The sequence below is a fragment of the Danio aesculapii genome, chromosome 20, assembly GCF_903798145.1.
Source record: "Danio aesculapii chromosome 20, fDanAes4.1, whole genome shotgun sequence".
Lineage (NCBI taxonomy): Eukaryota > Metazoa > Chordata > Actinopteri > Cypriniformes > Danionidae > Danio > Danio aesculapii.
Window position 1 is genome coordinate 54,431,557 of NC_079454.1, and position 72,089 is coordinate 54,503,645.

The following is a 72,089-nucleotide window of genomic DNA, read 5'->3' on the forward strand; positions in this document are numbered from 1 at the left end:
TTTTTACAGTTTTTTACCGTTGAAATCATGGCCATTTGTCTTAGTGACTTCTGGTCACATCAAGAAAACTAATGCAAAGTAATGCTAATATTGTCTCATCCAACTGATAAACTAATTTAGGATCATATTTATTTATAGTAACAAAACTGATAGCATTTCATTGCTCACACTTTAGTTGCATTAGTTAATGTTAGCTGAAGCTTATAAACAAACAATGAACAATACATTTATTACAGTAAGTCATTCATATTAACACATGGTTTATTAACTAATGTTAAAGGGTTTTAATGATGCATTAATAAATGCTGCACAAGTATTGTTCAATATTAGTTAGTTTTAGTAAATACATAGGCATGAACTGGTTGCAGCTGGAAGGGCATCCGCTGCATAAAACATGTGCTGTATAAGTTGGCGGTTCATTCCGCTGTGGTTACCTCAGATTAATAAAGGGACTAAGCTGAAAAGAAAATGAAGGAATGAATGAATCCACATGAACTAATGCAACATTATAGGAAAGTGTGTATAGTATTTAGACTTATTTTAAATAAATGATAGAGCACCCTTTAAACTATTCTTTCAGTCAATGCAACAAACAAACACTCATATGAGATTTCTTATTATATTCTCATTTATTATATATCTGGAACAATATTTAATAAAGTATATAATCTGGTAGGACAGCTGATTACTCTGATCAATAAATAAAACATCAACTCTTCTATCACATCACTGTTGCCAGATGTTTCTAAAAGCACTGAGTCACTTCAGTTTCACATTCACCCACCGCTGTGTGAGATTACAGTAAATGTGAAAGAGTAGACGCAATCATTCCTGGTTATACGATTCCGTTGAATGAGGAAGAACCACATGATTCATAATGAGTCAGTGAGTTCAAAAGAATCAGATTAGATCAGTTCAGTGAGTCATTCTGAGCAAACGGATCAAGGATCATTACGCTCATGAGCGAGAGCAAAGCAAATAAATCTTGTATAACTTCAGGACACATGACGTGTACGCCACACAAGAACAATAAATACATGCAAAAATGTCCTCATATTAATGCAAACAAAGCTTCAGAAAAACTGGACTTTGTGTTCAGAGTGAAAAAGGCTGATTCATCAATACGGGTCACAAAACACTCAAAGCATATGATCAGATAAACTGTGTGTGTCTGAACAACAGCACTGGATCTGCTTTATTTTTAAATAGACAAGCTTATATAATTGAGAAATATATATATATATATATATATATATATATATATATATATATATATATATATAAAAACACTTCTCATAAGACTTACTGTGGTTTACTATTAATATCAAAATTCATTTCAATTGAGCTGATGAAAATAAAACGTGAATGTGTCGTGGTTAAATTGATATTTAGCCTTATTTATATATATATATATATATATATATATATATATATATATATATATATATATATATATATATATATATATTACAAATAAATAAAACATTAATGCACAAAATTAACACATAATAAAACAAAAAACAAAGAAAACTAAAAAAAATTTAAAACAAAAAATAAAAGAAAATAATAATAAAAACACAAAAATCACAAAACAAAATAATCAAAATAAATAAAGAAATATGAGAAAGCAGATACAGTTAAGTAAATTAAAGTATAAATTAAAACTTATAGCACATTTTAGAATTTTATTAATCTGGGGTCGCCACAGCGGAATGAACCGCCAACTTATCAAGCATATGTTTTTATGCGGTTTTATGCGGATGCCCTTCCAGCTGCAACCCAACACTGGGAAATAGCAGATTTTAATAACTATATTACTATTTTTTATTTTAATTACAATAAAGTCTATGGTGCAAAACAGAAAAACACACACATACATACATATGAACATATATATATATATATATATATATATCAGTTGAAGTCAGAGTTATTAGCCCCCCTGTTTATTTTTTTCCCCCAATTTCTGTTTAACAGAGAGCAGATTTCTTCAACACATCTCTAATCATAATAGTGTTAATAACTCATCTCTAATAACTGATTTATTTTCTCTTTGTCATGATGACAGTAAATAATATTAGACTAGGAATTCTTCAAGACACTTCTATACAGCTTAAAGTGACATTTAAAGGCTTAACTAGGGTAATTAGGTTAACTAGGCAGGTTAGGGGAATTAGGCAAGTTATTGTATAATGATGGTTTGTTCTGTAGACTATTAAAAATAAATATTGCTTAAAGGGGCTAATAATATTGACCTTAAAATGGTGTTTAATAAATTAAAAACTGCTTTTATTCTAGCCGAAATAAAACAAATAAGACTTTCTCCAGAAGAAAAAATATTATCAGACATACTGTGAACATTTCCCTGCTCTGTTAAACATCATTGGGGAAATAAATGATGAAAAAAAAAAAAAAATTCAAAGGGGGGCGAATAATTCTGACTTTAACTGTATATAAATGCTGCCTTTTAACCAATTTGAAAAAGGTGGACATTTTTTAATTGTCTGATTTAAACTGTGCAAACTACACCGAAACACAAAAAAAAATACTTGAAAATGAAAAAAGAAAACTAATGAAGAAAAAGCACAACAAAAACGACATAAAAAACATTTAAACATAAATACTTACAGTATATTCATAAATACTTTAAACAAATTAAGAAAAATAGTGCTCCACCAAGTGGCAAACAGACGTCACTGTGTGAAGAAACATCTCTATACTCAATTAATGTCATGAGGTTTCTGTTTTTAACCTCATAATCTGATTCCCCAAAAACAATTAAATAATAAACAATAAACCGGCTTCATGCACTCACTGTCTTAAAATGCACTGGCTTATCCTGGACCTTGACGATAGTTGCTATGCTAAACGATCCTTTTAGCTTTGAAATAAAACTATCATTTTATGTAAGAAAAAAATGGAAAAAATATTTAAATAAATGCAAATAAATTTACTGCATTTCTCCCAACAAAAACAGGTTGAAACAGGCTAAAAGGCTAATTTAAATTGAGCAAATAATAATGATACTAATAATGATAATGATAATAATAATAATAATAATAATAATGATAATAATAATAATAACCAACTTAAAAAATGTTTCAATTAAAAAGAACGAGCTCAGCTTTAAGCTGTATAGAAGTGTCTTGAAGAATATCTAGTCTAATATTATTTACTGTCATCATGACAAAGAGAAAATAAACCAGTTATTAGAGATGAGTTATTAACACTATTATGATTAGAAATGTGTTGAAGAAATCTGCTCTCTGTTAAACAGAAATTGGGGAAAAAATAAATCAGGGGGGCTAATAACTCTGACTTCTGACTAGATAAGCTCAAGAATTTGGCTTCAGTACTGACTAATATAATGTATACAAATATAACATTGTATAGCTTAGAAAATATTAGAACTAAAGCTTCCTATTGAACTTATATATGCTGAGCGCTGTGTATACATATATATATATATGTGTGTGTGCGTGTGTGTGTGTGTGTGTGTGTGTGTGAAATAAGTGACATTTGTCAGAGATCATTGTGTAAAAAAACATTACACTTTGATCAGTCACATATTGACAAATACTACATTTTTAACCTCATATTCTGATTCTCCATTAATAATCTAAATAAATCAGCACAATAAACCGGCTCCATGCGCTGAAATGTCTTGAAATGCACTGGATTATCCTGACTGGACCTTGACGATGGTTGCTATGCTACACGATCCTTCTCTGCCTCTCAGTCTAAACGCACAGCGACTGATTCAGAGCCACAAAAACCCCAAAACACAGCAGAAAAACACCAGAAACGACACTCAGATGTGCAGTGTTGTGCTCTATACAGTTAGAGTTATTAATAAAGTCAGAGTTATTAGCACACCTGAATATATATTCTCCAGTTTCTGTCTGTGGAGATTTCTTCAGCACATTTCTAATCATAATAGTTTTAATAACTCATCTCTAATAACTGATTTATTTTCTCTTTGTCATGATGACAGTAAATAATATTAGACTAGATATTCTTCAAGACACTTAAAGTGACATTTAAAGGCTTAACTAGGGTAATTAGGGTAAAGTTAGGGTAATTAGTCATTGTATAACAGTGGTTTGTTCTGGAGACAATCCAAAACTAATATTGCTTAATGGGGCTAATAATATTGACCTTAAAATGGCTTTAAAACAATTAAAACTGCTTTTATTCTAGCTGAAATAAAACAAATAAGACTTTCTCCAGAAGAAAAAATATTAGAGGAAATACTGTGAACATTTCCTGAATCTGTTCAACATCATTTGAGAAATACTTGATAAAGAAACAACATTCACAGGAGGGTAAATACGCTGTGTATCTGCTGTCTGCGTGAATTCCCCGTGTTCTGGTGGCCGTCTGGAGTTCCTACAGTAGTTGTGTCCGGGATTTTTTCCGATCTCTTTAAGTTTTGCTGCAGGCTGTTTTTCCTATTCTGGGCTGTCCTGATGTGACCCGCGCGCTCCTGCCAAGCTCTTAGCAGGGTTTATTGGAGGTAACGGGGTTAGGAGCCAGCAGCGTATTTCATCTGCAGTTTTTTGTAAGCGCTTCTCGTGCCTGTCAGATTGTTAAAAATGTATAAGTAGGAAGTCTGAAGTATGCATAGCAGATTAGCGAATAAATGCTATTAAGGTCAGCGGGAAAAAAGAGGCACGGAAATGTGTCAGTATCAATACATACACAAAACATTTATTCATTTATAGAACACATCACTTTATAAATGCATGTTTTATGTACATCTCTTCGTTATATACGTGTGTGTGTGTGTGTGTATCCTCTTAAGGCTCAAAGTGTTTTTATACATGCATTTTTTATTTCTCTTTGCTATTTGGGCTTATTGGAACCTAATTAGAATAAAAACCTAAGGATCATCTTTTGATATGATGTACTTTTACAGAAAAATGATGTCCATATGTGCACTCGTGGTCCAAATTGACATAAAACACTTTTTCCTGACTGTTTTTAATGCATATTTAACATAGACTTTTTTTTAACTTGCTTTGACTATCAGAGAGTAAAAACTATTCTTTTTCCCATCTTAGACAGTTAATAATAGTGTTTGGGACATTTCATATGCTGCAAAACAGTTGCAGAATGACACTGTATGTCTGAAACAAAATATAAAACATTCAAAGTATTTTAAACAGCCACTTAAGAGCTCAAATGTGCTGTCCACCTATGTGGCCACTCAAGCCCTAGGAGGGTGTGCATGTGTTTGTTCATAAACTATCAATATAGACACGAACAAAACCTTCATTCATGAATAATATTTTATTTATTTTATGTATGTTTATGTGTATGCATGCATAAATGTATTTATACACAAACACACACTTACCGGCCACTTTATTAGGTACACCTGTCCAACTGCTCGTTAATGCAAATTTCTAATCAGCCAATCACATGGCAGCAGCTCACTGCATTTAGGCATGTAGACATGGTCAAGACGATCTGCTGCAGTTCAAACTGAGCATCAGAATGGGGAAGAAAGGGGATTTAAGTGACTGAACGTGGCATGGTTGTTGGTGCCAGACGGGCTGCTCTGAGTATTTCAGAAACTGCTGATCTACTGGGATTTTCACGCACAACCATCTCTAGGGTTTACAGAGAATGGTCCGACAAAGAGGAAATATCCAGTGAGCGGCAGTTCTGTGGGCGCAAATGCCTTGTTGATGCCAGAGGTCAGAGGAGAATGGCCAGACTGGTTCCAGCTGATAGAAAGGCAACAGTAACTCAAATAAGCACTCGTTACAACCGAGGTCTGCAGAAGAGCATCTCTGAACACACAACACGTCCAACCTTGAGGCGGATGGGCTACAGCAGCAGAAGACCACACCGGGTGCCGCTCCTGTCAGCTAAGAACAGGAAACTGAGGCTACAATTCACACAGGCTCACCAAAACTGGACAATAGAAGATTGGAGAAACGTTGCCTGGTCTGATGAGTCTCCATTTCTGCTGACACATTCAGATGCTCGGCTCAGAATTTGGCCTCAGCAACATGAAAGCATGGATCCATCCTGCCTTGTATCAGCAGTTCAGGCTGGTGGTGGTGGTGTAATGGTGTGGGGGAGACTTTCTTGGCACACTTTGGGTCCATTAGTACCAATTGAGCATCGTGTCAACGCCACAGCCTACCTGAGTATTGTTGCTGACCATGTCCATCCCTTTTTGACAACAGTGTCTCCATCTTCTGATGGCTACTTCCAGCAGGATAACGCACCATGTCATAAAGCGTGAAAGAATGAGTTCACTGTACTCAAATGGCCTCCACAGTCACCAGAGCTCAATCCAATAGAGCAGCTTTGGGATGTGGTGGAACGGGAGATTGGCATCATGGATGTGCAGCCGACAAATCTGCAGCAACTGTGTGATGCTATCATGTCAATATGGAGCAAAATCTCTGAGGAATATTTCCAGTAGCTTGTTGAATCTTTTAAAGCAGTTCAGATTGAAGTAGTTTTGAAGGCAAAAGAGGTCCAACCCGGGTACTAGTAAGGTGTACCTAATAAAGTGGCCGGCGAGTTTATATATAGATAGATAGATAGATAGATAGATAGATAGATAGATAGATAGATAGATAGATAGATAGATAGATAGATAGATAGATAGATAGATAGATAGATAGATAGATAGATAGATAGATAGATAGATAGATAAAAAATATATTAATCAAAAAATGTATAAAACAAATAATACATAAAATATATAAACATTAATAAATTAATAAAAAGAAATTAATATTTTTCATAAATATAAACAAACAAAAAAACCTAATAACTGTTCATTTACGGATATTTTTAAAGTGTATTTAATAAATAAAGTCGCTCATTGTTAGTTGATGTTAACTCTCAGTACAATAACTAATGTTAAGCATGCATTTCTGTTTTAATAATGGATGAATAATGTTGAACTATGATTAATAATCTCTGCACAAGTATTATTCATTATTAGCTCAAGTTAGTAAACAACTATCATTACTGTATAAGTGTGACCGATGCATATCCAACACACACACACCACAGCAAAGTGAATTTCCCCATTGCCATGCGTTACAAATTGTGCGTTTTCCTCTATTATTAGCACAGAATCGACACACTTGACCCAGTGTTATGCTCCGAATTACCCAAAAGGACCACAAATCTACTCCACACATGTTGGATTCTTGGAAATATCTGGCCTGTGTTCAGCATGCTTTCTCAATCTATGTGTTTAAGATCTCCGAGATGTCTGGACGTCCTGGGAGAACACGTCAAAAGACATTTTTACGGTGCCGTCGGATTGAGAAGTGTGTTTTTGTTGAACTGAAACATTGGCAGGAGGTACTATGGAAATCTAGAGCTTATGCTTGATTTTTTCGAGGAATATGTCGCTTTGGACTGTATAATGTACATTGCAGAAAGACTGCATATAAAAAGATAAATAAAACAACACTTCATTTTAAAGGGGAACTATTATAAGATTATTATAAGATGTCAAATGCTTTTCTAATGTCTCTAGAGTGTGTAGTGAAGTTTGAGCGGAGCTACAAATGCCAGTGCATCAGCCTAGTAGCAGACTCCTGTCGCTGTTCATCTAAAACTCCACATCTATAATCCTCTTAGTCTATGCTGACATTATCTTCAGCAGCTCAAACACTCTAATGGCTAATGAACAGACGGCTGCTTCTCACTCAGCACTGTAAAAAAAAAACCTAATTTTACAGAAAATATCTCTACATTTTTTACAGTATTTTTTTGTCATTTCAAATTAAATTCAAAACTTAGTAAAACGACAAACAAACTTTCTAAATTAACAGTTTGACTGTCATTTTAGGTACTTTATCATTAAAAACAAATTACTGACGTTTTTGTTTTTTATACAAGGAAATTACAGTTTTATTTATACAGTATTGTTTCTGTTATTTTAAATTATATTCAAAAGTCCGTAAAAATTACAAACAATATTTGTAAATTAACAGCTTGACTGTTATTTTATGTACTATAAAATTAATGACAAATTACAGGAATTTTCCTGTTTTATACAATATAATTGCCGTATTATTTAGTGTTTTTTCCAGTTTTTTTGAAGTACATTTAAAATTACGTAAAATTAAAGTAATAAATTGTAATTACTTGCTCTGTAAAAAAAAATTAAAAATCTTAAAAAAAAGGTCAAATGACTGGCAGCTACGGCTGCCAAACAAAAACCATAAAATTACGGTAAAATTTCTTTGTTGAAATAAAGTGCAAAAAATAATAAATCTACAGATATTTTCATTAAAATGTTTACAGAAAAACACTGTTATTTTACAGACTTTTCCTAGATTATTAGGATCAAATCCGTTCAATAAATAAAATAGATAAATTCCGCTCACATGCACCTGTTCCGGATTCCGCTAATTGCACACACACAGTCGGAGGATCGTTATGAACTGATTACATGGACTTTAAAAGTAGCACAGACGCACGCACCAATTGCTAAGTCTTGTTATGCTGTTACTGTGAACATTATGATGCGTTTCTTTCTTTTGCTGTGCTTTGTTTGTTAATTGTTTATGTGGTTTGCTGCTTGGACTGACCATTTGGCTGTTATTTGACCATGACTCTGGATTCCCTGCATACATCTGTTTGCCCCTGTGTTGACTGTTGCTTGCCTGACCATCTCTGTGTAATAAACCTGCATTTGGATCTGCACTACTTTGTCAGCGTCCCCTTCACATTAAAGTTCCATTTCGTTTAAGATTTGTAACTGAATTATTCCATATGTCTTAAACCTCTACATGTTTTACATAAAAACTATTCAATAAAATGCAACAACTGTGATCTTAAAGTTGTGAGAATTTTAATCAGTTGTATCTCGTTTGTTGTTTTTCCAGACGTTTTTGATCCAAAATAAAACTGTTAAATTACAACCATGAGCATGTCTTGGCATTTTATTAAAGGTGTTTAATTGTAATAATTGAGAGAATTCTTTTAAATAACATTTTTTCTCTTGAAATTTTAGTGCAGTCACTTTATTGATGATGTTCGATCACAAAAATCTAGGAAAAGTTTGTGAAATAAGTGTTTCTCTGTAAAACTCTTAGTGTGTAACTTTTTTCAACGGATTTGATCGTAATAATCTAGAAAAAGTCTGTAAAATAACAGTGTTTTTTTGTAAACATTTTAATGAAAGTATCTGTAGATTTATTATTTTTTGCACTTTATTTCAAAAAAGAAATTTTACCGTAATATTATGGTTTTTGTTTGGCAGCCGTAGCTGCCAGTCATTTGACCTTTTTTTTACGATATTTTTTTTTACAGTGAGGGCTGCTGTTTATGCTAATGAGGGAGAGATGGGCACTAGTGGGCGGGGCTTTCCTCCTCTGATGACACGTACAAAGAGAGAATGTCAATCAAAGTGTTTCATTCATCAAGTCTGATTATAATAAATACAATTAATTCATGTTGATCATTAGAAGCTGGAGATATTCTCACACTGCTGACACACAACTGGGTTTAAACCCCTTATGAAAGTAATTTCTGCATAAAAGGCACGCTTAAAGTCATGGATTTTGCTATTAAATACTGCCTTATTACCAGTCTATTACTAAGGCCCAATAACAATTCTATGTTTGTACCCCCTCCCCTTTCCTTTGGCCCTTGAAACAGAGTGTGAAGGGCTTCAAAATGTACCCCTAAGATTTGGGACAGCACTACAGCACCGGCACACGTCATCAGATGTTATCGCCATCTCTTGCTTCATATGAGATCAGACGATGGCGACTGCTGTAGTTATTCTAGTTGTGTTATTTTTTTATATTTATCTTCAGGAGATCACTGAAGGCATATATATTATCATACTGACATAATGTGGCAATAAGATCTTAACTGTACTGTGCATTTACACAGTGGCCATATTCATCATGTAAACACACGAAAACCACATTAACATTATAGCAGACACTGTAAACAGCTCATTCCCAGACACTAGAGCAGGGGTCGGGATCCTTTTTTCAGCAAAGAGACATTTCTGATTCTTTTTTTATCAAATGCATTTATTTAAAGAGCCATTGGGGGTGTGTGCATATAACAAAACCTTTATTTATGTCCATGCACAGTTTAAAAATCAGCAAATATTATGCATAACAATGCACTGAAAAAAGTGTTGCATGCAAAACTGTTACAAACAATTTATTTGTGTTGAATTTAAACAAATTAAATTGAGCAATGTTCAACTTAATTTGTTTGTTTAAATTCAGCCCAAATAAACTGTTTACAACCAATTAACGTAAAAAAATTGAGTAAATCCAAGGAATCATCTTTGAATAATTTAAATAATAAGGACAAATGATAGATTCTTTTTCTTTTTGCCATCGCCACTCATGAGTGTTGTTTGTATTTACATGCGTGAGCTTACCACAGAAGTTTCTCGCCCTTTATTGGTGTCACGATTTGAGTTAAACCACAGCGCCACACATGTGCGTTAATTGAAACGTCCTTTAATTTTAAACTGAGTCCATATTCATTTAGCTGTAAAAATACAATATTAAGGGAATTATAATAGTATTTTCAATAGAAAAATGATTTCTAGAGACAGTTGTACTGTCTAAAAGGAGGATGTACTTTTTTGCACACATCTACACTTTACAGCTTTACACCCTCTCATATCAATATAGGGACGATTCACCAAGAAATGAACATTTCTTCATCATTTTCTCATACAGTTGAAGTCAGAATTATTAGCCCCCCTGTTTATTTTTTCCCCAATTTCTGTTTAACAGAGAGCAGATTTCTTCAACACATTTCTAATCATAATAGTGTTAATAACTCATCTCTAATAACTGATTTATTTTCTCTTTGTCATGATGACAGTAAATAATATTAGACTAGATATTCTTCAAGACACTTCTATACAGCTTAAAGTGACATTTAAGGGCTTAACTAGGTTAATTAGGGTAACTAGGCAGGTTAGGGTAAATTAGGCAAGTTATTGTATAATAATGGTTTGTTCTGGAGACTATCAGAAACAAATATAGCTTAAAGGGGCTAATAATATTGACCTTAAAATGGTGTTTATAAAATTAAAAACTGCTTTTATTCTAGCTGAAATAAAACAAATAAGACTTTCTCCAGAAGAAACAATATTATCAGACATACTGTGAACATTTCCTTGCTCTGTTAAACATCATTTGGGAAATATTTTAAATATATATATATATATAAGGGGGGCTAATAATTCTGACTTCAAATGTATATAAAACCAAAAAAATGCTTTTCTTACTCAGTTTTTGTCTTATTTCTAGTCCAAATATCTTCAATTTCTTAAAAAAGTTAGCATTTTCTGGACAAGTACAAAAAAATGGTCTTGTTTTCAGAAATAATGAGTCAAAATGAGGTGAGTTTATAATTTAAACAAGCTAAATAATCTGAAAATGCGGTAAACTGAATAATCTTATGTCAAAAGGATGAACAAGATTATTTTTCTTCCCCCATTGGCGGATTATCTAGTTTGTTTCAAGGAAAAACTCACTTCATTTTGACTCATTATTCTGAAAACAAGACAATATTTTTTGCTTGTCAAGAGAATGCTTCTCCATTAAAGATATTTGGACTAGAAACAAGACAATAACCCTAAGTAAAAAACCCAACAATTACATTAATAACTATTAATATGCAGCTTTTATCAAGCTCCCTAATAAGCAAGAGTTTGTCAGTGCAATAGCCTAGTGGTTAGCGCGCTGACATATGGTGCAGTAGCACTTCAGGGCGTCCCGAGTTCAAATCCTGGCTCGTGGACATTTCCCGCCCCTACCCCTCCTCTCTCTCCCACTTCGCTTTCTGTCTGTAAAACTGTCCTATACGCTTAATAAAGGCAAAAAGGCCAAAAATAAATCTTTAAAAAAATAATAATAATAAGCAAGAGTTTATTGAGCTAAAATCACAGCTGACTGTTTATAAATAGCATTAAATCTACATTAAAATAAAGTGACTAAACTTACTTTCCTCAAGCATTAATTGCTGATATATAAAGCCACAGAATCCAAACGACATCAAAGGCTATTGTGTTTCGACATTTACCGTGTTTTCAAGTCTCCATGCAGCTGCAGGGTGAAAAGCACCTCAGACATTTTTATTTTGATCCAAAAATTAGATTTGCAGCAACACAGAGGCTTCATTTCTTTCCCACAGAGAGTCTGTCTGTGTCATGTGTAACTCGCTGGCTTTACCTGATTAAAAACTATTTATCGGGAAAAACTGTGTCAAGCGTTGCATTACCAGGATTACAGTGCTGCTGGAGGGATTGTGTGTTTACAGGGTAGTGGTTCTCCTGGTAAATAGGTTTCTGTGGAATATAGGTAAAGTTAGGATTAAGCTCATTAACTGCATGCGTTTTTGCATGCAAGCGAATAAACACTGCAATCCGTGTTGGGTGTAATTAGTTGCAAAGTACTGTAATTAGATTACTTTTCAGCAGGGATTAATTTTCTTGTCTGGGTCATTTAATTACACTTATTTATAATGTACTTGTTTAAATGCTGCACAGAGGTTCGACAGTTTTGGATCAATCAATTAAGAGAAGCAGAGGAATTAATTGATCAAGCAGATCGATTATGCTTGAGAAACTATGAACTGAGTCACAAATGTATGCCAATATTAGGTGTGCATGAAATGTTGTGTCATTGCTTTAACATGTATTCTGTTTTGATACAGATAATAATGAAAAATAATCTTTTTTTTATTAAAAAAGGCACCTTTCTGGCAACTCAAAGACACTGTACAATAAAAAACAAGACAGTAAATATACGGTTTATTAGTCTTACAGTGTTACAATTTGTATTAAAGCTAAAATGTCCTGTTTGGCTTTGATTTAAGTGATCGTAGTCGAGTTTAATTCCTATTTAAATGTAGTGCATGTATGCATTGAGGGTCTTTGTGTTGAGTCGAGTAATTAAATAACTTATTGAGTTACTTTTCAAACATTGTAATTAAAAAACGGCACTTAAACCTAATTTTAATGATGTAATTAGGAACTGATAGGTTTTAAGTTAGCCAACAGCAGTACAGATTCTGTATGAGATTGTGTTAGATCCAAATATAGGTAACACTTTATTTTAAGGGTCGAAAAATAGTGCATTAGTAAAGCATGATATCACTGTCCTGCCACCGCGACACATTTACATCACGTTTTTGCAATGAAATTTTAATCCAATCATGACAAACTTTATATTGTGAGAAAGGTCCAAGACTTCTGAATAAATATCTCACCACAGTATTCTGTTATTTATAAAGTAAATTAAGTTACAATTTTTTTACTGTCGCCCTTCAACCCGTGAGAGCGTTCACTGATACATATTTAAACCATAATATTGTAGTCTAAACATGAAGCAATCATGACAAACTATATACGATTTGAAAGCTTGAAATATCTAGTTTTCTGATTTATAATAGAGATCACTGAGCAACAGTTATTTATTAATTTGTTACAAGAATCTTTAGAGTCATGATGCATTACTTTGATACAGCAATCCAATAAAATGTTGCTTTTTAGAGGCTAAATTCAGACCAAATACTACCAAACTGCTCATACTACTTTAGATTTGCATGTCTACTTTGCAAATACTGACAAAAGTATGAAAATTTACGATACATATTCCTCAAAACATAGGGGACGCTCTTGTGTGGTCACCAATGTAAAGTGGATGTCACCCGGTGGTCATGCCTGGTACTGTAGTTCATATTAGCTATTAACTAAAGCCTAAACATCATTAATACAGTGCTAATAAAGGCAGTTTGAGCCCCTATTCTAAAGTTAAAGTGATAACCACATTGATTATGGTATTTATTGAGTGATTTTCAACTTTATTGATTAGAATTGGCTAATAATTATGGATAAAATGTCATTAATGCAGAGTTAATAAAGGCAGTTTAAGCACTTATTCTAAAGTGAAAGTGATTTCCACGTTAATTATGGCTCTTAAGTGATATTCAAGTCTACTGATTAAATCAAGCTAATAATTAAGGGAAAATTTTAATTAATACAGTGCTAATAAAGGCAATTTGACCCCCTATTCTAAAGTGAAAGTGATTTCCACATTATTTATGACTCCTAAGCGATATTCGAGTTTATATTAGATAATAATTAAGACTACAATGTCATTAATACAGAGCTAATAAAGTCAATGTAAGCCCCTGTTCTAAAGTGAAAGTGATTTCCACATTATTTATGGCACTTATTGAGTGATATTCAAGTCTATTGACTAAAACAAGCTAATAATTAAGGATAAAATGTCATTAGCACAGTGCTAATAAAGACAATTGGACACTATTCTAAAATGAAAGTGATAACAACATTAATTATGGCACTTATTTGGGGGATATTTAACTTTTTTGTCATTAATACAGTGCTAATAAAAACAACCTGATTCTATTCTAAAACGAAAGTGATATCAACATTAATTATGAAACTTATTGATGAATATTCAACTTTATTGATTAGAATTAGCTAATAATTAAGACTAAACTGTACTGAATACAGTCCTAATAAAGACAATGTAAGCCTCTTTTCTAAAGTGAAAGTGATTTCACATTATATAGCACTTATTGAGCAATATTCAAGTCTATTGACTAAAACAAGCTAATAATTAAGATTAAAATGTCATTAATACAGTGCTTATAAAGACAATTTGACCCCCTATTCTAAAGTGAAAGTGATTTACACATTATTTATGACACTTAAACGACATTCAACTTTATATTAGCTAATAATTAAGATTAAAATGTCATTAATACAGAGCTAATAAAGTCAATGTAAGCCTTTATTCTAAAGTGAAAGTGATTTACACATTATTTATGGCACTTATTGAGTGATATTTGAGTTTACTGACTAAAACAAGCTTAAGGATAAAATGTCATTAGGGCGACGCAGTGGCGCAGTAGGTAGTGCTGTCGCCTTACAGCAAGAAGGTCGCTGGTTCGAGCTTTGGCTGGGTCAGTTAGCGTTTCTGTGTGGAGTTTGCATGTTCTCCCTGCATTCACGTGGGTTTCCTCGGGGTGCTCCGGTTTCCCCCACAGTCAAAGACATGCGGTACAAGTGAATTGGGTAGGCTATATTGTCCATAGTGTGTGTGAATGAGTGTGTATGGATGTTTCCCAGAGATGGGTTGCGGCTGGAAGGGCATCCGCTGCATAAAACATGCTGGATGAGTTGGCGGTTCATTCCACTGTGGCGACCCCGGAGTAATAAAGGGACTAATAATGTCATTATAAATGTCATTAATACTACGCTAATAAAGACAATTTGACAATTTTAAAACGAAAGTGATATCAACATTAATTATGGCATTTATTAAGGGATATTCAGCTTTGTCTTCATTAGCACTGTATTAATGACATTTTAGTCTTAATTATTAGCTATTTCCAGTCAATGTAAGTTACTATTCTAAAGTAAAAGTGATTTAAACATTATATATAGCACTTATTGAGTAATATTTAAGTCTACTGACTAAAACAAGCTAATAATTAAGGCAATAAAAATGTATTTATACAGCGCTAATAAAGACTAAAATGAATTTGACACTCAATTCTAAAGTGAAAGTGAAATCCACATTAATTATGGCACTTTTTGAGGGTTGATCAACTTTTTTGACTTGAATTATTTTATAATTAAGACTAAAATGTCATCAGAATCAGAATAAGCTTTATTGGCAGGTGTGTTCACACATACGAGGAGCTTGTTTTGGTGACAGAGCTTCTACAGTGCAACAGGATTACAGAGACAGGACAAAAAACAGATCATAAATATATTTAAATACAGAAGTAGTGAAGGCAAATATACAAATAGACATGTGTATGTAGAGCTATATTACTATATACAACTGTATATATGTGCAGCATATAAAATGTCATTAATACAGTGCTAATAAAGGCCCCCCAATTTGAGCCCCTAGTCTAAAGTGATTTCCTAGTGATTTTCCCAGTGATATTCAAGTTTAAACATGCTAATAATTGAGGCTAAGGATCTTATTTCCACTAGACTGGTGTGTAAAGCTGTTATTCTGTGATATGCATCCAGTTCATCATTAATTATGTGTTTGCTTGTGTTTAACCAATGCATAATTATGAACGAGTTAATCATTCATTAATGCTTATTTTGAACTCTTAAAATAGTGTTATTACTCTATATATTTCTAGTAACTCATTTCTTTTATCTTTTTACATGAGCACATAATATTGGACTAGATATTCTACTAGTCAAATATACTAGATAATAGTCAAAAGACACTAGTATTCAGCTTAAAGTGACATTTAAAGGCTTAACTAGGTAATTAGGCAAGTCACTGGACAACAGATTTATTTAATGGGATATATTTAAAGGATTATATCTTCCAGCTAAACTAAACTAAGACTTTTTCCAGAAGATAAAATATAATAGGAAATACTGTGAAAAATGTCTTTAAAATAAATTGAAAAGAATTAAAGCTTCACAGAAGGGTGGATCATTTTGCCTTTACATTAACATGAAGGCATGCCTCTCATTTAGTACAAAACTAAACTAATGAAAGTAGCATGCTGCACTTCTGAAAAAGCACGTCTTGTCACAATGCATGCGCTGTATAAATATTTTTATTGCCTTAATTATTAGCTTGTTTTAATCAGTAGACTTAAATATTGCTCATTAAGTCCAGTGCTTTCCAAAACGCACATTACCTGACATTGCATCTCTTTTTTATAGACTCCTTCATCTATATTTAAGATGCTTCATAATGCATGTGAGGAAATATTGAATTAAACAGTTACTATATTGCTGGGCAGCACAGTGGCTCAGTGGTTAGCACTGACCTCAGATCAAGAAGGTCTTGGTTTGAGTCCCGGCTGGGTCAGTTGGCATCTCTGTGTGGAGTTTGCATGTTCTCCCCGTGTTGGTGTGGGTTTCCTCCGGGTGCTCCGGTTTCCCCCACAGTCCAAACACATGTGCTATAGGGGAATTGATCAACTAAATTGGCCGTAGTGTATGAGTGTGTGTGAATGAGTGTGTATGGGTGTTTCCCAGTACTGGGTTGTAGCTGAAAGGGCATACGCTGCGTAAAACATACGTTGGAATAGTTGGTTCATTCCGCTGTTTATAAAATGAAATTAATTTAATTAAATTAATAAAAACAATAAATCAATAAATCAATAAATTTATATATATATATATATATATATATATATATATATATATATATATATATATATATATATATATATATATATATAAATATATATATATATATATTTATATTTATATATAAATAACAAAATAAATATATAAAATATAAAAAAATAAATTTATTAAATTATATAATAAACAAAAAATGTATTAAATTAAAAAAATTAAATATAAACAAATAAATTAAAAGTGAAAATAAAATAAATAAAAGATATATAAAACTGTATAAACTAAATGAAATAAATAAAAACAAAAATTAAAAAAAATATTTAAATCAAATAAATAAATAAAAATAATTAAGAAATATTTTATAAAAAATAAAATATATTAAAATTAAATTTATAAAAATAAATAAAAAATATAAATAAAAACAATAAATAAATTTAAATGAATAAATCAAATAAAAAATTATATATAAAAATAAATAAAATATAAAAATAAGTCTATAAAAGTATATAAGTATATTAAAAAATACAAAAAACAGATGAATTTCATCTACAAATGCATTCAAATGCAACTGCCCTACAAAATCAACACTTCCCTTTTCTCTCTTTTAGACTTCAAAATATATATATATTCAACTAAACCCACAGATTGTTCAAAATTCATGTCAAACAATCAAACATCATCACAACATGTTCATCAGTAATCATTGCATTACAAGCATTCAGAAATGCAAGCCTCTGAGAAGCCTTTATTAAATCATGGCTTACTTTAATTATAGACAATTCTAACCCCACAGCACTGCGATACATTGTGGTGAACAAGCAGAACGATGAACCAGCAATGCATTCAAATGTGTCATTAATCAAATAATCTCAGCATTAATCTGTCTCTCGACTTTACCACGACACATTAAATAGATGCATATCTTACACTACTAAATTAGTGCATTAAATACATCACTGCATTAAAAAAAATCACCTGTCATGTCAAAAAATATATAAAACATGACAAAATAGTCAAATTAATTAATAAAAATAAAGCAGCATCTATCTGAGCAGCTCTTCTGGCCTCACCAGTGCAAGATTAATAACAGCATTCAGTAAAATATATATATTAAAAATACAGCATCGCTCTGTCTCAATCTGACCACTGCAGCTTTAATAATACATCGTGCATTAATAATAGCATGCATTAATAGCACCAACGCTATAGTCACATTGAATAAATGATTGCGAGAATACCATGCATTAATACAATCACATCTGCCACAGCCTCTCTCTCATCTGTCTCAAATCTCACAGCGGAAGATAAATAAGTTTAATTAATTTAATGATGAATTCTAAATAATGCATTAAGAATTGAAACAGTCACTACAACCAATTTACCAGAGAACAACTGTCTGAAGACACCACAGGAAATTAATTTGTTAAGCATGCATTGAATTAAGAAACTCGTCATGCGATGAAAACATGTCTTGCGTTAAAACCACTAATGCATTAAAACATAGGTCTCAAACTGGATTCCTGGAGAGCCGCAGCTCTGCACGGGTTTGCTCCAACCCTAATCAAACACATCTGATCCAAATAATCAAGGTGTTCAAGACTACTAGACACTATTATGCAGGTGTGAGTTGGAGGTGGTTGGAGCTAAACAATGCAGAGCTGCAGCCCTTTAGGAATTGAGTTTGAGACCACTGCATTAAAGGAAATCAACATGTCATGTATAAAGATGCTGATGTCATGTCAAACAATCTATGGATCAATTAGTTAAATGCATTAAAGCTCTACAAGTTCCACCAATACATTCAAATAAATGTCTCAAAATTAATATATAAAAATACTAAATAAAATAATTTTAAAAAATTATATATAAAAATAAAAAAATAATTTAACCAATCAAAAACAATAAATAAATAAATGAAACTGAAAAAAAAATTATTAAATTAAAAAAAAATAATAAAAAAAAAAAAAAAAAATAATAAAAAAAAAAAAAATATATATATATATATATATATATATATATATATATATATATATATATATATATATATATATATATATATATATATATATAAACAAAATATAAAATAAATAAATATATATATGTATGTATATGTGTCTCAGCATCTCTTCTGTCTTAAGTTTCACCACTGCAACTAAAAACCACATCTTGCATTAAAAATTTCATGCATTAAAACCATTGATGCACTAAATACTTAAAGGTACAGTACTGTGTGCAAGTTTGACACCCAGTGGTTGAACTAGGTATTGCACGCCTGGCGAGTACAGGTTGCCAGATTGACGACATCCCCAGAAGTGTGCCTGACTATTGAGCCTAAAGGCTGAGTCGTGTTCTAAATTAAAGCAACGGCACACGACAGAAGGAATATTTTCCATATTAACAGGACATTCTGTACTAAACAACACCTGAAATTTAGATTTTAGAAGGGGCGTCTATTTCTCACAGGTGAACAACAGAAAACTGACAGTGATCAGCTCAGGTATGTGCTTTATTCAGTGTTAAATGCTCATAATGTGAGTCTGAATGCCATTTCACATGACATTTATTGCTGTACTACTGAAAGCAGCAGCAGCTAGTTCAGCTCAGATCTGGAAAATAAAATAAACCGTCTGAAACTGAACTCTAGATCTGAGACTCAGTGTAAACCAACACATATCAGTGATTCAGCATCAACATTTAATCATGTTATAGAGATTTAATATGTATTCATTAGATTATAAACCTCACCATTGTGCTGGAGTGCAGTGAGTGCACTATTCTGTGCTTCTGAATGGCTGTATTTACATTTCTGTTTGGTTTTGTCTGGTGCAAACAGCCAAATTGCTCATCACTGCGCATCTCACATAGTGTGCTGTTAGGACACGGGGTTACAATGTAACCTGCCCACCTAATGTTTTTGCTTGCAATACGTATATTATTTGCTAATTAATAACCACTTCATGTGGAACTCTGAATCCGCGTCTCATTTCGGAGGCTGCTACTGTCCACCGGTTGCATTTCAGTCTCGGATGCATGCTATAAGAGCCTTCCTGACTGAAAGGCAAGCAGGGGGCTGAAATATAATTAGCTAAACTGCTATTGAGCGGGTTAAAGTGACCAAAACAAAGACAAACGTTTTGACACGTAACGCACATTTTCAAAGCAGAGTATCTGACCTCAGCATGGTTTCCCAGATAAACAAGAATGTTCTCATTTAGAAACACTTGAGATGTTTCATAAATATCTGCAAACATATTATGGTATTTGTATGCTTTAGAAGAGTCAAAATCTTGCACACAGCACCTTATAGCTGTCACGTTAATCATCTCAGCACTGTCATTAAAGTCTTGACATGATCAGTTTAAACCAAATGTGGAAAAAGTGAAGTGATGTGAATACTTTCTGGATGCACTGTAACGCACATTCAAGGCAGACTGATGATGAGAAAGGTAATTATTAGACATTCATTTTGGATTTACTGCACAGATATCAAGTCATCACAGCACTAGATGTTGTTTCCAGCTTTTGATCGTCCTGATTGATGTTGTTTTCAAATACAATAAATCCCTTAATATACAATCTGCTGTGGTGCTCAATCATTTTTGGTGGGTGCTCTGAAATTTTTTCTGATGCTCCTAAATTCTTGAAGTGAGGAGATCTGGTGCTACCAAGTAAACAGTTAATTTTGAGCCCTGTGTTTATATACGTTACTTGAGACATGTTAATATATGGCTGTCAATCAACATCAGTAGGTGGGAAAACCTCACTCGTATATCACATTGCTGTGGGTGTCAAAATTACTTTGATATGGATCCTATTTTCAAGGGCACCTATGCTGAAAAATTTACTTCTCAAGCTGTTTGGACAGACATATGTGTAGGTATGGTGTATAGACCGTCATATTGGGCTGATATAAACACACCCAGTCATTTTTCATTTTCAATTTAACAACATAAAAACGGTGGACCAATTGGAGCGGTTTTCAGATCGACGCAACTTTACGTAGGAGTGTGGTCGCCCCGCCCACCGAATTGATTGACAGCTGCGTATTAACATGTGTCCGTAGTAACGCGTATAATCATATCAACAAGACAGGACGTGCACGAAGCAGCCGGGAATAAAAGATGTGTTCAGTTCGCTAGGATCATCAATCATCATCAAACATGATCAAGAGTGAGTTTTCAAGAGTGAGTTTCATCGTTGCAACTCCACAATAAATACATCAGATACTCATTGGTAAAGTTCTTACTGTAGTATTTCTCACAGACGCTACATGAGATCTGCGTCCATCATGTCTGTCTGAGGCAGCCGAGGGAGGAGATTGAGGCACGCTGACAGGCACGTGGAGACTGTGGGCATGAAGGACTAGCCTTAAAGGCGCAGTACACAAAAACCACTACCTGCTGCTCAGAGCTATAAAATAGAAACTTGTGAAAGGTCTAATAAATAATCTGATGGCTGTTTTAAACTTTACAGACACATTCTGGAGACGCAAAACACTTATATTAAATCTGGAAAAAGGGGTAACCTTAAAAAGAGACTTATTGTCTTCATATGACCCCAATATGACTGTGGACACACTCTACTAGACACTATTCTGTCCAAAACAGCTTACAAATGTTGATTTTTATCATAGGTGTGCTTTGAAGAATCGTATTGACCTGTATTTTAAAATTGAGCTTTGAAGCACTATAATACATGCATGAAAACATTCAACTCCTGTTCACCGAGACGCATCACAAACACATGAGCAGATGTCAAGAACTCAATCAGGACGCATGTTGCGCTCTCAATTCAGTTCAGTTCACACTTGCTTTATTTGCATGACTTAGGCGCAATCCCTTTTGCACCCCTTCCACCTTAAAACCGAGGGTTAAGGTGAAGGGCTTCAAAATGTACCCCTAAGAATTGGGACAGCACTACAGCACCGGCACACGTCATCAGATGTCATCATGATCTCTTGCTTCATATGAGATCAGACGATGGCGACTGCTGAAGTTATTCTAGTTGCTTTTTTGGGTTTTTATCTTCAGGAGATCACTGAAGGCATATATTACGTTATCATACTGACATAATGTGACAATAAGATCATAACTGTACTGTGCATTTACACAGTGGCCATTTTCATCAATGTAAACACACGAACACAACACTAACATTATAGCAGACACTGTAAACAGCTCATTCCCAGACACTAGACTATTCTGACAGGGTATTCCAGTGTTATTGAGTGTCTATATGTTGTGGGCCTGCTCTACAGGAGTTATTATTAGGGATTATAGATAGTGAAGTTCAGCAGTTTTTATTGTAGTGTTTTTTTTTTAAAGCATGATGGTAAAACATGAACACGGTGATGAATATATTAAAACATCTGCTTGTTTGTCGTAAAAATTTTGTAATAATGATTAATAAATACTCATTTGTGGATCTCCTTACATCAGAGTTCAGCAATACTGCCGTTGGTGTATTCTGGGACATTTTCTTACCCCTTGGTTTCGAGTTCGAGTATTCACCCCTTCCCCTTAGCCCTACACCTCACGCTAAAGAGAATTGGGACACCCCTTGATGCAAAACGAGGGGTACGGGGAAGGGGAAGGGCTAAGGGGTAGAATTTGGATGTTGCCAGAGCATGTGTGATGACGACATTACACAGAACACAAGACAGCAGATGAAGAGGAGGTCAACATGACAGACATTACAAATACATAGATGATTCACTCATTTCCTTTTCAGTTAGTCCCTTTATTAATCTGGGATCACCACAGCGGAATGAACCGACAACTTATCCAGCATATGTTTTACACAGCGGATGCCCTTCCAGCTGCAACCCATCTCTGGGAAACATCCATACATACTCATACACTACTCATTCACCTGTACCACATGTGTTTGGACTGTGGGGGAAACCGGAGCACCCGGAGGAAACCCACACGAACGTGAGGAGAACATGCAAACTCCACACAGAAACACCAACTGACCCAGCCGAGGCTCAAACCAGCAACCTTCTTGCTGTGAGGCCACAGCACTGCCTACTGCGTCGCCTATATAGAGAATTACAAACATAAATATACATATAAATAAATACGAATAGTTTCCCAGAGATGGGTTACAGCTGGAAGGACATCTGCTGTGTACAACATATGCTGGAATAGTTGGTGGTTCATTCCACTGTGGTGACCCCTGATTAATAATGGGACTAAGCCGAAGGAAAATGAATGAATGAATATAAACAAACTATTTAGCAATTAATATTTTAGGATTCATTTATAACAATTCAGAATTCGCTCTCCCTCTCTTTATACGCACACACACACACACACACACACACACACACACACACACACACACACAAAAGTACAAAAAATAATTAATGTGATGTTAATATTTAAATAATAATAAAATAAAAACATATTTCTCTCTTTCTGCGCACACACACACACACACACACACACACTCTCTTGCTCTCCCTCCCTGCACAAACACGCTCTCCTTGTGCACGCACACAAACACACTCTCTCCCTGCACACAAACACATACACTCAGTCTCTCTCTCGCCAAACACACACACACCCTCTCTCCACACAGACACACACACTCTGCCTGCACAGACACACTCTTTTCACACAGACACACACTCACTCTCCGTCTCTTTCTCGCTCGCTCTTTCTCCAAACACACACACACACTCTCTATCGCTTACTCAACACATACATTCTCTCTATATCTCTCCACACACACACTCTCTTCTTCCTGAGCACACACTCTTTCTCTACATCTCTGTCACACACACTCTCGCTCTCTCCACACACACTCCATCTCTCTCACTCTTTGCACACACACTCTCCATCTCTCACCCTGAGCAGACTCTACACACACTCTCCATCTCGCTCTCTGAGCTCAGACACACTCTTTCGCTATCTCTCTACACACACACACTCACAGAGAGAGAGAGAGAGAGAGAGAGAGAGACAGGAGAGTTGACGGGAGGTAATCCCTCCATGTGAGGAGGCGGCCCGGCCGGCAGTGGAGGCGTGTGTTGCTGCTCATTCAAATCCTTACTAGAGCTATAAAAGCGAGAGACTCTGCGCTGGAGAAGAGAGAGAAACACACACACACACACACACACACAGACACAGAGACAGCGAGAGCGCAGCAGAGTGCGCGTGTGTGTGTGTGAGTGAGTGAGTGAGTGTGTGCGCCAGTACCTGTGCGCGCGCGGGATGGAGATGCTGCAGGGCTCCGCAGGTGTGCAGTCTGCGCTGAAGAACGCGGCGGTGTGTGTGCTGCTGCTCCCGCGCTTTCTGCTCGCCGCGCTGATGCTCTGCCTGCTGGACTTCCTGTGCATCCGCCGGAAGCTGCTGCTGAAGATGCAGGAGGGCGCGTTCAGCAGCCCCGACGACCCTCCGCTGCGAGTGTCCGACAGCAACAAGATGTTCACGCTGGAGTCGCTGCGCGCGGTCTGGTACGGCCAGAAGCTGGACTTCTTCAAGAGCGCGCGGCTCGGCGGAGCGGCGCCCAACACCGAGGTGTTCCCGCTGGAGGGAGACGCGCGCGCGGCAGAGCGCATCCTGGATTACGCGCGCGGCCGGAGACCGCTGATCCTCAACTTCGGCAGCTGCTCCTGACCGCCCTTCATGACCCGTCTGAGCGCCTTCCAGCGCGTCGCGCGGCAGTACGCGGACATCGCGGACTCCCTGCTGGTGTACATCGAGGAGGCGCACCCGTCCGACGGCTGGGTGAGCTCTGACGCGCCGGTGCAGATCCCGCGGCACCGCTGCCTGGAGGACCGGCTCCGCGCCGCGCAGATGCTGCACCGGGAGGCGGCAGGCAGCGCGGTGGTCGTAGACTCCATGCAGAACTCCTGCAACGCGGCGTACGGCGCGTATTTCGAGCGGCTGTACATCGTGAAGGACTCAACGGTGGTGTATCAAGGTGGCCGCGGGCCCGAGGGGTACCGCATCGCGGAGCTCAGAGACTGGCTGGAGCGCTACAGGAGCGGCCTGCAGGAGTCCGCGGTGCTGCATGTCTAGGAGACCCAAACACTGAGTGATTGATTGGTTGATTGAGTGTTTTATTTCTCCTCTCGTGTCCTCATCATCAAGTCACTGGCTGTTTCAAAACCTACAGACCCTTTTTATCTTCTCTTCATGGAGATCTTTGAGCTGTTTCTTCAAAAGTTTCAATGGTGTGTTGAAAATAATGCGTTAGACCTGCAGAAATCAGCCACATCTGATCAACAGCAATGCTTTTGGGTTTGAAACAGGGTTTATGAGCGTCACGGCTCATTGGAGAAGCTCTTAAACAGGAGCTATATTTAGGTGAAGACAACATTATTCACCCTTCTGTGAAATTGTAATTCTTTTCTTAATATTTCCCAAGTGCTGTTTAACAGAGCAAGTGAACTTCTCTTTCTGATTGTCTACAGAGCAAACCACTGCTGTCCAGTCTCCTAATCATCTTGCAAATTAACCAGTGAAACACTAGCACTGCCATCCAAGTAAAAACAGAGGGCATTATTGGTTCGACATTAGTCCAAAAATGTGTTGAAGATTCTCTGTTAAACATCATGATGAGCCGGGAAATACATTTAAAAGAATTCAATTTTAGATTGATTCATGATTGGATGAGTGATTGAGTGTTTTATTTCTCCTCATCATCGAGTCATTGGCTGTGCTTCAAAACCTACAGTCGCTTTATCCTCTCTACATGGAGATCTTGAAGCTGTTTTTTGAGTTTTGCTGGCGTTTTTTTACCTCAGTGGTGGTGTTTTAAAGCCTGCTCGCTGGCAGAAATCAGCGACATGCTGCTGGTGTTTTTGAGCTCTTCAAACTCTCCTAAAACCTTATTTTATTTTAGCTTCATGGCTTAATTGGAGATTCATTTTTTAAACTCTTTTTCAATTATTTCTCAAGCGCTGTTTAAGAGAGCGAGTACATTTTTCACAGCATTTCCTCCTATATTTAACTTCTGGATAAAATGTTTATTTTAGTTTGGTTTGGAATAAATAAATGCATTTAAATATAATTAAAATCTGCTAAGGTCAATATTATTAGCTCATTTTTTTGATTGGCTAATGAACGAAACACTGTTCTCTTGCCTATTTAAGCCTTTAAATGTCACTTTAAGCTGAAGAGCTTGCTAAATAACTAATAAATATCATCATGGCAAACACAACAGACATTCGTTTTTAGAAATGCCTTTTAATAATCTGTGAAACAGCGCGTTGGGAATATATTTTAAGCCATTATAATGTTTTTGTCTTCATCTGTGACTGATTTTGAGCCAGACTTGTAAATGCACTGTGAAGCCGTGAACCCAAACATGCCATTAGGTTACTGCGTTAGATTTATTACCGTCAGATTGGCTGCACATCTGACTTCATCATTATATTCAGACTTTTTTATTTTATTTTAAACAAAGTGCACCCTTTGGGGCCAGTGAAAGGTGGAGGTGTGCAGAAGATCGAGTGCGATTTGTGGCATTTTAATGAGGTTTTTAACTCCAGAGTGGCGCTGATGGTTGAGCAGCTCACTCTTGAGGTTTTAAAGTCATTAGCTGTGTTCAAAATCTACTGACTTACTGAGATGAAGCAGAAACTCGTATATAATATCCATGCACACTGTAAAAAGCAATTAGTCACTTGTAAAAATTAAGTTAGTAGTTCTTATTTTAATTATGCACATTGTTCATTGAATAATTTGAAGACTTGCTTTAGTTTTTAAGTCAACTAAATGCTTTTTACAGTGCATTAATTAGATTTTGAAAGATTTAATAAGTTTATAGATATATATATTTAAAAAGTGATGACCATCACAAAGATTTAATAATTTCTTGCTAAAAAAAGAAGCTAATATAGCATTTTCTCAAAATATAAACATACTTTTTGACATCCTAAATGGATCTTTGCAAGAAGAAAAGTAGTTTTTATGCACTGCAAAAATATATAACATGACAAACTATCATGATAATGAATGTTTTTAACAGTAGCTAGATTATTTGTTGTAATCTGATTAAATTCTTAAAATAAGTTAAAGTTGCACAAAGTTGAACTTAATATTTGTAGTCAGTTTTAGTCAAACGGATGTTCAAGAAACAAGAAAAACATGTCTTGACACTGTAGGGTGTGATCTAATAAAATATAAAAATAAAAACAACTAATATTTATGAATAATAACATCTATATAATAATAAAATATATCAAATATATATAATAAAAGCTAAAAACATCATTTTTTGTGCTATTTTGTCATTCTAAATGGCTCTTTGGCTGTTTTTATACACTGAAATAAAATGACAGAAACAATCATGATACAAATCTTTTTAATATTACTTTAACTTTAAAAAGAATTATTAAGTTGACATTTTAGCTCATTTACTTAATTTTAATGTTCACTCACTCACGTTTTCATGTCAACTAATTGCTTTTTACAGTGCAGGAATTTATTTTCAAAAGATTGACTAAATATCTTATCTTGAGCATACATTTAACAAGATTTAATATTTAAATTCAATAGTTCTCTTCAAGATTACAGTAATATCATGACTTTGTCATATCACTGTTTTCAGTGTATAAAAACAGCCTTTTTAAATTCCAAAGAGCCATTTAGGATGACAAATAACACCCGGAAATATACTATTCTGGTACATCTGACAGCATATTGTTTTATATACTGCTTTAACTTATTTAAAGACGTTAATTAGATTTCAACTTTTCCTTTATTTTGAAGTTTAACTTGACATTTTTAGATGTTTAGATGAAAACTGGACTGACGGAGTTTCAATTTACAAGAACTTAAGCTGCTTTGATGCAATCTACAGTGTAAAAGCACTGTAGAAACACAGATGAATTGAATGTTCAACTAAAAAAATAAGTTAAACTTTGCAAATTAATAAAAAAAAAAGGTAGACATTTTAAAATAAGTTAAAGTAACATTAAAATTGCTATCATGACTTTTTTTTAACCTTATCTTGACTTAATTAACAATATTTTCAGTTGAACCTCAGTCAAACGGACTAAAATGATTAAATCAACGAGACTTTTCTGTACAGTGTAGGTTGTGATCCAACAAGAAAATGAAACGACCAAAAAAAGTCATGACGGCAAATGAACACTACTCAAAATAAACAAGGCAACAAGACAGCAAATCATTTTAATATCACTTTAACTTGTTTTAAGAAGATTTCAACTCAAATCTTTATGGAAAGTTGCAGATTTTAGTCAGTTTGACTGATGTTCAACTAAAAATACTTAAGGCAGTAAGACTACTCCTTAACAAAAGATGAAAGGTTAAAATAAAGTCATGATAGCAAATGTTTTTAACATTACATGAACTTGCTTTAAGATTTAAACCATTTTGATTTGAATTTGCAAAGTTTAACATGAGGCAACTTTTTTAGTTGAACATCAAAAATATGAAGTCACTAAGAATTTTCCTTACAGTGTAGGCTGAGATTAACATTCATTTCCTATTCGGCTTAGTCTCTTATTAATCTGGGGTCACCACAGCGGAATGAACCGCCCTGAGATTAACAAGAAAAGATCAAGTTTAATAAGAAGAAAATGATATGTCCAAATAAAAGTCATGACAGCAAATTAATACTACTTTAACATGTTTTATTTTTAACAAAAGAAATAAGGCGACAAGACAGGAAATCTTTTTCATATCACTTTAAGACTTCAACTAATTTCTTTTGAAATTTGCAGCAAGTTTAACATAATTATTTTTGTTGAACTAAAATTGACTAAAAATATGAATGCAGCAAGACTTTTCTGTGCAGTGTAGATTGTGCTTAACAAAAAAGATCAGGTTTAATAAGTCATGACAGCATATTACTAAACTAACATCTATATTACTAAAAAATAAGGCAAATCTTTTTAATATTTACTCTAACTTGATATAAGAAGATTTCAACTAAAGCTTGCAGCAAGTTTAACTTAATATTTGAAGTCAGTTTGACTGATGTTTAACTAAAATATTGAGGCATCAAGACGTTTCTGTAGTGTAGACTGTGATCTAACAGAAAAATAAAAGGTTAAAAAAGTAAAAGTCATGATAGCCAATGTTTTTAATATTCATTTAAAATTAACTATTTTTTATTTGCAAAGTTTAACTTAATGTTTTTAAGTTGAACATCAGTCAAACTGAGTAAAAATATTAAGGCAGCAAGAATTTCCTTTACCGTGTAGGCTGTGATTAACAAAAAAAGATCAGGTTTAATAACAAGTCATGACAGCAAATTTATATTAGTAAAAATAAGGCAACAGATGTAATATTTAAGACAGTGTAGATTGTGATCTAACAAAAAAAGAAAAGGTTTTATATATTAAAGAAATGTATAATAAAAGCTCAAAATATCAAGAAAATTAAGCTTTAATACTGTGTCTGTAAGGCGTAAACCCGTTGATCTACACACGCTCAGAAAAAAAGGTTCCTACACTGAAAAAAGTGTTGCATGCAAAACTGTTGCAAACTATTTATTTGTGTTGAATTTAAACAAACAAACTAAAATGAGCAATGTTCAACTTAATTTGTTTGTTTAAATTCAGCCCAATTAAATTGTTTACAACCACTTAACGTAAAAATTGAGTAAATGCAAGGAATCATCTTTGAATAATTTTTTTTCAGTGTATGGTACATTTTTGTTCCTATAGCATGCTCTTAAAGGTCGATATTAGCATCTAAAAGGTATAAAAGCGAACATTAAAGGACAGAAGTGTATTATTGTTCATCAGTACGGTACAAAAGCACACCTATTAAAAACTGACAGATTTTCTAAGACACTGAAATAAGTCATTCATTTGATTTCCTCTATTATTTTTAAGGTAAGTGGTTGTGAACTATTATTATAGGCTGAATTTAAGCACGTTGAACATTACTATATTAAATTTTTTACATTTAGCACATATAAACAGTTTGCAACCACTTACATTAAGATAAAGTAAACCCAACGAATGATTTTTGAGTGCATTATTTCTGAGTGTGAAAATGATCTCTTTGTCTCTCTCCGGTGCTGTATTTTCCTGGATAGGTTTTGAACACAGCCTTGATCAGATCAGATGTTCATATGCTGCTACAGACTGGGTTTATTTTGATGCATATACAGTTATCTGGACAGATGTTTACGTGACCGCATGATAGCTGTTGTGCTTTTTCTCCTCTCTATTCCTGTTTTATGTCCGACAACCTGGCATTTTATTTCAGAATACTGCAAAAGAAAAGATATATCTGTGTATCAATCTGAGACATATCCTATTTTATTTTTGTATGGTATTCTTCCTTTGTTAACGTGTGTGTATGTGTGTGTGTGTGTGCGGCCAGGAGGCTGTTTCATTGTACTCTGGAGTTATTGTGAAGATCGGTTTTTAAAAGGATTTTAACCAGAAAACCGATACTGATGTAATTTGACACTAGAGTACAGGACAGAGGAACGGCCTCCAGACGTGTTGCCAAATGTTGTTTTTTTGTAAATGGTGTATATTTTATTCAACACTTTTTATAAATAAATGGTAGAGCACCCTCTATATCAGCGCATCAGTCATTTACAAGTTCATTCATCACCTCTCGGACCTGGAATTAAAATAAAATGTAAAAAAAAAATGTTTCATACAAGTATAGCGGTCACACGATACTAAATGTATTTACTAACATGAACTAATAATGAGCAATAATTGTACAGCATTTATTAATCATAGCTCAAGATTTACTAATGAATTACTAACATACAAACTCATGCAAGCCATGCTTATTCTGAAAACGTACCCCTGTGTACATTTCTGCAGAGCGCGAAATACATCCCAGGAGCTACGCTTTTCTTTTTTTTTGCAGGTTTTGATTTTCATGAACCCACCAGAGGCTGCTGTGTATGCTTTTTTCCATCTCAAAGTGCCTGCTGTTCTCGCGTAAATCCACCAGAGGCCGCTTTAGACTGACTGACTGATCGACTGACTCCTCCTCAAACCCAACCAACAGTGTTTTCAAAAGCAATCCGGAATAAGAAAAGCCCGAGCGGAAGCCTGATTTTCAGATTTGACCACATTCTCACTCTGTTGTTTATTTTATTTTTTGGCTTCCGTTTTTGTTTTACCCGCTGTCTGAAACCGTTCTTTGCCAGACTCAAACCCTGCCATCGCGGTCAACTCCTCTTATGCGCCTTAAGTCCGCCGGCATACACGACTAGCTACTGGACAAACTGGTAACAGCGGGAAAGCTGTCCACACAGAGGTAAGCGCTCAGCTGGAAAGCGAGAAAATGAACAGCGTCATACCGCCCGTATCGTTCGTTTTAAAGATGAAATGCAGCCTTACGCTCCTCTGGCCACATCATTTGCAATCTTCAGAAATGTATATAGGGCTACGTCTTCAGAATGAGCCTGTGTTGAATTCATGCCTGTTAATGTGCTGTAAGTTAAACTAACAATGAATGAGTTTATTTTTATTAACAAAGACTAATAAATACTGTAATAAACGTATTGTTCGTTGTAAATACATTAACTAATACACTCTTATTGTAAAGTGTTACCAATATAGCATTATAAAATAAATAAATAAATAAATAAATATTTAGCGTTAGTGTGAACAAACACTATGACAGATCCAGATAAATTATCTTTAATAATATAATATAATAACCTACAGTTGAATAGTTGAGTTTTTAGCCCCCCTTTGAATTTTTTTCTTCAAATATTTCCCAAATGATGTTGAACAGATTCAGGAAATGTTCACAGTATGTCTGATCATATTTTTTATTTTGGAGAAAGTCTTATTTGTTTTATTTCAGCTAGAATAAAAGCAGTGTTTAATTTTTTAAACACCATTTTAAGGCCAATATTATTACCCCCTTTAAACTATATATTTTTTTAGGTTTGCTGTTATTTCTGGGACTTTTGTACACTATGAGCCCAATCTGATCATGCATGTTCCCTGTTATTATGTGTGTAAGGCTGTAAAAATATTTTAGCTATTCATCTTGAAATTAAAATGAAAAGACATGTTATTTTAGTTTCAAGATTCAAAATATTACTACTACTACTACTATATTTCTACTCATAGTCCTTTATCTTTTACTATTGTACTTATTTTTGTTTTAGTTCTCATTCTTTCATTTTTCTTCGGCTTAGTCCCTTATTTATCAGGGGTCCTTATTTGTTAACTTATCCAGCATATGTTTTAAGCAGCGGATGCCCTTCCAATACCGGGAAACACACTCAATCACGCACACAAACTCATACACTACAGCCAATTTAGTTAATCAGTTTCCCTATAGCGCATGTGTTTGGACTGTGGGGGAATCCGGAGCACCCGGAGGAAACCCACACCAACACAGGGAGAACATGCAAACTCCACACAGAAACACCAACTGACCCAGCCGGGACTCAAACCAGATACCTTCTTGCTGTGAGGTGACCATAATGCTAGCACCATTCATGTTAGTAAATACATCAATAAATAAACAATCATGCGAGATGTACACTGTACAAAAATTCCTGGCGGCCTTAAACTTTTAAGCTAAATCTAATTAACCTTATGAGTCCATTGAACTTATATTATGTTAAACTGACTTAAATCAGCTTGCGTAACTTAAAAAATTAGGTTAGGACATGATTAGCTTAGCTTAATAAGTTACAATTAACTAAAAACTTATGCTGCCATGACTAACTGATTATATCAATGTATACACTGTACAGAGCATTACTCATAATATTAATGACTTGATTTCTTTTAACATGCACTTTGGCTCAGATACAGCGGTAGGTGACATCCAAAATATTTCATATTCAGGTTTTCCTGTTATATCTGGGAGTTTTACATTCAACATGCCCAATCTGATCTCTCATAATGCCTGTAAATATGTGTATAAAGCTGTAAAAGCTCAGTTTTAAGCTTTTGCATGTAAAATTAGGCAACACTTAATGAGCTTGTATTAGTTAATGTTAGATAATGCTTTTACTCACATGAACAAACAATGAACAACACATGACAGCATTTATTCATCTTTGTTAATGAAAATAAAGTCATTCATTGTTAGTTTTATACATTTCATTCATTGGTGCGTTAACTAATGTTAATAAGAATGAGTTTGGATTTTAATAATGCATTAGTAAATGTTGAACTATGACAAATAAATGCAGTAATTGCTGATTTATTAGTTTCTGTTAGTAAATACTTTAACTAATGAACCATATTGTAAAGTGTGATGAAAATTTCTCACAGATCTTCAAAAGTGATTTCATTAAGATCTATTAAAAATACACGTATGAGCAATAGAGGTTAATGAAGTTATAGTTAATTATAATATACATATAATATTCTATTTCTCAGTTTTTTTTCTTTGTTCATCAGCAGTATTTTGTCAGATTTTTTATGCTGTTCGTAACAAACCCTATGACACTCATCTGCAATCTCAAAATCTAAATCAATCAAATATAATTATATATAGCAGTATTTTGATACTCCCTTTCTAGTAAACACTGGAGGAAAAAAAGCTACTAAAAATGCAACACTGAATTGCATGAATAAATGACAATTTACTATTTATGGACATCAAAAACAGTCACCTTAAATAATAATAATAATAATAATAATAATAATATCTCAGATTTTTGTGAAATATTTTGATGTTATCAGTGTTGTCCATTAGCAGTATTTTGCATGACAATCTCTCAGAATAAAGTCACGCTGCTGGATTTAGTTTGAGGGACGAACATATTTTTGTTTAGTCTGCTTTTGAGCGATTGTTTGGTCCGGGTTTCAGGGACGGATGGATGGAAACACGTGAGTTTTGAGTGCTTGATGATGGCTTTCTGAAGCAGCAGACAATGTGATTATAGCCGTCCTCGCTGCGTGATTTAATGTATTCAGTCTGGTCTTTATCAGCGGAGCGAGAAGCACTTTAATCTGAGCTGTGGTAGCGATGTGTGTTACTCTCGCCGCCACTGTGTGCGCTTAGAGGAGGATACATCAGAAAAACAAGTACAGAACAAACTCACAATAAATGTTGAGCTGTTTAAAGTGTTTTAAATAACACCAGAGCCTCCTGATTGGTCATATAAATTCATTTTATAGTTGCATCTGTAAAGACAGGGCAAGATTATCCTACTTTAACATGTGTGGCATCAAATAAGAGCTAGCAAAAGTAATCTAAATGTAATCCAAAAGTAGTCAGATTACATTACTATAAATGGGAAAATACACATAGTACTACAGAGAGCACATAGAGACAGTTCAATTTACGTGACAAAGCACAAAAGTAATCTAAATGTAATCTAAAAGTAGTCAGATTACATTACTATAAATGTGAAAATACACATAGTACTACAGAGAGCACATAGAGACAGTTCAATTTACGTGACAAAGCACAAAAGTAATCTAAATGTAATCTAAAAGTAGTCAGATTACATTACTATAAATGTGAAAATACACATAGTACTACAGAGAGCACATAGAGACAGTTCAATTTACGTGACAAAGCACAAAAGTAATCTAAATGTAATCTAAAAGTAGTCAGATTACATTACTATAAATGTGAAAATACACATAGTACTACAGAGAGCACATAGAGACAGTTCAATTTACGTGACAAAGCACAAAAGTAATCTAAATGTAATCTAAAAGTAGTCAGATTACATTACTATAAATGTGAAAATACACATAGTACTACAGAGAGCACATAGAGACAGTTCAATTTACGTGACAAAGCACAAAAGTAATCTAAATGTAATCTAAAAGTAGTCAGATTACAATACTATAAATGTAAAAATACACATAGTACTACAGAGAGCACATAGAGACAGTTCAATTTACATGACAAAGCACAAAAGTAATCTAAAAGTAGTCAGATTACATTACTATAAATGTGAAAATACACATAGTACTACAGAGAGCACATAGAGACAGTTCAATTTACGTGACAAAGCACAAAAATAATCTAAATGTAATCCAAAAGTAGTCAGATTACATTACTATAAATGTGAAAATACACATAGCACTACAGAGAGCACGTAGAGACAGTTCAATTTACGTGACAAAGCACAAAAGTAATCTAAATGTAATCTAAAAGTAGTCAGATTACATTACTATAAATGTGAAAATAAACATAGCACTACAGAGAGCACATAGAGACAGTTCAATTTACGTGACAAAGCACAAAAATAATCTAAATGTAATCTAAAAGTAGTCAGATTACAATACTATAAATGTGATAATACACATAGTACTACAGAGAGCACATAGAGACAGTTCAATTTACGTGACAAAGCACAAAAGTAATCCAAACGTAGTCAGATAACATTGCCATAAATGTGTGATTAAGATTTTATATTACTGACTACTATTCATAAGTAATCCACACAGCTACAGACAGTACACAGAAATAGAACCAGATTATCCTACTTTGATACATGTGAGAAATCACAAAGTAATCCAAAAGTAATCAGATTACAATACTATAAATGTAAAAATACACATTATACTACAGATAGTACACAGAGACAGTTCAGTTTATGTGACAAAGCACAAAAGTAATCTAAATGTAATCCAAATGAAGTCAGTAAAGGCACCAAAAATGAGTTATCAAAAACAATCCATTACTGACTACAATTCAAAAGTAATGCACCAAGCTACAGATAGGACACAAAGAAAATCGTACTTGCATATATGTGACAAAGCACACAAGTAATCTAAATGTTATCCAAAAGCAGTAAGATTACAATACTATGAATGTGTAATCTAACACTGACTACAATTTATAATTAATCCACAAAGCTATAGCTACAATACACAGAGATGGTACAATATAATCCCACTTTACAACATTATATGTGACAAATCACAAAAGTAATCTAAATGTAATCCAAAAGTAGTCATATTACATTAATATAAATGCATAACATAACAATATATTGCTCACTACAATTCATAAGTAATCCCCACAGCTACAGATTATACACAAAGACGGTACAAGATTATCCTATTCATTATGTGACTATGTAACCTAAATGTAATCCAAAAGTAGTCGGATTACATTACTATGAATGTGTAATCAAGGATAATATATTCAATATATTCAATTCAGAAATAATCCACACAGCTACAGATAATCCAAGATAACTTCAATATGTGACAAATCACAAAAGTAATCTAAATGTAATCTAAAAGTAGTCTGATTGTAGGACCATTACTGTGCTATGTAACAGATTATACAATTCATAAGTAATCCACACAGCTATAGTTACAGTACACAGAGATGGTACAATATTATTATTTCACTTTACGTCAATATATGTGACAGCAAAAAAGTAATCTAAAAGTAATCCAGAAGCAGTCAGATTACATTACTATGAATTAGGGATGCTCCAATCAGGATGTTTGCAGCTGATACCAAGTACCGATTCCTTGTCATGGTGATTGGCTGATACTGAGTACTGATTCCAATGCTTCAAGCTTTATAAGGCATTAAGCACTAAATATGATACTTAAGTGGAGATCTCTCCTCACCTAAGAGAACAAATGAAGAATGTTGCATATAATCCCTTAAACACGTCTCTTATAACCATTTAGTGGGGACTAGTAATGGTCAGACGCAGGTTTTCAGAAAATACTAGATAAAGCTTGTTAAAAATGGTGTAAAATGACTAACAGCGCAATTTAGAAACACTGCAAATGATGGAAGAAGAATTCAACATGTCCTGAATTCAACATTGTATGTAAAAAGGCCTAAATACATGCAAGACCAGTAAATTATTTGCTCATCCCCAACTCTTGATTGCAGCTCCAGACAGACACAGCAGCTCGATGAGAGAGCGGGATTTTCTTTACTGCAGTATTTATTTAACCTAACAAATATAAAGCTTAGAACATTACTGTGCCTCTCTTGATCCGTCCTCTTACTCATTCACTTTCGTCGCCATGATTCCTGGTGTATTTTATCTAAATCGTGGGTGTCACAGTGCCACTATGAAGAGGCCTATATGCGGGAGAATCGCTGAGCTTCCAGGAGAGGCAATACTGTTGGATGAGACACTACATAGCAGTGATCATTCCGCTCGCGCCACAGCAGCTCAAATCACTGGACATACAATGGTTGCACTTGCGCGAGTTGCGCCAATAGACTGTATAAACTGTATATTTTAGCTGTTGTGACCACCGTGATCAATCACACCCCCACGCATCTACCTCTGCACGCGCTGTAGCACGGCTGATGAGCGCACATGCATCTTCCTCTCTGTGTCAACTCCTAAACAAACACTTGTGATCGGTTCATGAGATTGGCCGGATTGACGAGTACCGATCGAGTCATGAAATGTGATTATTGGCTGATACAGATCTCTGGCCGATCGATCAGAGCATCCCTACTAAGAATGTGTAATCTAGGATAATACATTACTGACTACAATTCAGAAATAATACACAGAGTTACAGATAGGACAAGATAATCCTGCTTCAATACATGTGACAAAGTCCAAAAGTAATCCAAATGTAATCCAAAAGTAGTCAGATTACATTACCATAAATGTGTAATCTAACAGAATGCATTAGCCTACAATTCATAAGTAATACACACAGCTACAGATTGTACAAGATAATCCTACCTCATTATATGCGACCAAGCACAAAATATTAGTTGTTCCATAATAAAAGTCTGCATTGTCCCAAAGCAAAAGAAAGAAATAAAATGTAGTCCTTATATTAAATAAATCAATATTTTTGATTTAGACAAAATGACATTTTGAAAAAGATATTTTTATCCATTTCTGACTAATCTAATGCGTATGCACAGATATATTACTGTAAAGCATCCTGCAGAAGAGGAACTTATTTATGCTGAACATTATACTCATGCAAAAATAAATAATAAATAGGATTTAGACTAATTAGCAAGCCAATGATTAGCATAAATCTTGCATAAGTCCTTCAAGTCCTGCTGGAATGTCGGCTAAGTAGATTAAGCCTGTTTATTAGTCAATTTAATTGAGATAAAGAGTTGATTTGTTTTCTCTTTTTTTATTTGTGATCATTTGTTATCAGCATATGTGTGTGAATGTTATTCCTGATGAAGCTAAATCAATAATAAGCACTTCATTTACAAAATTAAACGACAAAAATGGTCAGAAAGATGGAAAGACTTGGCCACATTTTATAGTATAATGGATTTTTCAGTGTTTTTAAGTGGCTAACTAAGGTTCCAAGTTGCGTCGTTACAAACAGTTTGTTGATTTGGTGTTTCCCAAATTCGTCGCTCCAACAAACATTCACAAACTGCGTCGCAAACTGGTACACTTGCAGCTACACCTCTGGAGCTGTAGTTAGACACACAGTTCCTGGCTGTGTTCTATTCCCACTTATCCTTCCTATGCCCTATTGGTTTAGAACATTCTAATATTTAAACTTGGAATGATTTTAAGCATTAAAGTCGTCTCTCTTAGGTGTAATTTGCTTTCAAACTATTTTTACACTTCAGTTTTAGTGACCTTCAAGTTTACAATTGCGCAGTGCACTTTGAAAACATTGATGTCATTTTGAACACAGCCGTGGCTCATGACGAAAGCTATAGGTGACCTATTATTTAAAAGCGGAATGTATGTTACGTCTCCAAAGCTTGTGAAAACAAAAAACACAGCATACGATAATGCTTTTACTTTATAGTGGGTTATTTATTAAGCATCTGTACTGTAGAGGACACGGGCCTGCTGGTTAGAACATTTCTGCAGTGCTTTGCATATGTCAAATTGTAAAAGTAGACTTCTCAAAAAAAACAAAAACAATATCCTACTTAATTATAATAATAAGTCATCATCATCATCATTAATATTATTAATATTATTATCAATGCAGGATTTTTTTCATTTCCTGATAAATAATAAATATTAAATTTCATCTAATAAATCGCCTCATTGTTTATTAATTTATATGATTTATATATGACATTAGAATACGTGTCAGCTTTTGTAAGTGATTTTATGTTTTAGAATAGGCTATGTAATGTTCTCAATAATATTAGTAAGGCAAACACAGGCTCTATATGTGCTGTTTACATATATTTCAGTTAATATGGAAAGCGAGTGCATGTTTTTACCAAAACTAATATTGCATTTTCTTTGTAAATGTGTGTGTGTGTGTGTGTGAAACAATATAATGTGCACAAATAAATGATGGGGTTCTTCTCCAAAAAAGTAGTTCCTCCACCCTGTTTAGAGCATCATCATGGGCGTTTTACATTATGACTAGGCCCACACGGAGTCAGCGCCCGCTGAATTCCGCAGATTTTCAACCCAGCATTAATTCTGTTTATTTACTTGAGTAAATGTGTGTAAATCTATATTTATTCAGTTTTTAAATTAATTACAGTAATATTATTGACTAATATGAAAATGTTCATCTGATTTATGTACAGTGCAGTTCGTACAGTAATATTTTCTGTCTTTTAGTAGAGATATTATATGAGAGACTTGCTTTGTTTACCAAATAAAGTGAATCTAACTGGATTTGCATTTTAAACATTGAATAAAAGTTAAAAGATGTCATTTTTTATTTCACATATTAAAGTTTTAGTTATGATACTCCCAAAATAATTCAACAGAAACATCAGAAAACGTCCGCAGATTCCGTCTGGCCCTAGTGAGAAACTAGGGGTTTTGGGAAATACTCGTCACTACATCACTCTTTTGTCAAACGATGCATCGTACTATGATAGTTCAGCCACTTCATAAACAGGCACTTAAAGTATTTGATCAAAAGCCTATTAGGTCTCATCATTGTAATATAATACAAAAACATTATTTATTGAGCTTTGATAATATGAAATATTTGGCTGATGATTGTTTGATTTTTAAGATTTTAAATGGATTTGCTCCACCCCCATTATGTGAGTTTGTAACACACAAGAACAATAATGGTCAAGCAACACAGTCTGTTACCAGGGGAGACTGTGCTGTGCAGTTCAGACGTACAACTTTTGCACGATCAGTCTTCTCAGTCAGAGCCAGTCATTTCTGGAACACACTTCCCATTGAGTTAAGGGGTGTTACAAATTATTCAACTTTAAATATAAGTTAAAGAAATGGCTAACAGCAAATCAAGTTTGCTATCATGTGTAATTCTTCTGTCTAACATTTTAAGAAATTCTTATTACATGTTTTATCCTGTGGTCATTTGTAACTTTACTGTTTCTGTATGCGTGATGGTGTGTTTTTTGATTTTAGGTTGCATTTTAAAATCTGGCAGGGGGCAACAGATGAAAATTAGCCCTTGTGGCTAACTCTGGCTTATTTACAGTTTCACTGTTTATTAATGAGCATTGTCCCTGTTAAATTAATAAATTACAAAATTACAGCCGCAGGTTCCATCGCTGTTTGGGAAACACACCCCAGAATGAAGCATTCAGCAGTGGCGTGTTCATAATGTGGGTCAGAGATGAAGACAGACTGAAGGAAATCAACAACCTTTTAATATCTGATCTCTGCGCTCTCATGTTCTGACTTAGAGAACGATGAACGCAGATTAGACAGTTCAGGAAGTCTGACAGCTGATAGAAATGAACTTCTCTCTCTCTCGTGTGTGTGTGTGTGTGTGTGTGTGTGTGTGTGTGAGAGAGCTCCTACAGAAGAAACACGATATGAATTATTATGATAAAAGGTCACCAGATTAAGGAAATGTCAGCGCTCTGGAGGCTCGGCACACTTTAAGCTCACTGCTGAATCTGCAGCGCGCTCTGCCATTTGACTGATTGTAGGTGTGTGTGTGTCTGTCTTTCTGTGCACATGTCTGTCTGTCTCTGTGTATGTTTGTGTGTCGGTCTGTCTGTCTGTGTGTGTCTTTTTGCTTCTGTCTGTCTGTGTATCTGCGAGTATGTTTGTATATATGTATGTGTGTGTGTGTGTGAGAGAGAACCTGCCTGCTTGTCTGTCCATCTATGTGTATATTTGTGTGTGTGTGTGTGTGTGTCTGTCTGTATGTGTATGTTTGTGTGTCTGTTTGTGTCTTTTTGCTTGTGTCTGTCAGTATGTTTGTGTGTGTGTGTGTGTGTGTGTGTACCTGTCTGCCTGTATGTGTGCGTGTTTCTGTGTGTGTCTGTCTGTCCGTCAGTATGTGTGTGTGTGTGTGTGTATATGTGTTTCTGTGTGTGTATCTAAATGTTTGTGTGTGTTTCTTTGTGTGTATCTTTCTCTCTCTCTGTGTGTGTGTGTCTGATTTGTGTGCATGCGTTTCAGTGTGTGTCTGTGTGTGTGCCTGTCTGTATGCGTGTCTGTGTATATGTGTCTGTCTGTGTGTATCTGAGTGTTTGTCTGTCTCTGTGTATACGTGTGTGTGTGTGTGTTTTTTTGTGTCTGTGTGAGTTTGTGTGTGTTTTGTGTATGTGCCTGTGTGCATTTGTGTCTGTCTCTGTGTGTGTGAGAAAGAGAGCCTGTCTGTATGTCTGTCTGTGTGCGCGTGTATGAGTGTGTGTGTATGTAAGAGAGACCTTTGCACAAATACCTTGATATGTCTGAGAAACTCAAAATCCTCCCCTCAGCTGTCAGAACACAGTAAACACAGTAAGTGTATTTCTGCAAACACACACACACACACACACACACACGCACACACATAAAAGACAGAAACTCTTCAGCACAGGCCGATCTAAAGGGTTAATGCTGACAACTGATGATCAACAGGAAATATGACACACTGTCCCTCTTAATCCTTACAGGTAAAACCAGCAGCAATCAGGAACGCATGATAATATGCTGTCATGGCTTCATAATCAATACATCTGATTATAATGGAAGTCAATGGGTCAAAACAACACCAACATAAACAAAGAGGAGTCGATCTGAACAGCACACAGGGGTTAATCTGAACATACCTATGTTTTTACAGGCACAGGAATAGCGAGTGTTGCCTGCATGTTTCACCTTTAAGTCAGTGATGAAGGATAGAAGTCAGGTTATCTCCCTGGAGCTCCATCAGAGAGAATCTGTTATTGCCATCGCCTCACAAACAGCAGAAAAACATGCTCTCGGTGCATTCAAATCAATCACACAGCGTCCAGATTGACCCGGCGCTCGGGTCAACACAGCTGAAAAACACTGCAGGATTACGTCTTGAAGAAAACAAGCGCTCTCTGTCATTGCAGGGCTTCTCACACAAATAAATAGGCCAAACTGTGGATGAAAACACGACCTCTGGACAACTGCAGATCGGCTGAAATGAGCTAAACATATTAAGTGGCAACCGGGGGGTTGTTGTTTTAGGCTGGATTTGTTTTGTAATGCATCTTTTAGGAGGACAAAAGACTGAAAGGAATCAAATAATGCAGCATTTAATCCAACTCAAAGCATAAAACTGCATTTTCAGTCAATAGTGAAACACCTCCATTTACTACTGCAGGATGAAGAAGCTCTTGATAACGGAGTCATGTTAGCCAGCTCACTGCATTTAGGCATGTAGACTGAGCATCAGAATGGGGAAGAAAGGGGATTTAAGTGACTTTGAACGTGGCATGGTTGTTGGTGCCAGACGGGCTGCTCTGAGTATTTCAGAAACTGCTGATCTACTGGGATTTTCATGCACAACCATCTCTAGGGTTTACAGAGAATGGTCCGACAAAGAGGAAATATCCAGTGAGTGGCAGTTCTGTGGGCGCAAATGCCTTGTTGATGCCAGAGGAGAATGGCCAGACTGGTTCCAGCTGATAGAAAGGCAACAGTAACTCAAATAAGCACTCGTTACAACCGAGGTCTGCAGAAGAGCATCTCTGAACACACAACACGTCCAACCTTGAGGCGGATGGGCTACAGCAGCAGAAGACCACACCGGGTGCCGCTCCTGTCAGCTAAGAACAGGAAACTGAGGCTACAATTCACACAGGCTCACCAAAAACCATGTCCAGCCCTTTATGAGCACAGTGTCTCCATCTTCTGATGGCTACTTCCAGCAGGATAACGCACCATGTCATAAAGCGTGAATCATCTCAGACTGGTTTTTTGAACATGACAGTGAGTTCACTGTACTCAAATGGCCTCCACAGTCACCAGAGCTCAATCCAATAGAGCACCTTTGGGATGTGGTGGAACGGGAGATTGGCATCATGGATGTGCAGCCGACAAATCTGCAGCAACTGTGTGATGCTATCATGTCAATATGGAGCAAAATCTCTGAGGAATATTTCCAGTACCTTGCTGAATCTACGCCATGAAGGATTAAGACAGTTCTGAAGGCAAAAGGGGTCCAACCTGGTATTAGGAAGTACCAACAACCATGCCACGTTCAAAGTCACTTAAATCCCCTTTCTTCCCCATTCTGATGCTCAGTTTGAACTGCAGCAGATCGTCTTGACCATGTCTACATGCCTAAATGCATTGAGCTGCTGCCATGTGATTGGTGTACCTAATAAAGTGGCTGGTGAGTGTATGTGAAATTACATGTTGAAAAAAATATACATATTTAGAATTAAAATAAATAAATAATATTTATATATATATATATATATATATATATTTTTTTTTTTTTTTTGATTTTATATATATATATATATATATATATATATATATATATATATATATATATATATATATATATATATATATATATATTACATTAATAATTTAAAACAATAAACAAAACAATGAATAATAATGAAACTATATAAAGAATCAAATAATAAATTCTATAAATAATGAGAATAATAACTTATATAAATAATATTTTTAATGTTAATAATTTAAAACAATATAATAGCACAATAAATTATATAGAGAATATATAATATTAAATAAATAATATTTATAAATATTAATAATTGAAAAAAATAACAAACAAAATTATATAAAATAATTTAAAGAATCTAATAATAATAATAATAATAATAATAACAATAACAACAACTATTAATATTTAATTAGTTAAAAATAACACTCAAAAATAATAATTTAAAACATAATAAAAATTGTAATGATAATACAATTATTTATATAAAGAATATATAATATTAATTATTAAATAAATAAAATAATAATCATAAATATTTATAATTTAAAACATTAATAATAATATTCATATTTATATAAAGAATATATTATATTAAATTTTATTAAATAAAATACTATTTATAAATAATAATTTAAAACATGAATAATAATAATAATAATAATAATAATAGTATTAGTAATAATAATAAAAATAAGAATAAATTATATAAAGGGAAATAACTAAACAAACAAAATAAATAAACTCTGATTTTCAAGCACGAGGCTGTTGTTTTGGGCAGTGTGTGTGTGTGTGTGTGTGTGTGTGTTGATTCTCTCATGCTGAGGATCGGCCTGCATCTGCTGAAAGGTTTCTGATCTCCAGCAGTCATATGATCACCTTGAGTCACCCTTGTATCTTCCCATAATAGAGCGTTTAATTGGGTAATGCTTGTCTGCTATTACATGCGAGGTCAGTGTGTTCTCACATGTGATGCTTTTTTTATATCAAACTACTGAATATACTGAGCACCATTGTAATCCACCATACACTTTAAACGAGAGCTATTATGTAAAAATCACTTTCAGAAGGGGTGTAAACACAGGCAGCAGTGTGAGAATAGCTCCAGCTTCGAATGGTGAACATGAATTAATTCTATTGACTATAATCAGACTTGATGAATGAAACACTTTGATTGACATTCTCTTGTTATCTCTTGTTTGATCTGAGGGGGAAAGCCCCGCCCACTAGTGCCCATCTGTCCCTCATTTGCATAAACAGCAGCCCTGAGTGAGAAGCAGCCGTCTGTCCATTAGCCATTAGAGTGTTTGAGCTGCTGAAGATAATGTCAGCATAGACTAAGAGGATTATAGATGTGGAGTTTTAGATGAAGCAGCGACAGGAGCGATATAGACTGACAGAAGCATGAAGCACACACACACACACACTGAACCACACACTCACACTTGACCAGCACTGACAAACACATGCGCTATAGGGGAACTGATGAACTAAATTGGCCGTAGTGTGTGAGTGTATGTGTGAATGTGAGTGTATGGGTGTTTTCCTAGTACTGGGTTGCAGCTGGAAGGGCATCCACTGTGTACAACATATGCTGGAATAGTTAGCGATTCATTCCACTGTGGCGACCTCTGATGAATACAGGGACTAAGCTGAAGGAAAATGAATGAATTTGAGATTTAAAACAATATTACAATCACTTAATTGAATTTTTGAAGTTTTTGATCTTTAAATCTTTATGACAAGAACACTTAAGTAATATGACTTTAATAAACATTTAGGTCAATATTACTAATTTGAAAAGTAATTTGACTTTCAGAATTTTCTTTTTGATATTTAAATCAATATTACAAGTCGATTTCAAATGTCATTTATACACACACATACACACTCACCGGCCACTTTATTAGGTACACCTTCCTAGTACCAGGTTGGACCCCTTTTGCCTTCAGAACTGCCTTAATCCTTCGAGTCATAGATTCAACAAGCTACTGGAAATATTCCTCAGAGATTTTGCTCCATATTAACATTCATCACACAGTTGCTGCAGATTTGTCGGCTGCACATCCATGATGCCAATCTCTCGTTCCACCACATCCCAAAGGTGCTCTATTGGATTGAGCTCTGGTGACTGTGGAGGCCATTTGAGTACAGTGAACTCATTGTCAAGTTCAAGAAACCAGTCTGAGATGATTGGCGCTTTATGACATGGAGCGTTATCCTGCTGGAAGATGGAGACACTGTGGTCATAAAGGGATGGACATGGTCAGAACAACTCAGGTAGGCTGTGGCGTTGACACCATGCTCAATTGGTACTAATGGACCCAAAGTGTGCCAAGAAAATCTCCCCACACCATTACACCACCACCACCAGCCTGAACCGCTTATACAAGGCAGGATGGATCCATGCTTTCATGTTGTTGAGGCCAAATTGTGAGCCGAGCATCTGAATGTGTCAGCAGAAATGGAGACTCATCAGACCAGGCAACGTTTCTCCAATCTTCTATTGTCCAGTTTTGGTGAGCCTGTGTGAATTGTAGCCTCAGTTTCCTGTTCTTAGCTGACAGGAGCGGCACCCGGTGTGGTCTTCTGCTGCTGTAGCCCATCCGCCTCAAGGTTGGACGTGTTGTGTGTTCAGAGATGCTCTTCTGCAGACCTCGGTTGTAACGAGTGCTTATTTGAGTTACTGTTGCCTTTCTATCAGCTGGAACCAGTCTGGCCATTCTCCTCTGACCTCTGGCATCAACAAGGCATTTGCGCCCACAGAACTGCCGCTCACTGGATATTTCCTCTTTGTCGGACCATTCTCTGTAAACACTAGAGATGGTTGTGCGTGAAAATCCCAGTAGATCAGCAGTTTCTGAAATACTCAGAGCAGCCCGTCTGGCACCAACAACCATGCCACGTTCAAAGTCACCTAAATGGTAGTCTAGACTGGATATGTGGCCATCCGGAAGCGCAATATGCACATTAATAAAGCAGCATTTTTTAATGAAATGAATGTATAACAATAATTAATATTTTTACAGTACTGTGACGGGTTTAAGGTTGGAGTAGGTGTTAAAAAATACAATTTATTGGGTAATTTAATAGATAACATAAATAATACTCTGTACAGCAACTGTTTTTACGGTACTGTGATGGTTGGGTTAAGGGTTGGGGTGGGGGTAAACGTTGATAAAATACAATAAATGGGAAATGTAATAAATAATAGAAATAATTCTCATTAACTTCCAGTTGCAAATGCATCCGATCTAGCATCTGATGCTCAGTTTGAACTGCAGCAGATCGTCTTGACAATGTCTAAATGCAGTGAGTTGCTGCCATGTGATTAGATGATTAGAAATTTGCGTTAACGAGCAGTTAGACAGGTGTACCTAATAAAGTGGCCGGTGAGAGTGTATATAAATATATATTAATCAATATTACAAAAATTGAATTTGATATTTAAACCAAAATCACAAGCTGATTTGAAAAGTAATTTGCCTTTTTCAATGATAATTCCCTCGCAGAGTACTAGATTGAGGTCTTTTTCAGGACATACTCTACTATCTGATGTGATGTGCATGATCTAATGATGTGAACAGTGTAATTCGCAGAAACGTGACGCCTGAAGGAGCGACACAGCAATGATTCACATCTGTACAAACAGGCATCTGACATCCGCTTATTTCAGAGCGGCACAAATCCACCAAAATTCACCACAGCATCCACTGACGAGCTTCCGGGCACAAAGAGGAACTTTCTGGAAACATGAATGTGCTTTATTGTCTCAGAATAAACCGTGTGGTTAAAAGAGGCGCTGAAGGGGGAAAATTTAACACCAATAGCATTCCTGCTGATGCATGCCAGTCTAAATTATTTAAATATTTCTCAAATGATGTTGAACAGATTCATGAAATTTCTCACAGTTTTTCCTCTAATAATTTTTCTTCTGGAGAAAGTCTTATTTGTTTTATTTTAGCTAGAATAAAAGCAGTTTTTAATTGTTTTACAGCCATTTTAAGGTCAATATTATTAGCCTCCTTCAGCAATATTAGTTTTGGATTGTCTCCAGAACAAACCACTGTTATACAATGACTTGCCTAATTACCCTAACTTTACCCTAATTACCCTAGTGAAGCCTTTAAATGTGACTTTAAGCTGTATAGAAGTGTCTTGAAGAATATCTAGTCTAATATTATTTACTGTCATCATGACAAAGAGAAAATAAATCAGTTATTAGAGATGAGTTATTAAAACTATTATGATTAGAAATGTGTTGAAGAAATCTTCCTTCTTTTAAACAAAAATGAAACAAAATAAAATAATTCAAATTTAGCAGGAGGGCTAATAATTCTGACTTCAGCAGTATATATTGTTTTGCAATGGCTTGAAGAGTGGTTATCTATTATTAAATGTAATATTTTTACAGATTTTAACAGATGTGTGTGTGTTGAGCATCAGTTAAGACAACATTAGTACCTGTCAGCTTTAATTATGGGGGAATCTTGATAATTTGGAGCTTTTGTCAGCTAATTTCATCTTCTGGGTTTTAAATCATTTTTGGGTCAGGATCAAAATCGGTGACGTAGTGCAAAACTGCAAGTGGAGTGATGATGGTTGCTATTATTCATACCAGAGTTTTCTTATCCTATGAGAAGGCCCTGCTTCCTAATTATTCATGAGCACACATGCTTTCCGAAGGCAAAGCCAACCTGCCAAGCTGAGAGACCAGCCTGATCTCACGAGAAAACGTAAGTATTTTACGTTTTGTCACTTTAGTGGCTAATTCGTACGAGTTCAGTCGGACGAAATTGTACGATTTTAAAAAGGAGGCGTGGCACCTAACTCCACCCCTAAACCCCAACCGTCATTGGGGGATGAGCAAATCGTACGAAAATGTACGAATTAGATCGTACGAATTCATACGAATTAGCCACTAAATCAAAAAGTTACGAATTGCCGTGAGATTGCGTTGGGGAGACCCAATGACTGGGTGAGACCATGCAGGGCACATGTTGTATGTGTTTGTTTCCATGATCCACAGGGTTTGTTGCATGTTTTTCCTGTGATGCTGTCAGGGCCGATACAGCAAAGCTGTTGGTTTGCAGCAAGCATTTTTGTCAGGAGAGTTGTACGACAATTGGAGAACGGCAGACTTTCATCAGTCAAGTTCGTTACAGTCTATGGTTCGTTATTGAGATACATCGCCTATATTTGTGCAGCTGTGTTCGCACATCCTCCAGATTACCGGCAGGGCTAATGGTTGCAATAGATAGGGCGAGACACCTGCTGCACTGCTATCCACTGTGTCTGCATTCAGACCCGGGGATTGAGGAGGAGAGTCCTCCTCATTTATAGTGTTTATATAAACATGACCACCTTTATAATGATAGAACAAACTGTGCTTATGTTTATATGAAATCACGAATAACAAATGTAGCAGGGCATTAAATTACTGTTTATTTCTTAGCATTTTAACTTTGTAAACTCTAAAATCATGCGTCTCCTCATGGTTTCTTTTCCCCCTGCACTGCCGGCCACGCCCACTCCTCCCTCTGCTCGCAGAACTCCACGCCCATTTCGGAGCATTTTTTAAAAGGAGGTAGACTTGAACTGAAAGAGGGGGGTTTCATAGCCCTTTAAACAGTATGATGTGCAAAACCTCCACTCACTGCACATGAAAATACATGGAAAATGTGGTTTTAGAGCCAGAGATGAGTTTTTTTGTTGAAATGGTTCATCAGCAGACGGTATTATGTAATAATGCATCCATCAGGAGGACAGAAGACTGAAAGGAATCAAAGAATCAAGGATTTCAATCCATCTAAAAGCGAAAAAATAAGCATCAGAAATCTTTGCACTGGGGCTGAACTACAGTATATATCAGTTAAGAATTGATATTGTAATGTGTGCATTTGAGGGATTAGATTATTCATTCATTTACCTTCAGCTTAGTCCTTTATTTACCAGGGGTCGCCACAGGGGAATGAACCGCCAACTTATCCACCGTATGTTTTACACAGTGGATGCCATTTCAGCTGCAACCCAGTTCTGGGAAACACCCATACACACTCATTCACACACACACTCATACACTACAGACAATTTAGTTCATCAATACCCCTATAGTACATGTGTTTGGACTGTGGGGGAAAACGGAGCACCCGGAAGAAACCCACGCCAACACAGGGGGGACATGCAAACTCCACACAGAAATGCCAAATGACCCAGCTGAGGCTCAAACCAGCGACCTTCTTTCTGTGAGGCCACAGTGCCACCACTATAGCATTGTATGTTTTTATTATTGTTGAGTCTAAAGCATAACTTTACTTGGACTTTGATTTAAAGTTGAACCACAGTAATTAAATTAATACATCATATATAAATACAATATTTTACCAATATTTAGTCAGTGTATTTCTTTTCCTTGGGCAGAATAAATATTTAGACTAATATTAAAATACATTTTTTATTTTCAAGGCAAGTCAAAATTAGGATTTGAGGGTAATTTATAAATTTAGTAATGTTACAGTAATGTTTTAGGTTGGTCAAAAGCAAGGATTTATTTTGATCTAAGGTCAAAAAAGATAAATAATAAATATATTTAGTGTCTCTATATTAAACTATATATTATTTGTGTGAACTACAATAGATATGTTTCATTTAGATTCAATTCAATTTTATAGTTTGAAGCAAAGTTGAATTATACCTTGAGAAAAAACAAAAAAAGAGCTGTAATTGCATTTATTACATGATATATGTTGGTATAAAGTGTCATTTAAAAACACTGATCCAGAAACAGACCAAAACATTCATTTCAGATCCGGAAAACTGTGAGAAAAGAACAAAAATGCAGCATTATTACCCTGTTTCACCCACAAATCCCTCAAGACGCATGTGTTTTCCCAACATTAACCTGATATACGTGCTAAAAACTGTGGCCTGGAACGGCCTCTAAACCTGCTAAGACCAGCAAATCAGCTTAGACTGGGTCAAGATGTTTTTTACAGCAGGGTTTTCCTCAGAAATAAGCTTTAAAAAGAGACGCTTCCCATTAGAAAGGTCAAAACATCCCGTCCTTGGATTTTGTTTTCATTCATTTATAAAAAAATAAAAATAAATCTGTAAAAAAATACAAATAATTGAAAGTGTAGGTATATTTTATAATGTATATTTTATTTTGATTAATAATGTAGTAAAGTATTGAGTTAGTATTAGCAGAAACAATTTGCTTTCATTTTACTGGATTTTGATTATTATTGTAAACTTAAAACAAAATATAAAATAGACTACTAAAAAGACAAATAATATGAATTAATATTAAATCAAATAAGGGTTTTCCTCAGAAATAATGTTAAAAAAAGAGATGTTTATGTTTTAAGGTCAAAATGTTTCGCTATTGTTCTCTTTATTATTCCCTTATTTAAAAACTAATTTTACAAAATCTAAAATGTAGGTATATTTTATAATGAATATTTAATTTATCTATTATATTTAATTAGGTTATTACTGTGACTTAAGACAAATTAAATGTACAGTAATAAGCCCCTTTTTGTTAAATGAAAATACAAATAATTAAAATTAATAATATGTATTTATTTAAATACACCCGCATAAACAACAACAAAAATAGACCAATAAAAGAAAAATTTAATTTAATCAAATTAGTAAATCAAATAAAGTCAATATTTTTAAAAACATTTTGTTAAATACATTTGTAAAAAACAACAAAAATAAAAATAAAATCTTTACAATCAAAAGACAAATCATTTAAATTATCTCATATTGAATAAAATAAGGGTTTTCCTCAGAAATAAGCTTTAAAAAGAGATGTTTCTGTTTTAAGGTCAAACGCCTCGTCATTAGATTTTGTGACCTGTAAAAAAAAAAATTTAAAGTGTAGGTATATTTTATAAGGTATATATATATATATGTGTGTGGTTTTTTTACTTTATTTAAGTAATAATGTAAAGTATTGAGTTAGTAAGAGCAGAAACAATTTACCTTTTACTTCATTTTATTAGTTTATTTTTGTGTACTTAAAACAAAACAACATAAGATCTAAGTCTAAAAACCCTTCTGTATGAGGAACTACTTTCTTCCACAATTCATTCACATCTGCAGCTGACGTCAGAACAGCAAAAGCCGCTTCTCATTCACCAGCATCACTGTAGAGCTAGTGTTTGAATGATTCTCTAGCGTGTAAAGTGATGACAAAACAGCTGATTTTACTCACATTTAAAGAGTATAAGGCTGAACAGCATGAAATGACATCAGTCTACAGAGATTTCCCAGTATTTCTCTGTAATTCGGGAGATCACAATAATTAACCCTGAAAAAGCCAAAGCAAAGCAAACACTAGCAGATTACTATGGTATAAATACAGCACTACAACACACAAAAGAGAGAGATCGGCTTAGAGCAGTGCTTGCCACAGGTTTGAAATATACTTGCGGTGGTAGCCGGATTGAAACACCTTTTAACCACAGCACATAAATAGTTAGCTATATACGACAAACCAAACATAATTAGATTTTTAACACTATTTTTATTATTATAGGTTTTAAACTTTTTCGTTTCAATGGGTTAAAAAAAAAAAGACTAAAACAAATAAAAATCCACTGTTTCTCACTGACAGACCAAATCTGCTCCTCTCTATCGATCAGTCTAGTTCAGGTTGCTTTATTGGCATGACATTTTATACAATATTGCCATCATCAAATTAATAAAATATACAGCAAATAGGAAATAAATGACAGAAAAAAGAATAAAAACAGACAACACCTCAAAAAATGTAATAATTACAAGAATAAAATGTGTAGATCATTTAAAAAGACAAATAAGCTGATTAGCCATTTCTAATGGTGTACAAATATTCTGCAGCCAATTAAGATGTCATTTCGTCCTCTGAGTATTTAGTCAAATTTAGTCGTTTAGATTAAAGAATTAATAATTTAATGTCTCTGCACTCTCGCGGCTGTGCGCATAAAAATAACGACAGCTTAGAAAACGAAAGCAAAACCAAATCCCGGACATTTTAGTAGATTTAGAAACCCCAGCTGGACGCAAAAAGTGCGGGTCTCTGTGGGTCTGCAGAGCACATGAGACTGTCTGTGCGTTGACAGTGCGGACACAGAACGAGCAGTATGAAACGGGTAAAGGAGTAGATTTTCCTCTACTTGATCGCTCACGGATGTTTGCTTACATTAGGCGGATCCAAAACAAAAAGTGTAAAAGGACGATGATAATAATAATGATTTTTAAAAAAAGCATCAGTAATTTATACTTGAGCGGCCGTTAATATACCTGGGTGGCCTGGCCAAGTAAAGTCTATGTGTGGGAAGCACTGTAGTGTCACTTACACGTTTAATAATGATTTGATCAGCTGTAGTTTGAAATTACTCCTCTAAGGGCTTATTATGCAGTTTGTCGCCATCTTGTGGCAGAATGTCAACAGTCTTTACTTGCTCAGTATGACAGGCTGATATATGCGCTGATTAAATAAATATTTAAAATAGGCACTGTCCTTATAAATAAACTGCATAGTTGCAACCCAAACAACTACATTCTTACCTAAAAAGCCTCAAAAGTACATTACTTTGTCCAACAGCTGCAATATTTGTCAAACTGTAGTGAGTTTATTGATCTGCTGTGGGCAGAGTAATACAAAAGGGTGAAGAGGCTGTATTTGCAGAATATTGCATGGCTATCAATGTGTGTGTGTGTGTGTGTGTAAAATGTATATATAACGTGTGTAAAAAAAAAAAACAACCAAATATGCTTAAATAACTTGTTCATTAATAATGCAATACTTTAATAATGAAAAATTAATCATTAACAAAATATGAAAACACAATTATTAAGCACATTACACATGTGCTTATAAGTCAAGAATAGAGCATTTTTATCTGCAGTTATAAACCGCTTACTAACAGCTATTAATGTAGAGTTAATGCATAATGAATTCACTATTCGCTAATGCTTAATAAATGATTTATAGTGTGTAGTTATTATAGTGTTACCAATAAATGTCCTGATATTTCTGAAAGCTACTTTAAATCAGTATATAATAAGTTTTTTACTTTTTAAAATGGCTTTTGTCAATGTTTTGACTTTTTTTTTGTTGCTTGAAATAAAATACATAAAATACATCATCTTTTAAATTAGAATGTTTTATTTTTTTTATTTTAAGCAATAAAAAAAGGTCAAAATTATTTTTTAAAGTGACAAAAAAAAGGCTAAAATAAATGACAAAATCTATTAAGTGTAACTGAAAATAATTGAAATTGTTTATATATATGTTTAAGGCAGGGTCAAAGTTTATATTATAGGGTCCTTTAAACAAAAAGATGCCATGTTTATGTGAATAACATGTTCAATGATGTGTATTTGCCCGACCAACAAGTTAAATCAGGAAAAATCTCCTGAAATCTGCATTGAAACAGCAGTGAAACAGAGATTGAAACCAGACTGTGTTTTTGGGGAGAGAGGAAAAAAAAAAGGAAAGAAAGTGATGCTCTCTGACATCTGCATCCCACGTTGCCATGGCAACATGTTGCTATGAGATCCATCTATTTGTGCCAGCATAGAGGAGGCGAGTGTGTTTACGCTCCTCACACACACGCACACACTGAAGGCCGAAAATACATCCGCCAGTGTTTGACAGTGACCACGTTCACACGGACATCAGTAATCTCATCATTCGCCTTAATCTGAATAAGATAATAACATGATGAAGGGCTTTACATGAGCTGCTTTTTAAATGTTCCTTTCAAGATCCTGTTTACGGCGCTAGTTAAATCCGCCGTCCGTGTTTGTGGGTATCTGCAGCTTTTTAATAACTCATCTTTTCAGCAGGGTTTTACACTTGTGGGATTTCCATGAATGAGGAAACAATAATGTTTGAGGCTCACTCTATATACAGAACTCTTATTATTCGACTATGCATGTCCAATTTTCTTTATAGGGCACCTCTACAAAGCACAACTCACAAAAAAATCAACACTAACTCGCAATGTATGCTCTCACTCAAGTGCTTCCAAATGCTAATGAGTTTCTTTATTCTGTTGAACACAGTTTTATGAAGAATATTAGACACCAGTCTCTATTGACATCCATAGTGTATGCCACAGCCATATCACCCTGTAGAACAAGACCAGTTACTCACTGAAGCTGAGCAGGGCTGAGCCTCGTCAGTGTCTGGATGGGAGACCACATGGGAAAACTAGGCTGCTGTTGGAAGTGGTGTTAGTGAGGCCAGCAGGGGGCGCTCTACCTGCAGTCTGTATGAGTCCTAATGCATAGTGAGGGGGACTCTATACTGTCAGTGAGCACTGTATTTCAGATGAGATGTCAAACTGAGGTCCTGACTCTCTGTGGTCATTAAAAATCCCATGGAACTTCTTGTAAAGAGTAGAGGTGTCCTGACCAAACTTCCTTCATCATCCCTTACCCATCATGACCTCCCAATCATCCACATACACTGAATTGGCTCTATTACTGTCTCTCCACTCCTATAGCTGGTGTGTGGTGAAGCACTGGCACTGTTGTCCTGTGGATGCCGTCGCATCATCCATGTGGAGCTGCACACTGGTGGTGGTGTAGAGAGACCCCCTCATGATTGTAAAGCTATTTCGGTGTATGGCCATACATGATAAATGCGCTATATAAACACACATTACATTGTGTTAGTACAAAATAAATACTATAAAAGTTAATTGTTACCAGACTTCAGCATTTTCCACTATATCTTCATTGTGTTGAACAGAAGAATGAGACTCAAACACGTTTGCTAGACGTGAAAACTCAGCAAATGATGACAGAAATCTCAGGTTTAGGTGAACTATTCCTTTAACATTTGTAGACAATGAATCAATTCAATTCAGGTTTATTTGTATAGCGTCTTTTCACAATAAGTATCGCTTCAAAGCAGCTTTAGAAAAGGTGCACATTACTGCATTACAGTCAATATCCGAAGTCAAAAGTTAAGCTTAGTTACCATAACTTTACTAGTTAAATGCGGAAACATAGTTAAGCAGCAGAAGGTGGATTTCTCTGCTGAATCATCTGTTGATCTGTATCAATCATCACGAATACTGCAGAAGACCTACTGGAACCCACATGGAGCCAAGATTCTCAAAGAAATCAGTCAAGTTTGGTAAAGGAGACATCATAGTTTGGGGTTCCATTCAGTATGGGGGCGTGTAAGAGATCTGCAGAGTGGATGATCAACATCAACAGCCTGAGGTATCAAGACATTTGTGCTGCCCATTACATTACAAACCACAGGAGAGGGCAAATGGTCCAGCAGGATAGCGCTCCTTCACATACTTCAGCCTCCACATCAAAGCTCCTGAAAGCAAAGAAGGTGCTCGAGGATTGGCCAGCCCAGTCACCAGACATGAACATTATTGAGCACTTCTGGGGTAAGATGGAGGAGGAGGCGTTGAAGATGAACACACAGAGTCTTGATGAACTCTGGGAGTCCTGCAAGAAGGCTTTCTTCACCATTCCAGATGACTTTATTAATCAGTGATTTGAGTCATGTCAGAGATGTATGGATGCAGTCCTCCAAGCTCATGATGGAGTCAGACACAATATTCATTCTGTTTCCACTGCAGCATGAGCACATATTCTATACTGGACATTATTGAAGCTTCAGTGAGCAGACTTTAGTCTAAGCAGAGTCAGACCGCACTGTCCTAATCAAATCATTAATAATCAAGGCATGATCAGATTACTGTGCTCAAATAAGCCTCATCTAGAGGCCTTTACCTTTCATATAAGACACTTCTGATACCAAATCATCAACTAGAAGTCCAGTTATTATTTGCTGTTCCTAAAACTTGGATAGGTCACAAGACTACTGTCAGCTAGTGTATAATATATAGGTGTGTAGATGTTCAATGAAGTGTATTTGTGTATTAAGTGTGTGTTGTCCTTGAAGTTTCCAATGGTTGGCATTGTCTTGCAATAAATGCTATTACTTTTGTAACACTGCAGAAGTGTCTTTCGCAGAATTCTCATCGCAATGTCCCACAGACTACTTTCACTACTTTCTAGCTCTTAGACTCTCAGTTATGTAAAGTCCTAGATTTGCAGCGTCAGATGTTACTGGGTTTCCCTCTGGGAGCTCTTTAGCAGCTATTCAAAGCAGCAGCGTTTCTTCTGCTCCATACGGAATAAAGCAGCTCTTCTAATGCAAGCGGCATGATGCCCATAATGGAGACGCAAAGCTGGCAGCTCTTCCCAAAATCTCTATCTCTCTCTCCTCCCACACGCCCAGAGGTTACTTTGCATAACTGTGACGCATTTCTTACGGCAGCTAGTCGGTCCGGGGATCCTGCAGAGGTGGAGAGTCCTGGGAGAATTTATACCGCAACTTGTTTGCTGATGAAAGTGTTCAGATATATAACACGCATATATTAGAGTTTTGTGACGATAGGGGTATTACTGAGTGTGTGTGTGTGTGAGAGAGAAAGACAATGATTCTAGGTGTAAAGGAGTATTATTTATGAGTATAGTATTAGTATATATGTAGAGTTCAGATGCAAAACCCTCTAAATCCATCAGTCCTCTTTTCTTGTAAATGAGCATTTTCTATCAGGCTCCTCTGATAAGGTTCAGAAGTTTCATTTTATATGTAATGATAAGGTTATTAGCTGGTAAATAAAATACCCTTTTTTTTAATGTCACTTTAGACAATTCTTTGGTTTTTAACAAGGTAGATTTTCTTTTGTGTCAAAACTAGCTAAATCCACGTCTGCTTTTTATGCAAAAACCTCTAAATCCACCTATCGGGACAAGACAGTGTGTTTAGTTGAATATCACTAAAGATGCAATTAGAGATTATGTTACCAAACATTAAACACATTACACACACAACCTAAAATTGAAAAAAACATACATCTGCCAAATAAGTGGCGGTTCATTCCGCTGTGGTAAACTAGAGGAAAAAGCAGAAGGAAAATGAATGAATGAAATCTGCCAATAAGTGCATTAATCAATAACATTCAAACTGACATTAATTAAATCTTAACAATCTGTTGTCATTTCTGTTATTTGGGATTTGGATTTAATGTAAGTAGAGCGATCTAAACATTGCAAATATTGTAAGCCAAGCTTGTTAGACTCAAATAATGTGGTGTTAAAACATTGTGAAGCATCAATATCTGTGCATTGTCCATTAATATGAAAGCTTATTAGATGTATATGTATTATGCAGCCTGATCTCACGAGAAAACGTAAGTATTTTACGTTTTGACAGTTTAGTGGCTAATTCGTACGAATTCGTACGAGTTCAGTCGTATGAAATGATACGATTTTAAAAAGGAGGCGTGGCACCTAACCCTGCCCCTAAACCCAACCGTCATTGGAGGATGAGCAAATCGTACTAAATTGTACGAATTAGATCGTCCGAATTAGCCACTAAAAAAAAAAGTTACGAATTGCCGTGAGATTGTGTTGGTATTATGGAGTAATATAAATAATGTATAGTTTTATATATTATATTTATCTTAAAATAATAGCTTACATTAGCAAATAAAACACAAGGTAGGCCTACTGGGCTAAAAGGGGACGCCTCTCAGACACTTGTAGAAGCTATCATTCATTCATTCTCACCATCCTCAACGTCCTGGTCCCTTGTTTACCCTCATAGCATCCATGTGGGATAAAATCACGGCATCTTAACTTCATCTTTCATGAAATGGAGTTGTCATTAGCAGTGTGTGTGGGACCATTATCATGCTGATAATAAAACTATTACAAATGAAGTGCTTTCTAGTAGGAATTACATGACGGATTAAAACATGTCTGTACTTTTCCCATCAGTTCAGGCAATATTGACAACAGCTCTGGCAGAAATACAGATCAAACCAAGACAGAAACTCCAGTATTTTTCATTCATTCTTCTGTCTTAAACAATTAGACCCAAAAAATCCAACTAGAGCCTGTATTTTCTGCTTGTATATTAATAAAGAGAATGAGAAGTAATATGTAATGTCATTATACCCTCACTAAATAAATGACTGTAACTGAGTGCACACTTTTGCACAGTACTGTATTTATATATATATATATATATATATATATATATATATATATATATATATATATATATATATATATATATATATATATATATATATATATATATATAGATTTATTAAAATATATCAAACACAGAAATTCAATTATAATTAAATTTAATGGAACAAATAAATAAATTATAAAATAAATAAAGATATATATATATCAGGTTTTATTTCAGGTTGACTGATCCTGACTCTGATGTGTAGCGGCTTTAAATCTACAAGAAAATCTGCTTATTTCCTGAGAGCGACCCCGGCGTGACCCCTGCATTTTATTTATTTTCCCCCATCTGCGTCAAGCCATGAGGATTACACACACACACACACACGCTGTCCAGCCATCAGCACTTCCGCCATACGGCCGGTCAGAATGAAGCCGTGAGCATCCAGAGCCGGTGTCAGGCGCGTCAAGGTTGCATGACTGCATGTTAAGCACACCCTGGGCTTTTACTCACACAGCTAACCAAAAAACCCTGTCCTGACGTGAGCTGGCAGTGCTGAGAGGACACACACATACACGATGTTGGACAATGAAACTGAAACACTGGCCAATTTAGTGTTGGAGGTTTGATAGCTAAATTTGAGCTGCCTGGTGTTCAATCTTCACTGATCTTCACTCCAGCAGTAGAGCAGAGTGTGAAGGGTCCATCAGCATTTACAGCACAGTCCTGCTGAAAATATTGCAATGCACACAACATTATGGGCACATATTAGAGTTCAAAAGAGAGAAATTGCTGGTGCGCGTCTCGCTGGAGCATCTGTGACCAAGACAACAAGTATTTGTGATGATCAAGAGCTTCAGAAGAGGACAGGTGATGATGAAGAGCCGCGGTCTCCAGAGTAATCTCAGCAAACCACCAAGAAGAACCATGTCCAACAGGAGGAACTGTGGACGCCAGAGGAAGCTGTCTGAAAGGGATGTCGACTGATAACCCGGATTTATCCAAAAGACATAAAACCACAGCTGCCGGACTCACTGTAGAATGAAATGTGCTGCTCAACTCTCCTGTTTCCAGCAGAACTGTTGGTCTGGAGCTCCACAGGGTCAATATACATGGCCGGCTGCTGGAGCCAAAACTGTGCTCACTCGTGCCAATACCAAATGTTGCTTTCAATGGTGTCAGCAGCAATAATCTTGTGCTGTGGACAAGATGAAACATATCTTGTTCTCTGATGAGTCCACCTTTACTGTTTTTACCACATCTGGGAGAGTTACGGTGTGGAGAAGCCCCAAAGAAGCATCCCACCCAGACTGATGATGCCCAGAGTGATCCATGGGGGAACAGTGATGGTTTGAGCTGCAATATCATGGCATTACCTAGTCCCAATACTTGCGCTAGATGAAATGCCGAGAACTACCCAACAATTCTGGAAGACCATGTGACCCAATGGGTCAGACATTGAGTCCTGAAGGTGGTAGCATGTATCAGGATGATAATGCAGCAATACACACAGCTAGACTGGTGACAGAGTAGTTTGACGAACATGAAAGTGAAGTTGAACATCTCCCATGGCCTGCCCACTACCCAGGTATAAATATTATTGAGCACTTTGGGGTGTTTTGAAGAAGCGAGTCAGGAAAGGTTTTCCTTCAGCAGAATCACGTAGTGACCTGAACACTATTCTGAAGAAGAATGCCTCAAATCCCTCTGGCCACTGTACAGGACTTGGGACTGTCATTCCCAACACCAAGTGATGCTGTATTGGCCACAAAAGGAGACACAACACCATACTAATGAATTACTGTGGTCCAAAACCAGATGTTTCAGTATCATTGTCCAACCCCTGTACACACACACACAAACATTCAGCCACGTGAGACTCCTGGGAATGAAATTGAGTGATAAATCCGGAAAAGCAGTGCTGTTTTAAGCTATAGCATATTATGAGGGCAAAGCAGGTTTTATGAGGTCAACTTCAGCTTTGCCAATAATATTCAGTAATCCAGTGGAAACATACAGTATATGTACACACATTTATACACACACAGACAAATATATACACACATATATAAACACATACATACACACACACATGTATATATATATACACTTACATACATACATACACACATATATACATATCTATCTATCTATCTATCTATCTATCTATATATATATATATATATATATATATATATATATATATATATATATATATATATATATATACACACATACATATACACACACACACACACATATATATATCTATACATATACACATATATACATTATATATATACACATTATATATATATATATATATATATATATACACACACACACATACACATACACATATACATATACATATACATATATATATATATATATATATATATATATATATATATATATATATATATATATATATACACACATATACATACACATATACATACATATACACATATACATATACACACACACATATATATAATTGATTATAATTGATTTATTAACATTAGGTAAATATTTTTATTAAAATAAATCTGAGCCATGTGAGCGTGCTGTGAATAAATTGAGTGATAAATCCGGAAACGCAGTGCTGTTTTTAACTATAGTATATGATGAGGGCAAAGCAGGTTTTCTGAGGTCAACTTCCGCCTTGCCAATAACATCCAGTAATCCAGCGGAAACGAGGAACAGCGAGACCGCGATTATTTCCTCATCCACGACTAATCAAACGTATTTCTGTCCTCGAGGATCAGTCCGTGGTTTTTTTACAGCGTAATCCAGCTGTGAGCACGGGAATCAGTGTTGATCCTGTACTGCAGAAGTCCTCGGGTTAACCTGAGATTTACCCTGTAATACCGCGGTCACGACCTCACACTGCAGTTCACTAATGTGTCAGATTCAGCCACACGGAAAACACACACACACGCGCACACACACACACGAAGACCTGCGGGGATTTGTGGCCTTTCATTATCATACTGACACTGCTGCACTCTGCATTATGTTACAAAGTTAAATAATAAAAAATAAATCAATAAATCAATAAAAATAATAATAAATATTATTATTATTATTGATTCAAATAATAATGACATTGCTGCACTCCGCATTACTTAATGTAAAAAAATAAATTACAATAATAATAATAATAATAATATAATCGATATTAGTAATATAACAATCTCAGTGATTATAATAAAAAAACGAGAATTAGAAATAAGTACATATTGATCAATCAAACACACATTTTCATACTTGTGTATTTTTCTAAAGGCCTTTATAATGACACTGCTGCACTATGCATAATGTAGCAAAGTAAAAGAACAAATTATAATCAGATTATAATACATAAAGCATAAATAATGAAAATTATTAAATAAAGTGTATATAAAATAGAAATAAACAAGTGAATAAATAGAATTAAATAAAAATAAACAAATAAATAGAAATGAATAAATAATACAAACAAATAGTACAAATATTAAAATAATTAAATAAAAATAAAGTGTATATAAATATACATTTTTATACTTGTGTATTTTATAGACTTTCATTATTATACTGACACTGCTGCACTGCGCAGTACAAAAAAAATAATTGATTATAATAAACAAATAAAAAAAACAATAAATAGAAATAGATACATTTTTAAATAAAGCATATATAAATTATACATTTTTATACTGGTATTTTAAAGACTTTGTTTGTTAATATCTATTTAAATAAATACATAGAAATAAAAACAAGAGAATAAATGGAAATAATTAAATACAAATAAACTAATAAATGATAGAAATAAATAGTAAAACATTTAAATTAATTAAAATTAATAAATAGAAATAGTGTATATGAATTATACTTTTTTTACCTGTGTACTTAATTCTTTGTATTTTAAATTTCATTTAAATAAATGATTAGAAACAAATAAACAAGAGAATAAATTAATGGAAATAATTAAATAAATATTAACAAATAAATAGAAATAATTAAATATTATGAATAAATAGCAAAAATTATTAAAATAAATAATAGAAATAGAGAAATAGAAATAAATAAAATAATTAAAGCATACATAAAATATACATTTTTATACTTGCGTGTTAAATCTCTTGCAATTTTAATTCTGCTTAAATAAGTGAATAAATAAATATTTAATAGAAATAAATAGCAAAAAGTGTTAAAATAAAAAATATAAATAAATAAAATTGTATAATAAAGTATATAGTAAGTATATATAGCGTTTTAAATCCTGTGTATTTTAAATACTGCTGAAATAAATAAATAATGAATAAATAAATTGAAATAATTAAATAAAAATAAACAATAAACATAATAAATAAATAAAACATACAAAATTGGAACATTTTCCCAAACATCTCGTCTCTTTGTGACAGTACAAACAAATAAAATGATAAATAAATAAAGTGTAAATGAAATACATCTTTTTCTGTTTGTGCATTAATTGCCTTGTATTTTAACTTCCATTTTTTTTTATTTATTTAGATTTTATTGCCATATCAGCAGTATTGGCTATATTCATGGCAAAATCATATACTAATAAATAAACAATATATAATCATGTAATCAAATCAGTTTCTCAACAAACATACATTATAAAAAGCAACAAAAATTATACAAGTAGCAACAACACTGAAGAGAGCTCCAGAAGGCACATTTCAAACATTTCACTTCAAATATTTCCCCAATAAAATACACTTTCTATTAAGATATGTTTTATCGTCAAAATATTCGTACACAAGTCACAAACAGGTTTTTCTTCCCCCTTCAATAAATATGTGTAAGCCTTGAGTATCCGATTCTGCATCTCGTATGTACAACCTGGTCATATCTATTTTCGAAATGGTGATTATTTCTTTCATTTACAAATGGATTGACTTCATACAATTTGTTATTCCTATATTCATCCCATTCCATTTGCCATTTCTCATTAATATACAGGTTTAAAACCGGTTGAATATCAGACACAGGAATTTTGATAACAGGAACATTCTGTTATCTCCAACTGTAAGGCTTCTTTATCTGCACGTTCCTTTCCAATGAATCCCATATGAACTGGTATCTTTAGTCTTTAAAAGGTCCACTTTTTCTATTATGTTAAAGATCATAGGATGACCGGTTTCCATAGATTCAAGTGCTTGTAAGCAGGACATCGAATCTGTGCAAATTAAAAACTGCCATAGCTATTCATTTTCAATTTGTTTCAGAGCTAAAACAGTGCACAAGCTTCAGCTGTGAATATCCAGCTTTGTCCGGGAGTACTCTTTCTGAAACACTCTGAACCAATCACTACTGCAGCAGATACTCGTCCATCGGATTTTAAACTATCTGTATACACTGGTACATAAGTTGGTAGATTGCATCGGATAATCATAAATTCTTCCTGGTTAACTTCCATTTAAATACATAAATAGAAATAAGTAAACAAGAGAATAAATAAATAAAAATAATTAATTAAAAATAAACAAATAAAAATAAATAAATAGCACAAATAAATAGAGTCAAACATTTAAAATAATAAAAACAAATAAATAGAAATAACGCATTTATAAATTATATATTTTTATACTTGTCTATTAAACCCTTTGTACTTTAAAATCCATTTTAATAAATAGAAATAAATGAGAATAAATCAATAGAAATTATTGATAGAAATAAAATAAATACACATAAATAAAACTATTAAATAAAGCATACATAAAATATACATTTTTATACTTGTGTGTTAAATTCCTTGAGTTTAAATTCCTTAAATAAATTAATAACAGGAGAATAAATAAATAGAAATAATAGAAAATATACATTAAACAGAAATAAACAATAAATATAAATAAAAAAACTACAAAATTGGAAGATTTTCCAAAACGTCTCGCCTCTTTGGTGCAAATGTAATTCCCCAGATGCTGATCTGTCTCATAGTTTTAGCTTTTGCTCCAAGACTCGGAGCTGAATGAGATTTTTAAAGTGCTTTCTGACATGTTTAGGCTCCTGATGTCTTAATTCTGGGAGTTTCTTTACAATCCTGCATTTTTCACACTTGTTGTCTAGAACCGAACACAAATGGCTCTCATACAGCTTAACTATAGTAAAGAGCTTATTGCCACTGTTTTGTAAGGAAAATAGTCTCCTACATGTAAACTGAGGCATTACTTTTGTAAACAATGACACGACTGAGCAATTTGACCAAATCTGGCATCCTTTTATCTGTTACCTTGAATAAAGACACCTATGGATTTATGCATCATTAGTATGTAATGTTTAAATACTCTATCATCATACTCTGCCATGTTTTTTAAGGCATGTAATGCGGGTGGTTTCATTTTCCTTCTTTCTTTGCATGTGAAATATGTGGACACATTATGCAAAATGGAGAATCCTCTCTCCTGAATCTTTGTCTTCAATAAAAATTATCTGACAAAAACAGACGTCTATAAATATATAGGAAGTATATATAAGAAGTGAATGCAAACACCATTGTCCTGTATTTAATGAATCACCAGCATTTCAGCTAAGAATATTCTTTCTACTGATGATAAAAAGGGTCACCTACATCTCGGACGGCCTGAGGGTGCCTAAATTAACAGCAAATTTTCATTTTTGGGTGAATTATCCCCTTAAGGGTCCGAAAGCTTTTCTATCCTCCAAGCAGAAAGAAAAACAGTGCTGAAAATGAAACAATAACAGCAGCAGCTCCAGAACGCAGAACGCTGAGGGATTTGAGCCTAAAAATAGGAAAAGTTCATCCAAAACTGAAAATGCAGTCATTATTTACTTACCTCCATGTCGTTTCAAACTGCGGCGTCTTTTATTGGTTTGTGGAGCAGAAAAGGAGACATCTGAACAATCTTCAGGCAGATGATCCAATCTAAAAGACAAGCACAAGAGAAAGCACAAGGTTTATATACTTACAATTTATGCAAGTATTGTAAATCTTGTTGTAGGTCTTGTGATGACATCTCAGCCAAAGTTTTTAACTAATCGGCTGTCACCTCTAGATTGTGTGTGTTTCAGTTTGAGCTGAAAATACCACACAGATAATGTTTTCTAACGCTCTGAAACTGACCCTTTTAGGTTTTGATCCAAATTGTGGAATTTTGGTGACTGTCGCTTTAAATTGAAATGAGATTGTGCTCTAAAAGAGGGCGGAGCTACAAATGCCTGTGCATCAGCATAGTGACAGACTGAAATCAGGACTAGCGTTATCTGTGTGAAAAAGGTCAAATGTGAACGTCAGTGTGTCAGAATCTTCGACAGCACATAAAAAATACCACATGAATGGTATAACAGAACATTTTAGCTGACTTTTACAAACCATGGTAAACCTAAAGCCTGTTATCATCCCATGCCTAGTAGACATCTGTCCCTCATTTAGTTATGTACTTGTTTTTTTCTAATTAATTTTTTTTTATTTTCCAATTAAGTTTTTAATGTATCCAAGTGTGTACCTATACTTTGTATTTAGTTTTTTCTATTTATTTATTATTTTTTTTACCTCTGTTGATGTCTGTTTATCTCTTTTGTTGATGGTTGTTTCTGAAAATGTAAAAAAAAAAAAATCATGAAAATAAATAAATAAACAGTTATAAAATAAAATAAATGAATGAAATAAAAATATATAAAATAAAAATATAAAAATTTAGTAAAAATAAATAAAATAAATAAATAAAATTTAAATGAATATAAATGAAAAACTGTACATAAAATATATAAAAAAATAAATTAAATAAAAAAATACAAACAAATGAAAATATAAAAAATATAAAAAATAAATTAAATAAAATGAATTGAGTAAAAATTTTTTATAAAATGTCATTCTAAAATAAAAATATAAAATTAACAAATTAAAATAAATTAAAAATATATAAAATAAATCAAATAATTTTTAATAAAATAAATAAACAAATATAAATTAAAATAAATATAAAATAAAAAAATTATAAAATATAAAAAAATAAATACAATGAAAATAAAATAAAATATACTAATTAAATAAAATAAATAAACAAAAATATAAAATTATTTAAGTATAAAATAAAATAAAATCAATTGATTAAAAAAATTATAAAATATTAATATAATAAACAAAAATAATTAAAATAATTAAATAATTAAAAAAAATTAAAATGATATAAAATAGATCAAATACAAAAAGAAAAATTAATTAAAATTAAAAATATTAAAATAAATAAACAAATATAAATTTAAATAAATTTAAAATAAAAAAATTATAAATATAAATAAAATAAATAAATAAAAAAACTAATTTAAAATAAAATATTAAAAAAATAAATTAATTGAATTAAATAAAAAAATTTAATAAAATATTAATAAAAAAAAAATATATATATATATATATATATAATAAACAAACAAATAAAATGAAAATAAAATTTATGTAAAATAAAAAATATAAATTAAAACATTAACTACAATAAAAAATACTCAATAAAAAATATAAAATAAAAATAAGATGAATATAAAATAAATGGAAAAAAATTTAATGGAAAAATTCAATTAAACATTAAACTAAAATTAAAAATGAAATAAAAATAAAAATAAAAATAAAATATCAAATAAAAATACAAATAAAATCTGTCTCTCGTTTCACTTTACATTTGACGATTTGGGCCACATGATTCATATTTCACATTTCTGAATTTCCATTAAGGTGGGCACATGTTGTGGTGCTTAATGCACTCTGCACAATGATCAGTGCCCTGACTACTGATCAAGGGAGTCGATTTAAACGCACCCCTTGTGTTTCCCATTGGCTCTCGTATTTAAGTGAGCACCTTTACTTCATAAAAGCCATAAATCTCTCATGCACACACAGCCAAACCACACTGATGCTCATGTCTGTAGTCATCCGTCAAAAGCTAATTTAACTTGATCTGCTGACCTCCACACAGAGTTACAGCGGTGTAATACATCATGCAGTAATCAGCCCAGCAGACATAAATAAAGCAATCTGCAGTTGACTCACTAGTGCATTTCCAGCCTCCCATGATGCAAAACTTCTGGGAAGTGTCACATATTCTGGGAATGCACATCACAAGTACCCTGAAAGTGGGAAGTTGCAGTATTCTGGGAATGCACGTCTCTTTTACAGCCGGCATGTTGTGATGTTTTTCAGCACTGTAAAACGGTGCAGCTTTGAACAACTGTAGGGGATTTTACAGGAAAACTCTAATAAAGCAGCAGGTTGATGTATAAAACGAAAGTAGAGCTCAACGGTGCCATAAAAGCGCCTCCTTGTGGAAAAAGCAGAGTTAGCACACTCAAATTTCATTTCAAAACATTTCTGAGCTATTAAAAGACGTCCAGCCGATCTTTTATTGATGAAATTAATATTTCTAAGACTTTGGTTTAAAAATCATTCATTCATATTTTTTTCAGCTTAGTGCCTTTATTAATCAGGGGTCGCCACAGCGGAATGAACCACCAACTTTTCCAGCATATGTTTTACACAGTGGATGCCCTTTCAGCCACAACCCAACACTGGGAAACACCCATACACTCATTTCACACACACTACGGCCAATTGAGCTCATTCAATTCCACTGTAGCGCATGTGTTTGGACTGTGGGGGAAACCGGAGCACCCGGAGGAAACCCACGCCAACATGGGGAGAACATGCAAACTCCACACAGAAATATTAACTGACCCAGCTGGGACTCGATCCAGTGACCTTCTTGCTGTCAGGCGACCATGCTGCCCACTGCGCCACCGTGACGCCCCTGGTTTTAAAATAAACAAATTTTTTATATTTTGTATAAAAAAAAAGTCTCTTTAGACTTTACAATAAGGCTTCATTAGATAACGTATTTACTAACATGAACAAACAATGAACAACACATTTATTACAGTATTTGTTCATGTTATTTAATGTTAGACAAAATAAATAAAGTGATGCATAGTTGTTTTTAACTCACAGTGCATTAACTAATGTTAACAAATACGTATTTGGATGTTAATAACGCATTAGTAAATGTTAAACTGTCATTAATAAATGCTGTATAAGTACTGTATTGTTCATAATTAGTTTATGCTAGTAAACACATTAAATATTGTACTCTTATTGTAAAGTGTGAGCCATTCAGTCTGAAGTATGGCAAAAAAGTACAAATTCTGAAATATTTTTACTATTTAAAATAATTGTTCTGAATATATTTTAAATGCAATTTATTAGAGCCCTATCATACACCCAGCACAATAAGGCGCAAGACGTGTATGGAGCGATTTGTTGCTATTTTCAGACCAGCGCAACTGTAATTTTGCCACTTTGTGGACTCATGGGTGTGCTGGTCTTTAAAGGAGGTGTGTTAAGGTGCATTGTTGGTGCGTAGATATTTTGAGGAACTGAAGTAGGCTGCGCCATTGACCAACTAAAAGCTGCTCTAAAGTCCAGCGCAGAGCATGATAGTTATGCGCCTATGCATGTTCACTTACATGTTGCTTAATACACACAGGATGTACATCTTTTCAGATGAAACAATTAAAGGATTAAAATGATCCAGAAATGATGATTTTCTACATCAATATAAACAGCACTGCCTCCATGTCTTCTTCACCTCGGGGGGCTTTTTCAGTTCATTCATGACGATCTGCATCTGTATAATGTTATTATTATCAGCAGGATTATTGATTATCTGCAGATTTATATCTGTTTTAATAAACACAAGTGTAGATTTGGCCACCTGTGGGGTTTTGGAGACGTCTGCATCACCATATGGGTCATCAGAACATGACGTGTGTTTGGATATAACTCAGTGTTTTGACCACACTTCATTATTATTGTTCATTTATTCCTTTGCTGGAGATTAGAGCTGAATTTAGAAATAGTTTTGATCAAATCTTTGCGCTTAACAAAGGAAATTAAATATGTGGGCTGATGTATGTGTTCAGTGGTGTGAGTCTCCACCGTTTCCTCACTCCACCAAAGTAAAGGAGAAAGGAAAGACTAAAGTAAAGAGGCTGAATGGAGGAGGCTTGTTCTTTATCCTCGCGCTGCAGATGCTCTGTTTAACTGTTTTCTTGCTAGTGAATCTTTCAGTTTTTACACTTATAAAGTCCGCCATGTAAATAGCAAATGCGCTGTGGTGCAACGCAACTGACTCTTAAAGGGAATGAGAGACCAGACTCTGATTGGTTTAAAGCACCTTATGCTCAAAACACAGCCAGAACTCATTAAGAGAATAAGCACAACCCTGTTAGACCACGCGCCAGACACAGAGCATATTTATCCATCCTTATTTTAGCAAAAGTGGATTCGGATACACCCTTAATGCTTTTGTGTCATGCGCTTTAGACTTTGCACCTAGATCATTAATATAGAGCCTGAAATGTGATTTCAAAGCTGAATTTTAAGCATCATTAGTCCATTCATATGATCTATCAGAAAACCTTCAGATTTGCTCCTTAAAAACATTTATTATTATTATTATTATTATTATTATTATTATCATCATCATCACGTTCATTATTATTAATATTGTCATAGCATTATTATCATGTTCATTATTATTATTATAATAATTATCATCATCATCATCATCATCATCATCATCATCATTATTATTATTATCATCATTATAATCGTTATTATCATTATAATCATCATCATCTTCATCACCACCATCACACAACAAAAATACCAAAACCAAACTACAAATAAAATAAAATCTTCAAAACGTTAACGCTAAAAGATGCAAATAATGATGAAAAATCTTGCTTAAAAAAACATCACAACTGGATGGCAACAAGCATCAAAATCCCATTAGACCAATCAGAATCTCTGATGTCGAATATTTTTTTAAAAAGCATCTTTTTTTCCATCTCTTTTTTGCTCTTTCTGTCCCTGATTTCTCAAATCTGAGAGTGTTTTTCAGTACACCATTCAGCCATTAAAAAAACTACAAAAACTGAAATATAACAATAAAACCTATAAGTCTAAATATTTATTCAACACAATAATAATAACAAAGAGCATCTTTTTAGTCTCCTTGATTTTTATCATATCTGAGTGTTTTTCTGCCATCTCTGAAACTGCAAAACCAAATCCAAACTACATTTAAAATGTGATAAACATAATTATTTTCAGAAACGTATCATAAACTGACAAAAAAAAACTTTTTAAATTAATAAATATACTTTATATAATACATTTAAAATGAAAATTAAACAAAAACCTAATAAACCTACTAATAACTATATAGAAATGCATGTTTTACTTTATATTACTATATATAATTTAAATTGGTTAATAAATAAAGAAAATATCAGGCAGGTGGGCCTTCAAAAACTGATCGGAGAAATAAATGTGCGCCGAAGTAAAAAAGGTAGAGAACCCCTGTGCTAGACAACAAGTGTGAAAAATGCAGGATTGTAAAGAAACTCCCAGAATTAAGACATCAGGAGCCTAAACATGTCAGAAAGCACTTTAAAAATCTCATTCAGCTCCGAGTCTTGGAGCAAAAGCTAAAACTATGAGACAGATCAGCATCTGGGGAATTACATTTGCACCAAAGAGGCGAGACGTTTTGGAAAATCTTCCAATTTTGTAGTTTTTTTATTTATATTTATTGTTTATTTCTGTTTAATGTATATTTTTATTTAATTATTTCTATTTATTTATTCTCTTGTTTATTTATTTAAAAAGTATTTAAAAACAAGGGATTTAACATACAAGTATAAAAATTTATATTTTATGTATGCTTTATTAAATAATTTTCTTTATTTCTATTATTTATTTTAACAATTTTTGCTATTTAAAATATTTATTTCTATTTATTTGTTTATTTTTATTTGTTTATTTTAATTTAAATATTTCTATTTATTCACATTTAAAATACAAAAGGCTTTAATACACAAGCATAAACATTTATCATTTAAATACGCTTTATTAAAAAATGATCTATTTCTATTTATTGTTTTTTAATTTATTATAATCAATAATTTATTTAATATAATCAATAAATGTTCTAAAACACAAAGTATAATACAAAATACAAAACAAATTTGGCAAAAACCAAATATTTAAAATAAAAACTATATTATATTCAATATATTTAAATATGTATTTAAAATGATAAAGCAATGCAAATAGTGAGGAAATATCTTGCTTATGAAACCATCACGATTGGATGGCAACAAGCATAAGAATCCTATTAGACCAATCAGAACCTCTGATGTCGAATATTTTAAAAAGAGCATCTTTTTTGTCTCTTTTTCTCCCCGATTTCTCTCATCTGAGTGTGTTTTTCTGCCGTCTCTCAGTGTGACACACTCCACATCCTGATGAAAGGCAAAAGAGACGCAGCGTCCCACGGGGAAACACACCGAAACGAAACCCAGGAGTCTCTGTATATCACTGATGGAGGTTCAGTCTGGGTTACACAAACGTGACCCAGACCTGCACAATCACCAAGCAGAGCAGC

General features: G+C 34.2%; 1 protein-coding gene across 1 annotated transcript; it reads left to right on the forward strand.

Moving 5' to 3' along the window:
- The first annotated feature begins 24,256 nt into the window (after positions 1-24,256).
- Positions 24,257-26,863, forward strand: dio3b (iodothyronine deiodinase 3b). The gene has a single exon (XM_056481426.1). It carries the CDS (start codon positions 24,358-24,360, stop codon positions 25,165-25,167), a length of 810 nt encoding a protein of 269 aa, XP_056337401.1. The 5' UTR covers positions 24,257-24,357; the 3' UTR covers positions 25,168-26,863.
- Positions 26,864-72,089: the final 45,226 nt, after the last annotated feature.